Raw genomic sequence first — 72,089 nt, 5'->3', positions numbered from 1 at the left:
ACGCCTTCGTTTTGGTAGCCGCATAGGGAAGGCCAACATGGTGCGACAAGGTGATTGGCTTGGCATGGTGGGGCCAAGGGTTTGGCATGCCATCGGCGCATGGTATGGCTAGCATGGTTAGGGCCAAGGCAAGGTGCGGTTGGCTTGGCATGTTGGGGCCAAGGGTTTGGTATGCCGTTGGCGTATGGTGCGGCTAGCATGGTTGGCATTCCCTGGCGTGGTAAACGTGGCTGGCATGGTTTTCCATTGGCACAGTGGTGCGACTGGCATGGTTGGCATGTCTTGGCGCGGTAGATGTGGCTGGCATGGTTTTCCATTGGCACAGTGGTGCGGTTGGCATGGTTGGCATGCCTTGGCGCGGTAGATGTGGCTGGCATGGTTTTCCATTGGCACAGTGGTGCGGCTGGCATGGTTGGCATGCCTTGGCGCGGTAGATGTGGCTGGCATGGTTTTCCATTGGCACAGTGGTGCGGCTGGCATGGTTGGCATGCCTTGGCACGGTAGATGTGGCTGGCATGGTTTTCCATTGGCAAAGTGGTGCGGTTGGCATGGTTGGCATGCCTTGGCGCGGTAGAATGAGAATTAGGGTTTAGGTGATGTTAGTCAATGTTAAGGGTTCTACCGTGGAACATGACCCGTGTAGAAAAAAGTTACCCCGGTAATTCTTACGTAAGTGTGCTGATTGATTCAATAAATGTACTAATGGTCATAGTGACGTCAAGTCGGATGTACAGTTTTACGACTTTAACCCTAAGCTAAAAACCACCATCAACACTAGTGAAGTATGATTCTTGAATATTCTTTTGTTTCCTTGACACATCAAAGTTTCCAGAGATTGGTTGGAATTGCTCTCATGTATCTTAGCAATCCTTGCTTTTGAGACAGTTTTGCACTTTGTCTTATTTTTCCTTGTACCATTAAATGATTTTTCAATTGGAAGACATGCCCATTTTTAAAATGGTTAAATCATTAATGGAATACGAAGGGATTAAATTAACAATTAGTTCAATATTAGTTGTTTCCTCTTCCTCGAAGTTGTATGAATCATAGGTCTCATCTAGACTTATATACAATTCCTTGCTTCCAGTGTATTTCTTTAAATTAAGACAGTCTTTAGCCAAATTACCAAAACTTTTACACTTGAAGCATTGAGGCTGAAATTCATCATATTCTTCTTGATGTTTTCTACTCTGGATTGGAACACGATCATGAGGTCGAGAAGACCGATGATTATCTTTCACAAATCTCTTATTCCTTTTCTTTAAGAGATCTCAAAACTTCCTTGTGATCAGTGATAATGTTAGTTCAACCGGAATCTTCTACAATCAATTCACCAGAATCACCTATCAATCTATTTTTCTCCACATGGGATTTTGCAAAATTTTCATCTTTAAAAGCAATTCCTTTAGCTTGAATAGATTGTGATTCATTATCAAAGATATTTAACTTTCCAACAAGTGCGCTTCGATAAAGATTTGAAAGATCATTTGCTTTTATGATTGCATGTTTATTTCTATCGAAGAATCATATGAAGTTTTGACTCCCATGCGATACACTTTTGTTTTGATCAAATGGCAACGATCTGAGAATTTTGCACACTATATCCTTTTCAAAATTAGTCTTTCCAAGAGATAAAGAATCATTAACTATCTCAAAGAGTTTAATATGGAACTCTTGAAAAGTATCGTTGTCATCCATTCGAAGGTTTTCCGAATCAGAAGTGAGAGTTTGAATTCTAGCTTCCTTTTCTGATGAATTACCTTCGAATACGATCTGAAGATTATCCCAAACTTCCTTTGAAGTTTGGCATGTGGATACATGATGTTGCATATCAAGGCTTACAACATGTATAATAGTATTCAAACCATCTGAATTCTGCTTCGCAAATGCCTTTTCTTCACTTGTATAATCTACTAAGTGTTTAAACTCAGTTTCCAAACCTTCAATTTTTGGACGATTATAACCATGAACGACTAATAGCCAAGTATTAAAATCGCGTGATTGAAAAGAATATCTTATAACAGACTTCCACCACAAATAGTTTGTTCCGTCAAATCCTGACAATACGTTAACAGAAATCGATTCATGAGAACTCGAATTCATTTCTTATAGGTTGGATCGCACCAAACACACATTGTTAGATCTTTTCGTGTTTTCCTTCTCTGATACCAATTGAAAAGACGAGGGTACCCAGATATACCACAATCTTTTAATGTATCCACCTATAAGTCCTTCACTGAATGTGATCGTCTATGAACAGAGTAGAGACAATACAACAGATTCGGTTCACACTTCGTCTGATCGTCTATAGATACAAGATCGAGACAATACAATAACAAGGTCACTTGGGTGATTGACGAGATGATACGCAACAAAGTGTGCACTTGATAATAGGTTCGGTAATAACCGAAACTATATAGGGTCAATATCAAGTGTTACAAAATTAACGTACGTGTGTAATTTACTTAATTATAATAACTGAAAAATCGGGGGTCTAACAACACCACCCAATATTTCGCTTAGCTAACTGTATGGATTAACTCCGAAATACTTGGCTAGAGAATAAACTAGACAGTCAGACTCAATCTAGATAAAAGTATCTCAAGGAGTTAATCTCTCTCTCTTGATTTGATTTTTACTCAAGCTAAAATCAATAGCGAATCTTTATCAAATACAAGGAATAACTTGGACGATACCAAAGACCAATGTCCAAGGATCAATCAATATCAATCAACAACCAAAGGATGGATTTCTAATTGATGATCACGAACGCACAACCTGTATTATTTCAATTATATAAAATATAATGCGGAAAATAAATAACACAGACACCAGAAATTTTGTTAACGAGAAAACGGCAAATGCAGAAAAACCCCGGACCTAGTCAAGATTGAATACACACTTAAGCCGCTACAGACACTAGCCTACTCCGAGCTAACTTCAGACTGGACTATAGTTGAACCCCAATCAGTCTCCCACCGATCCAAGGTACAGTTATACTCCTACGCCTCTGATCCCAGCAGGATACTGCGCACTTGATTCCCTAAGCTGATCTCATCCACAACCAAGAGTTGCTGCAACCCAAAATCACAGACTTGATAATAAACAAATCTGTCTCACACAGAAAAGTCTATCAAAGGATAAATCTGTCTCCCACAGATAAACCCTAGGTTTTTGTTCCGTCTGAAGATATGAAATCAAGGTGAACAGGAACCAATTGATAATCCGGTCTTATATTCCCGAAGAACAGCCTAGATTAATCAATCACCTCTCTACAATCCTTCCTGAATACACAGGCAGTTTGTCGAGTAATCACAAACAGTGATACGAAGATGTTTGTGACTTCTTTATCTTTCCCATCGGAGAACTCTCACGATCTCAAGCCAATCAAAGATTGTACTCGTACGATAGAATATGCAAGATCAGATTACACAACTACGATAAAAGTAGTATCGGTTTGGCTTCACAATCCCAATGAAGTCTTTAAGTCGTTAACCTGGTTTTAGAGAAGAAACCAAAGGTTAAAGGAGAATCGACTCTAGCGAGCGCACTAGTATCACACAGACATGTGGGGATTAGTTTTGCATAATGCTAGATGTCTCCTTTATATAGTCTTTCAAATCAGGGTTTTGCCTTAGTTACAAAGAAATCCATATTCACCGTTAGATGAAAACCTGATTTAGATTCAAGCTAATATTTCTCAACCGTTAGATCGAAAACTTAGCTTGTCACACACACTTGGGTAGACGTTTACTGGGTTTGTGAAAACCATGCCCAAACGTGTACGTGTATATTGGTTCAACATAGTAACCCAAAAGGTTAACCATATGAACATTTCATATTAACCTTGTTCTTCTTCACCGTAACTAGTTCAATTGACTCAAATGAACTAGTTTGAGAGTTGTTCAATTGCTATGAGATCTTATGTAATTACACAAGACACAATTAAAACAAGATGATTCGATTCGATTGAATCGGCTCATGAACTTTATAGCCACGGTTTGAATAAAGCATTCCTTAGTAATTTAAGTTTCATGTTCAGAGCACATCTTTAGATCATAACCTCTTAAGGTCACAAACAAGTTCGCGGACTTAAGACAACCGGTGGAGTTTTCCAAACTCAGCAGAAAATCTAGGCAAACAAACTTTCGCTAGTTCGCGGACTAGGTTCGCGGACTGAGTTCGCGAACTTACACGCAAACGAGTTTTTTGGAAAATCCCAGCAGAAATTCTCGGTACAAGAACTTCCGTCAGTTCGCGGACTGGGTTCGCGGACTTGGCAAAGCCAATTCCTCCGGTTTCTCTCAATCAACAAAGTTCGAAAACTTCGGATTAAGGAATACATGGTTATGTAATCTAAACTCTCATTCCAATCATTGAGACATTCTCAGAGGACGTTATATAGCCGTTATTCACAGACCGTTTCGCGTCAGAGCAATTATCAAAGTAATTGAAACTTTTCATGACTTTCGTCACTAGGTGAAGATAAACTTGATCAAAGCGAAACCCTTTACCAACACATGATTTCGAGATATAGATAGGCGAGATATACTCGACTCCAAATATCAAATGTGTATGATCCAGTCTATATAGCATACGACTTTTGTCTCATAAGAAGTAGGAGATAGAAGAGATAGACTTTTTAGTGATAGATAAGTTCAAGTCTCCACATACGTTTTTGTTAATGAAGTTCCACGGTTCCTTGAGTAGATCTTCGTCGGTGTATGATGAATCGCCATGAAGTCCTTTAGCTCAACTACACTTTTCTATCCTAGTCTGAGACTTAGCTATGTAGGCTAGAAATCAAGACTCATAGTTTTGAACACTAACATTGACAAACATGCTTGAGATAGCAACGCATGAGAGGTCGACCGAGCTATGCTCTAACAGTCTCCCCCTTTGTCAATTTTAGTGACAAAACTATTAATACATATGGAATACAAAAAAGATAAACTTTAGTGGCTCTTATTCCATAGTCTAATCTTCAACGTTCCCTGAAATCTTCGTCCTTCCAAGTACTCTAATTATCCCAAAGGTTGTAAGTTTGGCATCACCGTTGTTGAAGATCCGTAGCTATAACAATGAGAGAAATCGAGATTCTCGATCATTATTATACAGTGTCATAGTATTATTATGTAACATCAAAGTCCAATTGTATCACGACTTTAACAATAATACTATGGTGATATGTATCACTCCCCCTTAGTCAATACTCCATCTCGATCATGGAAACCACTCCCCCTTACACAATGATCCAAAAACCATATGTATTTGTAGTGTGAACTACAATATTTCTCCCCCTTTTGTCAATAAAATTGGCAAAGGTACAAGAACGGGATCATAATGAAATTTCCGCAAGAGACATTTCATAGACTAAAAGAAAAATACATACCAACTTAATTTAGATGCAATCATAAAGCTGAAGCTAAATGCATTCATCAAGGAGTTTTAAGATACAAGATAACCCCTATAAAATTCCACATCCGCACACCCTGCAAGATATTACCATTAAGCACAAGTTCAAAAGAACTCTCCCCTATTTGATGTCATTCCCGTAAGAACAACAAGAGCGACCTTAATTTCGAAAGAAAAGAAGGATTTTTAAATTGGACACCAAAAACCATAGAAATGATTTTCTATATCCAAAACTCAACCAAATTAATCACAAGAAAACCCATGATTAATTTAATTGGAATACGCAACTAAATCAAACCACAAAAGTGATCAATTTAATTGAAGGTGCTCAACATAAGTAAACTTACGGAGCTACGACTAAGGTAATCATACGGAGACGACTAACTTAATCGTTCACATACTCAACATAAGGAAAAACCTTACGGAATATACGACTACATCAACCAATAGAACATGGTTAGTATATCCGTTCATATACTCAACACAAGAACTTGTGGAATATATGAAAACTTAACTAGACTATTACAAGAGAACTTATAATTGTCAAAGATTTAAATGGAGAAATTATTTTTTTATCTTCCCTTTATAGGGTGGGTAATTTAACCCTAGATGTCCATTTATGGCGCATGGTTAAATGTCCCGTCTCTAGGAAGACCACGCTATCATTACGCTTTGTTAATTCTCACTCTTAAAATTTACATAGATATTTCCCATCGTTTATATTTCCACGACACTGCCATTAAGAGGATTTTTAGTTGGTTATCTACTTGCATGGCCTTAAGTATTGCATTAATAATTTTTATTGATTTTTTGCGTATTCAAAGAAGGCAGCACCTGGTGAGAGGCATTATGTCTAGTCATACACGTTTGGCACGTGCAAAATGCCACTATCCAAAACCCTCACCATATGTCACTTATTCATGCAAAATACAACCCCATATACCTGAATAAACACATGCATATCAACATATTTTCTACCAAACTCTATCCCTATTTTTTCTTTCTCTACCATCAAATGCTCATTACTTTAACGAGGCTTGTCTTAAGTAGCTCTATTATTTGGGAATGTAAAAACAACCATAATAAATGCTCATTTACCCCCTCATGGCATGCACCATATTTACCCTGGCATAAAAAGAACCATAATAAGTACTCAGTCACTCAGTCTAAAGAGAAAGACACATGTGTGCATCGGTTTTATATGTGGACATTCTATTCTCGACCCATGTGCTCTTTTCAGGGTCAATACTTGGCACCACCAAAGCAGTAAGGCACCAACTACCTTCTAATGCTATAGTCATCGTGACACACAAAAGAAATCAAAAACTTTATACCATTTCATACTTATGGTCAACATGCTATTTTCGGTTCTCTCCGTGGTAAGTCCAATTTTAAGGATGACATAAATATCTCTTTTCAGTTAGTCCAGCACACTCAAGTGACACTTCATTATCACTACTCAGGGGAACAAATAAATTATTATTTATCTAAAATCACCATCCTCACCATCCATTTCAAAAATACCAACCATCAATTTGTCTTTAATATCCCATTCTCTTATATAACTTTATTCATTCCTCTTCAAAAAAAATGGATGCCCTCCACACCCCTCCATTGCAATATCATTCAATAAAGAAAGAAACTAAATAAAACCCACCTCTGCAGCCATACTCTAGACACAAAAAAATTCAAGAATTATCCAATCAAATGTCTAAGAAGCTTACTATTCTAAATAAGCTCCCTTCATCTCCTACTGATCCTTTTATTATAGACAAAACTTTTGTGGTTGCGGATAACGACAACAATTGGAAATGGTACATGATAAGTCATATTTGCAGTGAGTTCTTGTTCCTACTTCCTCTGTTAGTAGTTATATCTGCAATCAATGGCCTCTTTTACAAACCTTAAAAGTTATAACATTAGCGGTCTGAAGAACAAAATTCTCGTACATTTTCAGATGAAGTTGATTTCAACAGAGTTAATTAACAGAAACCTTGGTATGCTTGTGGTTATATCATAGTTATTCGTGTAGTTCCACCATCAAGATGGGCAAATAACTGTCAAACTGCATTTATGGAAGAGCTCATGTGGTTGTTCTGTGTACCGTCCCAGAGGAATGTACTTATTTTGAAGATCTCAAGAAATTAACCTTCGAGCTAGAGAGCTGGTGGAAGCTAAAGATCCATATGGTAATTATCCCCTCAAGAAAAATGTGACAGTATGTGTAAGAATTGTTGTTCAGAAACTTCTTCCAAATGGAATCCCACTGGTGACTAGAGACATGATTGAACCATTTCTTATAGAATGTCGGTATTTTATGGTGTCAATATATTTCTTTTACTCATGTCCTATCATTGATCACAAAGAAATTACTTCCAATAAGGTGAAACCAAGGATATTTCATCAAGATGGAGAGTCTAGTCAATCTTCATCTCATAAAAGTCTGGCTCTTATAGTTATTGTATCAATATGGATGCCACCACAACTAGTTCATGTTGCATCTAGTTGTGACTCCATGAAAGCTCTATCCAACCTTCCGGATGCTCAATCTGTTGATGATAGTGTTATCGTATAAGATACTCTTGCCCACTGCTCAAATGACAAAAGGAAGTTGTTGTCTAGGACACATCTTCATCTAATAATAATAGTTTTATCTACAAAAAGCTCAATATGGGTGTTTTTATTAGAAGATCACCAGCTCTGAGAATCCATGAAGTTGGTTCTGTTCAAAACCATGTTTTGACTACTGCAGAGATGACCTTCCTGTTATTTATAAGCCTGTATCTGCATCAACTATCCTATCTGAACCCCAAAATTCTAACCACTCTTCTGATCAAACTACTTCGATTAGAAAGTTTAAGACAACAATTGCGCCATCTCTTCTTATTTATCCGTGAAAAGAGGAAATTGTTTCATTATAGTTGTCGAACATGAAGCTCTCTCTAATATTGAGAGAAAAATCAACCCTCGTATTAATAATAGAAAAATAACCCGTGTTGCTAAGTCTGCTTTGGCTAGTATTATTATTTCTCCACTAGAAATTCAGGTATCTCCAGAACCTGAAGACAACACTCTCTGACCACCAATAACAAATCTTGAGAGTCTTCCACCAATTACCTTCTCTAACCAATAAGATCATTCCCACCCTCTTTTTAACCCTTATGGCCATTTTTGTGTACCAGCTGGTCAATCCTTGACTGGTCATAATGTTTGCAATAATTTTCTTCATGAGGCTGCCTCTTTGGATTTGAATGCAACACAAGGAAGTCAATCAAGTGGTGATTCAACTGGTTATCAGCCTAATGGTAGTGTTGATCATACTAATCATGTAACTCCACCATATAATCCTCTATTATTAATGAATTCTTCTAACTTCAATGTTGTTAATTCTCCTTATATACACCGTGTCAATAATATTAATATGCTTTGCTGGAATATTAGAGGTTTAGGAAAAAAATCAGCTAACAAAGATTGAGTATTCTACTAAAGAATTTGAGTTCGGAGATTGTTTTCTTCTCTGAAACCAAAATGAAGAATGATACTTGTTAGAGCAATGCTCGGTTGAACCCACAAATTTTGCTATCTCAAGCATGTTGTCAATATTAGATGATCAAAACTAAATATTGATTACTAGTCTACTAAGTCAAGTCTCGGACTAGGTTATAATTTGGTAGTTGAGTATCAGATATTACCCTTTAAGACTAAAGATCGACGAAGACAGTTGGAGAACTTTTATATCAGGTATGTGAAGACTGGACCATTCTATTTGACTCACTATCTTAGCATAGTATCTTTGATGTCGTATGACTTTAGAAGATTTACAGGAGGGTTGGCGAACCAGTTCGCAGGCCACAAGTTCAGTTGCAGACTGTTCACGAACCGTGAACTGAAATTTGAAAGTTGGTATGAAAGGATAGTAGTTGACGAACCCGATTCATAAACCGTGGTCGACTGAGATCAGTAGTCTTGTAGGGTTGACGAACCCGTTTGACGAACCATTACACCCTGACTCATGAAAAAGCCTAATGGTTGACGAACCGTTGTACCAACTGTCCCAGTTTAAGATTTTAGTATATGTTTAAAGACTTATTTTTAAATATGTTTAAAATTACTAGAACTCTCTCAAACACTTCTAAGACATCATTAGTCACTCAAAAACTTATGTGTGTGCATCATGATTAAATTCTTAGATGTTTAAATGAATATCAAATTGTTTTATTTCATTGGCATACTTGCCAAACCGAACAATCATTATACACGGTTCCAAAACCGGTTCTTAGTGTATATTCTTCTATTGTATTTTCAAGACCTAAAAGTGTTTGCTTGATTCTAAAGTTATCTTAGATTAAATTCTAAGCAACCCCTGGCCCTTGAAAATCTATAAATAAATATGCTTTTTCAACTAGAAAATTTAATCCTTGACAATTTGTGTCCTAGTTGACTCTAGTGTTGTCCTTCATAGACCCAGGTTTCCTCTGAGACACATAATTAGGTCTACGACTAAAAGAATTCGCTTTAGGGATTCATGAATCCAAGTCTGACCATCTTTACTGTTATAGTTCATGTATCTTGTTCTTGCTTTTCTACTATCGAGGTTTTCGTAATCTCTTTCAGGCAAGATAATAGTAATCACAAAGTGTTTTTCGTCTCAGACTTTATGATTCCTCAAGACAGATATATGAAAACTGATCTTAATTGATGAAGATTGTTCTTGAGAGGTGGTTAGTGAGGTTTGCTAGCTTGTCCATTGCAAACAGATTTCCTCACCTTGATCTTTGATCTAAACGGAAATCAATAAGGCTTATCTGTTAGAGGGTATCAAAAGTCTTCACTTAGGTTGAAGCAACTCTTAGGATGTAAAGGACGTCATCTAAGGGAATCAAGTGCGCAGAACCTTGCGAGGTTCAAGAGACGTAAGGAGCGCGATTGTAACTGAATCGCATGGAGGGTGGATTCGGCCTCAACTACATTCCAATCTGAAGTCTGATAGTAGGCAAGTGTCTGTAGCGGCTTAATACAGTATGGTATTCAAAATTGGACGAGGTCCAGGGGTTTTTCTGCTATTGCGGTTTTCTCAACAATAAAACTTCATGTGTCTTGTGTAAATCCTTTTCCGCATCAAAATAATTTATCTTTATAATTGGATTTACACAGGTTTGTACGTATTCAATCTTACTAGATATGCTCACTTATTCGTAATCGATTACGGGACTAGTTCTTGTAGAATTCGTATCTTGAAAGATAGATAACAAGTTTAATTACATGGCAGAATTTTCGATTGGATTATTTGGATACAAATAAATTGATCTTGGATATTGATTTTTAAGATCGTCCAAGTACTCTTCTTAACAATCAGGTTCACGCACCTTGTATCTGTATACATATTGATTGAGTAGAGGTTATAGATATAAACTTTATATACATATTATCAAGGATCATTCAGTTAGTTTACTTGCAATTGTATTAAGGTTTGTCCATATAGGTTGACGAACGAAAAAGTTGGGTGTGTACTTGGTACCCCTGCGTTTTCAATACTGTTGGTAAAAAATTGAAAGGATTTTCTTGTGCTTTAACGTTTCTGGTATTGGTATAAGCGATGGCTTGGTATTAGCTTGAAAATAGGAATTGGGTCTCAACATTGTTTCGTATAACTCTAGAGGCATGTATGTTACCACCAGTGTATTCATTTCATTCCAAACTATATATGTTACATACATTTCATATATGGAGAACCAAACTAAACTCTTAGGGGTTCTTTTTAGGGCTAACCAGACCAACATCCCTCCTATTCCTAGCAATGAAATTGCTTTCTTTATAATATACTTTAACTCTCTCTTTTGTGTCCTGAAGATAAAAGCGGTGGCCTGGAACTCGAAGAAAATAATTTCCTGAATCTTAAGAATTTTTGTTCTGGTTTTGACTTGCATGATCCTGGCTTTTCTGGCCCTAGATTTACTTGGCCTAACATGCATAATGGTTCTAATTTGAATCTTGAAAGGCTTGATAGGTGTTTAATAAATCATGATGTTGAGGTTCTATTTCCCAATTTTTGTGTTAATAATATTTCTAGGGAGTCTTCCGATCACTTCCCATGCATATAGGTTTTAACTTTGATAATTACTGTATGTCTAAGCCTTTATGGCCACTGTGGATTACTGATCAACTTGAAGAGATACTATAACTAACTCTTGGACTATTCACGTGGCGGGTTCTCCTGCTTTTTAGCGTAAGTAAAAATTGCTTAATACCAAGAAAGGCCTAAGAGAATAGAACATAAACCTTAACGGTAATATTCAAACTAATATATCTACCACTAGAGAGGATCTCAAAGAAATCCAAACTTCCGATCCTTATGACACCATGAATGTCTCTAAAATTATAGCTAGACTCAATAATTTGTACTCTTTAGAATAATTTAATTTGAAAAATAAGTCTAGAGAGGTCTGGCTCTTTGAAGGAGATAAAAAGTACTCCCTATTTTCATAGGGTCACTCTCTACAAAAGAAAAAGAAATGTCATCAGTTGGATAAGAAACAACTTTGGAGATATCCTTACTGATAGAAGCAACATGGGTACCTCCTTTGTTGAACATTTCAAGGTCTTTACTCCTCTATTCCCTAATCTTTTCAAGAAGAAGTTTTAGCTAACCTCCCCCCTAAATTCTCTTTGGATGATAACAATCTCTTAAATATTCCTTTATCTCCTGAAGAGATTAAACATGCTTCTTTTCAAATGGGAAAAAATAGGCCCAGAACCAAATGGTTTCACAAGCGTTTTTTTAATCAAAAACACTCGGATATTGTAGGCGAATTCTAACATTGAGATAGTGAAACATATTTTGGAACTGGGCACGTGTCTAACTTTCTTAACCATACCAACTTGCTCCTATCCCCAATACCCCCATGGATAAGGTTGTTTCCCAATATAGACTCATTGGCCTGTGTAATTTTGTTTATAAAATCCTATCCAAAACCCTTGATAATGGACTAAACCCCCCTAATAGATGGACTGATTTCTCAAAGTCAAAGTGCATTTGTGCCTAAAATAAGTATTGTTGACAACACCCTCCTAGCTAATGAAGTGGTTTTTACATTGAATCATTACCAAGGAAAGGAAGGCCTAACAACCATCAAATTTGATATGTGCAAAGCTTATGATAAGATTGAATGGAATTTCATTGGGAAGGTTCTCAAGAAGATAGGTCTACGTGGACATTGGATAGATTTGGTCATCCAATGTTAAAATATTGTCTCTTTTCCTGTCCTGCTTAATGGAGTCCCCACTGCCATGAGTAAACCTGAAAGGGACCTTAGACAGGGTGACCCTTTGTCCCCATATATTTACATCCTTTAACAAAAGCTTTGTCTGCTGATATTGATAAATTCACTAGAATTAAATTAGTACAAGGTATTAAGATTTGCATAAATGCTCCCCTATTACTCACTTGTTGTTTGTTGATGATTGCTTATTGTTCTCTAAAGTTATTGTTCAGGATTTTACTACCATTAGAGATTATCTCCATAAATACTGCTTTGCTTCTGGTCAGGAAATTAACTTTGATATGTCTGGGATTCTCTTTAGTAAGGATCTGCCTCCCTAGCTAATCCAACAACTTTTTTTGCTTATCCTTAATATTAGCTCCCTCGACCTAGGTGAGAAATATTTGGGCACCTCGATTAGTTTTTAAAAGTATAAAATTCGGACACATATAAGTATTTGTTGTCTGTTGGTGCCACAATTACTTTCTATTTCCACAAATTGTCTCAGGATGCCAGAAGCTCTCTAGTTAAACATGTTGGTCAAGACATACCTATTTATCAAATGGATTCCTTTCTTATTCCCAAAGCTCTTTGCAGGAAAATAAACTCCTATCTTTGTAAATTTTGGTGGGGGGTGGGGCGGGGGGTGAACCCTTGACCCTAAGGATATAAAACTTTACTTACTTGGTTGGATAACCTTTTCTCCCCTAAAAGTGATGGTGGATTAGGTTTTAGAAATGCTGAATTAAACAATCTTGTTATATTAGTTAGAAATGCTTGGACACTTGTTGAAAAGTCCTAGCTAAAGTAAGATACTTTCTAAATACTGATTTGTTGAATGCTAAGTGCCATTCTACTTGTTCCTGAACTTGGAGATGTCTCCATACCATTAAATAGCTCATTAAAACTTTCATATCTTGGATCGTGGGTGATGGCTAGTTTATTGACCCTTGGGTGACAACTGGATTCCTACTTTAGGCTCTGCTAGACCCAATCTCCTTGTTCCTCCATCTCCTAGCTTAAAAGTATCATATTTCATTGATTCTAATACTGGAGCCTGGAATTTTTCTAAGTTGAACACCCATTTTGACAATACTTCTGTACAGAAGATTGTTACTATCCCGTTAAGCCAGCAATACATTGCTGATAGGAGGGCTTGGGAGCTTTCAAAGAATGGTAGATTTAATTTTAAATTTGCCTACTTGGGTCTCAGCGGTCTTAAACCTTCCCTAAGCAACACTTTTTGGAAGTGTATTTGGAAACTCGGAGTCACACTTTGTATTCAAATTTTCATCTGAAAATCTACCAGGAATGCTTTATCTACTAGGACTATTCTGCAGACTAGAATGACTATTAATACCATAATCTATGCTATATGTTTGTCTTGCAATGAATCTGCTATGCATGTGTTGGCCTTATGCCCTTTTGTTGCTTCGGTTTGGCTTGTTGTCTCTCTCTGCTTGCCTAATCATAATTTTTACTAATAAAAGCGCACGTGCTATGCGCCTTCCGTTGGAGCTTGAACCTATCTTCTTTTGTAGTGAAAACCAAAACTCAAAGCCTCCCTGACTATGGGAATTTTAATTTATTATCAATGAGTCAAGGATTTATGCGAGAACACACAATAAATGGCCGCTAATTTTCCATTCCTGTGACCAATACTGTGTTGGGAGATTAAAATTATCAATTAACACAATCAAATTCGAGGAGGAAAGATAAGCTTCAAAAGCCAAATGCAGTTGAAATTAAATCCTTGCGAGTGCTCAAGCTGCTGGTGTTAACATCAGGGTCAGAAAGAGTTCTCATACAATCCAAGTTTCCTAATCCTTTGTCGACTCTTAAAGCTCCATCAAATCAGTTACCATTCGTCCAGAAAGAAACCGATGACAACAACTTGTTATTCGTTGAATTCGAAGCCAAAAGCTATTGTTTAAGAATAAACCCACATAACTCCTAATACTCTTCATTCACTACCAGAATCAATGGTAGTAACCCATGCCATCTTCAACACGGTTAACAACTTCCCTAAATCTTTCACAATTTGTTCCCCAGTCCTCGTTTCCGTTCTGACTTCCAAAATCACAGTGTTGTACGATTTTGGGTAGTTCATGGAATTTACGGAAAATGGGTCATTTGTCCAAATATTTTAAAATCACGGTTCAAATGGACGAGGAAAAAATAGTTTGGGTGAAATGGCCAAAAAAATAGCAAGGATGAAACTGGATTCATCCTAGCTTAAATTTAAAAAATAGCAAGGATAAAACTGGATACATCCTGTGTAAATTAAAAATAAGAAAAAATATTTGAAAATGGGCACGATGAAACTGGTTACATCCTGCCTATTTTTACATTTTTGTCCATTTAAACAACATCAAAATCTAACTGTCCATTTCACCCAGGAATTGTTGATTTTGGTCTTTTTAACCAATTTTGTGTAGAATTTATTGTGTTGCAATTTTACCCTTGTTGGTTAGCTGGTTTTGATCGATATAAGCAAGAAGATGAAAAAAAAGAAAAAAAAAAGAAGAGAAATATGTACCTGGTAACTGTTCGAAATCGGTTTTGAAATCAAAATAAAAACAAAAAAAAATAACTGAAGAAGAGTTAGATTTGCATAAAATTATATATATGAAAAAATGTTCCTGGTTACGGTGGTGGCGCTGGTTAAGAGTGGTGCTGACGGTGATGCTGGTTAAGGTAATGGTGGTGATGCTGGTTACGGTAGTGGCGACAAAATTTTAATTAGGGTAAAGACTTTGATGGGTGGATAATTTGATGGTGATGTTGGCTATGGTGGCGGTGGTAGGATTGACAGATTGGTGGTGCTGCTGCTGGTCAAGGTGGTGATGAAGGAAGCATGGAAATTATTGATTATTGACACCGAAAAAAATCAAAAGATGAATCTTGAGTTAAAAACACGATGAGGTATAATAGTCTTGTCATTTCCGGACGACCAAAAATGTTGACAGTCGAAACTCGACCTTTTCTTTATTTTAGTAAGATATTCTACTTTGGTTGATTGGCTTTATTGTTTGTTAGAGCATAGCTCGGTTGAACCTACCAAGCGTTGGTATGTCAAGTTTGGTTGTCTTATTTTAGTGAATCAAAACTCATTTAAAGAGTCGCTTGATTATATACTAGAGTCAACTTCGTATAGGTTAGCTTGAAAATGTTAGGATATGAGTCTTACAAGTATTACATGAAGTCTTGCAGAATGTGAAGAAGTATGAAGCTACAACGACAACATCATCCTTCCTCTCGAGGTTAGTAATATTTGACTTGAACTGTTTCATTCCCTAACGTATCTTTCAAGTCGTGCATATTGAAAACATAACTGCGAAGTTGTGTATGATACTCTAGTTAGACATAGTATTAAGGAATACAATACGAGGTTTATTGCTTAACCATTAAACTTTGTATATAAGACATCGACATGATCATATGAATGATATTGTGATTATATATGGGTATGAGTGAAGATTTCATCCTAGGAAACAACGTTTTACATTGGTTTAAATGAAGTAAGTTCATAAACTTGTTTTGTGAATCGAAAGGGAAATCGCTAGGCTTATTGGTATTGTTATTCATTGCAAATCTATTTTGAATTACCAATATGTGTGTTTAGTATAACCGTTCATAAACTTGTTTATGTATCTTGGTAAAACTATTCACAAGGCCTGACTTATATATTGGTATGACTTTTATTAGTGAAACCGATCTTAAGTAATCACTCAAGATGGTATGATCGATTCCTTGTAAATAGCAACTTTTATCTAGTCATTGGGGAACCGATCCTAGTAAGAGCTGCAAAAAATTTGCAAGAGGGAATCAATCCTTGTATGAGGTGCAACACGTTTTTAGTAGATGGGGGAACCGTTCCTATGAACATGTGCAACAAGTTTGTAGTTTTGGGGGAACCGATTCTATGGACATGTGCAACCGAATACAGGTAGTTAGCATAAGTTGTGGGGAACCGATCCTAGTACCTAGTCAACCAAATTTTGGTAACTAGCGTGACTATGCACAATACTCACATGGAGGTAGAACCGAACTTGTTTTGGTAGAACCGTGAAACCCATATTTGGTGATTTGATAGGATAATCAATCACATAGTTCTTGGAATTCATACGAACCAATTCTAAACTTGTTTGGAAGTGTGGCAAATCGTTTCCAAGATTGTAAGTATGAAAAAGGACTTGCAAAGTAAAGATGTCGATATACTTTGAACATGTGCAATAACTCTTATCATTAATTGTTCAAAGATATTCCTTAATAGCTAAAGGAAAATCCCAGGATCAAAATAAATTGAGAATCTTTTAATTAAGGTTTCTTAGTTTTTATATGCTATTTAATCTCCAACAATTAAATGCATATCTTTAGAAAATAATAATTAGTAATGTGCGTTTACTGATTATAGATTTTTCTATTGGGATTTCGGCCAATATTTGGACAGTGCATTTCCAGGAATTATGAAAACCGATTTTGTGTTTATTGCATATCTTTGAGAATATTCGGTTTTGGAAATTTCTTGGTGTCCAAACTTCCTTGTCTATAAATATTGAAGTTTGTATTTCTAGCAAACTAATCCTCAGAGCCAGCAAAACTACCTATTTGTGTTGTTACTGGTGGAGTGGAGCCGCCTATTCGGAGAGGAAAGCAACCTAATTAGGCGAAATCTCTTATGACCGCTCATTTAAAGACTTCTTTGGGATTGAGAAGCTCTATTAGTACCGTTGGTGGGAAACTAGATAATTGCAGTTTATTTTAGTTTTCGATTGATTTGATTGACTAACGGTTGTTGAACTTTGATTGGACCTAGTTTGTTTATGCTTGAGAATCTTCTCTTCTGATATAAGATTCAGTCAAACTAGATCGAAGTTTCGACGGGGATCTTTAGACTGTTTGTAGATCTAAAGACGTCTTGTGATAATCTAATGTTAACAGACTCCGTTATGTGTGTGATTGATCACAAGAGATTCAAGTTGATTGTGTGCAGGAGCTGATTAAAGATTAAAGAATATTTGAAGACAAGAAGACTTTTTGGGTTCATAATCTTTGGTGTACACAATACTTGTTTCGGCTGGAAAGGGATCCAACTATAACCGGTCTATCTTTGTAATAGATTGGATTGATTATTTGAGTAGATCGGCATCAATACACTTCTTTGTGATTAATAGTATTGATTGCATAGTCTAACAATTACTTCGGTAGTTGTTGAGAGATTGATCTAAGGACCCGACAAAGGAGTTTATTGGTTAAACGGAAGAGTCTTTGTCAGACTCATATCACTTTGTTTGAAAAGAGTTGTTACCGAACAGATTTGTTGTTCCTTTACTGTTTGGAATACGAACCAAAGGAATTGTTCCAAGTGCGTGACTTATTAACAAGTTGGAGGCACAGGGATACTGAGGAAACTAGGTGAACTATAGGTTTGTTGCTTGGTCTCAACTATACGAAGTTGGTTTAATTTTGTATAGCGCTTAATTCTGAGAGTATTCAATTCTGTACTAGGTCCCGGGGTTTTTCTGCATTTGCGGTTTCCTCGTTAACAAAATCTTGTTGTGTTATTTACTTTTATTTTCCGTAATTATAATTGTGTTTATTATAATTTAAAGTAAATCGCACAAACGTTAATTCCTATTTTACTTGATAGACAATCTGTAGAGTTTGTTTAAGTCTGAACCTATTATCAAGTAAACATACTTCGTTGTTGTATTGTCTCGATATTGTATCCATAGACGATCACACGAAGTGTGAACCGATTAGTTGTATTGTCTCGAGTCAGTACATAGACAATCACTTTCGGAAAAGTACTTATAGGTGGAAATGTTTTAGATTGAGGTGTATTTGGGTACCCTCGTCTTTTCAATTGGTATCAGAGCAGGCAAACACGAAAAGATCTAACAATCTGTGTTTGGTGAGATCTAACCTATAAGAAATAAATTCGAGTTCTCATGAATCGACTTCGATTAACGTACCGCCAAGATTTGACGGATCAAACTATCTATGGCGGAAATATGTTATGAGATCTTTTCTTCAATCACGAGACTTTAATACATGGATATTAGTCGTCGATGGTTATGATCTCCCGAAAGTAGCAAATTCGGAAACTGAGTTTAAACGCTTAGTAGATTACTCAACTGAAGAAAAGGCTTTTGCTAAGCAGAATTCAGATGGTTTGAATGTATTGTACATGCTGTAAGTCGTGATCTACAACCAAAGACCAAAGACCAAATACCAAAACTCGTTTCCAGTAGCAAGTACCGGGTTGGGTAGGAGACCATGTTAACTCCCGAAAATTGGACATAGTTTTTACGCCGGCCTGACCAAGCCTTGCACAACCCGTAGGCAACTTCGTGATCTATAACATCATGTATTAACATTCCTAACTTCGAAAGAAGCTTGAGATAATCTTCAGATCGTATTCGAAGGAAACACTTCGGAGAAAGAAGCTAGACTTCAAACTCTATTATCCGACTGGGAAAATCTTCGAATGAATGACAACTACACTTTTGAAGAGTTTTACCTCAAACTCTCTGAGATAATTAATGTTTCTTTCTCTCTTGGAAAGACTATTTCTGAAAAAGATATAGTATGCAAAATTCTCAGATCGTTGCCATCAAGATACGATTCTAAGAAGCATGCAATCATTGAAGCTAATGATCTTTCCTTATTATCAAGAAGTTCCCTTGTTGGAAAACTAAAGATATTTGATCAGGAGTATTCGTCTAAACAAAAAGACAATCTGGCTTATAATGCTAGTATAAAGATTCTGAATCAATGTTCGGAAAACTCCTTAGATCAGGAAGATCAAAATGCTGAAGATGAGGCTGATATAAATCATCATTTGTCTCTTATTACTCAACAACTCAAAAAATTATTGAGACATCGAAAAAGAGAATCTTCTGTGTCAAAAAGAAAACATATTTCTACACGTAATAGTGAAGACACTTGGAATGATGATGATAATATTCCTCAATGCTACAAATGTAGAGGATTTGTTCATATTTCTCTGGATTGTCCTACTAAGAATAACCAATGGAAAATAAATTCATATACTGCAACTCTTGACTATTCCCATGACGAGCATAATCAAGAATATATGTTGGATAATATTGCAACCATTGCAGAAGTCTCTAACTCTGAAACATCCTCAACAGTAGATACTCAAGAAGAGGTTACAGCTACGATTTTCAAAAAATTGGTTCCATGTAAAGATAATATAACTCAGTTTCTTGAATCTAACATCAATGAAATTAAATCATCGCTTAATCAACTCAAACGGAGTTTTCTGAATGATAAAGAAAAATTTAACAAGCGACTTGAGAAAATCGAGGTCTCTCAATGTTCCGAAAAGGTCCAAGCATCTAAACTCATTCTCTATATTAAATGTTGTCAAGATGAGATAAGGAAGTTAAAAGCAGAAAATCAAAAATTGAGAGACAAACTCAATTGCTTCGAAAGAACATCATCTGATATGATTGTCCCAAATAACAAGGAAGCAAGGTTAAACAAATCTGTGAAAACCAAATCCAACAATCGGAATACATCCGATGTTTGTTTCCAATGCAAACAAAAAGGGCACTATCAAAGGCAATGTCCTAATATTAAACAGAGAGGAAGACTCTATAAACCCAAAAATCAAGATCTAAGTCTAGATCAAAAATCACTTCTAAAAGGGTGAATATGATTTTCGAACATCAAGGTTGAGAGTTGAACCTAAAAGTTCTGACATAATTGGTCCTCAAGCCTTTAAGGATGTTGAAATCTTCAAGGGAAGAAGATTCAACAACCGAAAAATGGTAACCTAATTGGTTATCATGAATCCTTACTTGTTACCCTCAAAAAGTACACAGTAAGGATATGTATATAAATATCTACATATAAATATTTCCTAAGGTATTTGTTCGGTTAAGAATTTAATTGAATAATGTTCTCAAAAATTTTGAGAAAAAGTTCGTGAACTTACAAGAGGAAAGACCTCTTACTTCATTTTATAGAGTTTTGACATAATGTCTTCCTCTAACTGCAACTCTCCCAAGACTGAAAAAGTCTGGACCATTTTGTTTCCTAACAAGAAACTTCGTCTCGAATCCTCCGATGGTGATTCAGATTCATCTCCAGAACTTCATCAAGATGTTCCAAATGAAGATATTTCATCTCTCAATGACAATCTTCTCAAGAATCTGTCATTAAAACCAGATCTAATCCTATGTGAAGTGAGGAATATGGAAAAAGATCTTCGAAAGGTAGTAAAGGAAGTAAATGACAATGATGTTAGTCTTGAATCAATACTAGCAATCATAGAATATGATTAGAATCATGTGAGATCATCAGATCCGGCTTCAACCTTGAAGGAGATAATCCCGAAAAATAGACTTCAGTTTTTGATTTCTTTGTATTAGGTCTATTATGAATAAAATTATTATTTTATAATTTTTCTTGTGATAGTTTTTGGTTACATAGCTTGTGCTTGAATGCTTTATCTTATTGCTATGTGTGTTTATGGGATGTTTGATTTCGGTTTTATTACCTAGATATTTGATCTCATAATGTGTGAACCCTTATGGTTTGGGTGACTTTTTGATTTAGCAGGATTAAGTTCTAGCCCATGTTGGTAGGCTTTATCAAAGGATCATGAGGGGTTCCTGTAAAAACAATATGAGAAAAGTCACAATATGTTGAATATTTTGGTTTAGCATAAAAGCATATGTGTTTCGAGGTTTTCAACCTTTCTCTGGTAAAGGTTGGTTGTTGTTGTTCTTTTGTCTTGCATAAGGATGATAACATAATGATATTTCGATATCAATTCTCCCTGGAAAGAAGATGCAAACATTATTGGAGAAGAGGATGCAGAATTTGAGGTAACAATCTTGTTAGTTAATGGTTTTCCTGTTTAAGAAAAGCATGATTTTATTTCATATCCTTATTGCTTTTGCCTAACAAAATTTCGGTACAATTGATGTTTATTTCATTGTTTGTGTATGGATGTTTGATTGTGATTCAATTGTTTCCGGTTAAGAAAAACTATTGTTATCTTTCGTTTTTGTTTGGTATCAATTGTTTAGGCTTACAAAATTGCGGTGCAATTGCGGTGCTATAATGTCTATGTTTGTGTCAATCGCTTCCGGTTAAGATAAATGATTATGCAAGTTGATTTATTTGGTTTATATGGATTGTTTATGGCTTAACAAAAGTGTTTCGGGATCATTTGTTTAGTCCAAGTGATTTCCAGATAAGAGAAACTAAGTTTTTCGGATCTTAGTTAGACTTATCAAATGTGAAGGTTTCGGTTATTCAAGTCTAACCGAATGCCTTAACAAGAATTACTAGTTAACTAACCTAGTATTTGTCTTGTTTAAAAGTGAAAGGTCTAAGTCATTTCTGAGAATAATTAGAGCCTGATGAGAAAAATAAAGTTAATTCTGATCTTTATTTTGGTCTTATCGAACAAGCGATTGTATTTGTACAATCGGTTTAGCAAAAGAACTAAGGTGCTTAGTCGATTTTTGATGTGCTAAACTATTAGGGAAAATTGCTTCAGGAAATTGTTTCCTAGATAACATGTTAAAACCAAATTACTTGTAGTTTCGGTTTTGATATTGGTTATCTAAAATGGTGTGTAAAACCCTCGTGCTCAACTCTTATAGGTTTGCAAATTCTCTTTGTGAGATTTGTAAGATCCTTTCGGTTTGTCCTTTATTTTTTCGTTTCACTGTCATTTTGTGACAAAAAGGGGGAGAAATATATGGAGTAAACAAGTTATATTGACTTATTGTGAGTTGGTATCACTAAGGGAAATGACATTTGTGCTAAAACGTTTATTCTAATGAAAAGAGTGAAAGAATAGACTAAGGGGGAGTCACATACCATATGATATGTATTTATGAGGAATTACATTGAAATAACAAAGATGTGCGGATTGAAAATCTACCTATGTCACCTTTAGGGGGGGTATTAGCTTTGTTATTGTGATGTCAGCAGCGGCATTTAAGGATTGAATTTAATGCAGGTTTTGTGTTGTTGAACTTGGAATCAAGCGTATGTGTGTAATGAATTCTTGTATTTTGTTTATCCATATGATGTAAGAGTTTTGTCACTAAAATTGACAAAGGGGGAGATTGGTAGAGCATAGCTCGGTTGAACCTACCAAGCGTTGGTATGTCAAGTTTGATTGTCATATTTTAGTGAATCAAAACTCATTTAAAGAGTCGCTTGATTATATACTAGAGTCAACTTCGTATAGGTTAGCTTGAAAATGTTAGGATATGAGACTTACAAGTATTACATGAAGACTTGAATAATGTGAAGAAGTATGGAGATACAACGACAACATCATCCTTCCTCTTGAGGTTAGTAATATTTGACTTGAACTGTTTCATTCCCTAACGTATCTTTCAAGTCATGCATATTGAAAACATAATTGCGAAGCGGTGTATGATACTCTAGTTAGACATAGTATTAAGGAATACAATACGAGGTTTATTGCTTAACCATTAAACTTTGTATATAAGATATCGACATGATCATATGAATGTTATTGTAATTATGTATGGGTATGAGTGAAGATTTCATCCTAGGAAAAAATGTTTTACATTCGTTTAAAGGAAGTAAGTTCATAAACTTGTTTTGTGAATCGAAAGGAAAATCGCTAGGCTTATTGGTATTGTTATTCATTGCAAATCTATTTTGAATTACCAATATGTGTGTTTAATATAACCGCTCATAAACTTGTTTATGTATCTTGGTAAAACTATTCACAAGGACTGACTTATGTATTGATATGACTTTTATTAGTGAAACCGATCTTAAGTAATCACTCAAGATGGTATGATCGATGCCTTGTAAATAACAACTTTTATCTAGTCATTGGGGAACCGATCCTAGTAAGAGGTGTAACAAATTTGCAAGAGGGAATCAATCCTTGTAAGAGGTGCAACACATTTTTAGTAGATGGGGGAACCGATCTTATGAACACGTGCAACAAGTTTGTAGTTTTGGGGGAACCGATTCTATGGACATGTGCAACCGAATACAGGTAGTTACCATAAGTTGTGGGGAACCGATCCTAGTACCTAGTCAACCGAATTTTGGTAACTAGCGTGACTATGCACAATACTCACATGGAGGTAGAACCGAACTTGTTTTGGTAGAACCGTGAAACCCATGATTGGTGATTTGATAGGATAATCAATCACATAGTTCTTGGAATTCATACGAACCAATTCTAAACTTGTTTGGAAGTATGGAAAATCGTTTCCAAGATTGTAAGTATGAAAAAGGACTTGCAAAGTAAAGATGTCGACATACTTTGAACATGTGCAATAACTCTTATCATTAATTGTTCAAAGATATTCCTTAATAGCTAAAGGAAAATCCCAGGATCGAAATAAATTGAGAATCTTTTAATTAAGGTTTCTTAGTTTTAATATGCTATTTAATCTCCAGCAATTAAATGCATATCTTTAGAAAATAATAATTAGTAATGTGCATTTACTGATTATAGATTTTTCTATTGGGATTTCGGTCAATATTTGGACAGTGCATTTCCAGGAATTATGAAAACCGATTTTGTGTTTATTGCATATCTTTGAGAATATTCGGTTTTGGAAATTCCTTGGTGTCCAAACTTCCTTGTCTATAAATATTGAAGTTTGTATTTCTAGCAAACTAATCCTCAGAGCCATCAAAACTACCTAGTTGTGTTGTTGCTGGTGGAGTGGAGCCGCCTATTCGGAGAGGAAAGCAACCTAATTGGGCGAAATCTCTTACGGTCGCTCAGTTTAAAGACTTCTTTGGGATTGAGAAGCTATATTAGTACCGTTGGTGGGAAACTAGATAATTGCAGTTTATTTTAGTTTTCGATTGATTTGATTGACTAACGGTTGTTGAACTTTGATTGCACCTAGTTTGTTTATGCTTGAGAATCTTCTCTTCTGATATAAGATTCACTCAAACTAGATCGAAGTTTCGACGGGGATCTTTAGACTGTTTGTAGATATAAAGACGTCTTGTGATAATATGTAAGGACCCTCAAGCTCATCAACGCTATTTGACTGGTCTAGTGATCATCAAGACACGATTTAGCCGCTAATAAATCGATTAGATTAACACGAATATTAATTAATATAAATTATTATAACAATGATCTAGATACGAAATTAGTACCATCGAATAGGTCTGTAAAAGTTATGCGCATTGGACTACCCGAACGTGTCATTCGGATACCGGACGAAGAAGATAACATCAGAGTTGTACGAGGGGGAAAATAATCATTTTACATCTAAACCGCCTGGATGCCCTTATCCATTTTATGGGCTCCCTAATAACTATTCTTGCCTTATCACACCAAAACGTGTCAAGAGAAACTCATTTCTCTTTTCATTTTCTTTTTCTTTCTTCTTTATTCTTCCTCTCTTTTTCTCTCTGTCGATTTCAATTTCAAAGATTTGAGGTGAGTTTGTATGAACAATTCATAAGAACTTAGTAGCATGTTGATCTGAGGAAGAAAGTGATGCTTATGCTGTCGATTGAGTTCTGCAAAAGCAGAATTTTGGTAAGCCGAGTTAGGGTTTCGTGTTTGATTGAAATTTGTTTATGATTTTGATTTAAATGGATAGATTATATATGGGTTTGTGTTTGATTGAAGTGTAGATGGTTATATTGAGTTTATTTTAGTCTCTCTGTTAATCAAAAACGAAGTTAAGGTTTATAGAATTGAGCTGTGGTTGTAGAATCTCAGATGAAGGAGATGATTTAATTGGTGGTGATTCGTGGAAGATTAGAGGTTGTTAAGTCTAGGGTTGGTGATTGAGTTGGGGTTGTTGATTTATACTTTTACAGAAGACAAAAGTATAAGTAGAGTTTTCTACGGGGTTCTGAAATTGGAAGAAGAACAACTATGTGTGAAGTTTAGGTGGCAGGTGAAGCTGTTAATTAGTGGTTTTAAATTATAAGATTGCTGACTTGAGAAGTTTAAGTTGTAAATTGAGTTACAGGGATGAAAATGTGTTAGAAAGTGGGTTTGAGATTCAAAGAAGCTTACAATTTCGTGGTTGTGTTATTGGCTTGAAGCTGTAAAGGGATATTTTGATTCAGCTGAACTGGTGATGCTGGTTGTGTTAATCAGTAGTGTTGAGAACTTGGAATAGATTGTGTGTTTGAATTGAAGTCTGAGTGTGTTGGAATTGTATTAGATGTGGAGGATGAATGAGAATTGTTTAACTGAATTGAAGGTTGGGTTCGGTGATGAATGTATATGAGTATTATACAACTAGCGTTGCAGGTAGTTATAATGTTGAATGGTAGATAAAGAAGATGGTGTTGTTTGTGTTTTTGCAATGGCAGGAGTTTTGGAAATGGTGGAGCTGAGTTGTTGTTGATCTGGATTACAGATGTGGTATTGAGCTGGTGGTGTATTTTGAGTGAGTGTTCATTGAGAAATCTAGAAACCGGTAGTATTATTACATAAAACGTTATCTCATACAGACATAATCATATAACTTAAATAGGTAATGATTAATACAAATACAAGACACATCGATCTTTCACACACTTACAGAATAAGGTCAAGTCAACATTAGTTGACTTGACATACAATATCCAATACACCCCCTCAAACTGATAAGAGCACACACAATCAGTTGGAAAAGTAAAAACAAGGAAACTATAACTCTGTAAGACTGAATGCTGAAGTAGGATGTATTTGAGAATTCTGCAACTGAGTATGCATAAGAGAATGGAGCAATCTGGAGAAAGTAGGATAACAAAGTCCTTTAGTAAAAAATTCAGCAATTTGATCCTCACTAGTAACATGTTGAAGTTGTAAGAATCCCTGCTCAACCAGCTCCCTTATAGTGTGATACTGAATTTCTATGTGCTTTGTCCTGGCATGAAAAACAGGATTAGTTGTTAAGGCCATTGAACTGGTATTGTCAAAATAAAGTAGTGTTGGAGTAATAACTGAAATATGTAACTCAGATAAAAAATTCACTAGCCACTTCAACTCAGCAGAAGCCACAGACATACACTTATATTCAGCTTCAGCAGAAGACTTAGAAACAGTGGTTTGTTTCTTAGAAGACCAAGAAACTAAATTTTCACCCAAAAATACTGCATATTCTGAAGTAGACCTTCTAGTATCTGGAAAACCAACCCAGTATGAATCTATAAAAGCTTTCAAGCACTGTAAACTACCTTTATTCAAAGTAATACCCATACCCAATGTTCCTTTCAAATATCTGAGTATTCTCTTAACTAGTTGAAGATGAACATATGTTGGAGAATGCATAAATTGTGACACATAGTTGACTCCAAAGCAAATGTCTGGCCTTGTGAAAGTTAAATATTGTAAACTACCTACAATTGTTCTATATTCACTGACATCAGTTAACTTAGTACCATCATGCAAATATACTCTTGCTCCTTTTATAACTGGTGTATCACAAGGCTTGCAATAAAGCATCTTTGCCTTAGATAACAATTCAAAAGTATACTTATTATGAGTTAAGACAATAGAATCAGGCCTTCTAACAGCTTCAATTCCCAGAAAATAACCCAAATTTCCTAACTCTTTCATAGCAAATTCATTTTTAAGAGCAGTAATCGAATCATCAATCAAAACAGAAGAACTGCCAGTTAATAAAATATCATCAACATATAGCAATAGAACAATGATATGTTGCTGAGAGAAGTATACAAACATAGAATTATCTGAGACTGCCTTCTTAACCATATGAAATAAAATAAAAAACTAAACCTATGAAACCATACTCTCTAGGAGCTTGTTTCAACCCATATAAGCTCTTCTTCAGCTTACAAACAAAATAAGAAGGATAATCAGGATTGATAAAGCCTTGAGGTTGTGTCATATACACATTTTCATTCAAATACCCATGCAAAAAGGCATTACTCACATCCAACTGCCTAATTTTCCAATCAAAAGCTAAAGCCAAACATAAAATAACTCTCATTGTTGTAGCCTTAACCACTGGACTAAAAGTTTCATTAAAGTCTATTCCATCTTTTTGATCATAACCTTTTGCAACCAATCTAGACTTGAACCTATCAACTGTTCCATCTGGTTTCTGTTTGATCTTATGCACCCATTTACACCCCAAAATGTTCATATGTGGCTCTGGATCCACATAATCCCAAGTATCATTATTTCTCAAAGCAACATATTCATCCTTCATAGATACTTGCCAGTCAGGAATACTCATTGCTTGCTTAAAAGTTTTGGGCTCAGAGATAAAGTAGTTAACATAGAAGTAAAAGCAGAAGAAATAGGATATTTAGAGGAAAAATGAGCAACATAATCTGGAAAGTTTAGGTTTTGAAATTCCTTTTTGGGACCTAGTAACCATAGTAGTTTTAGAAGAAGAATCAAGAAGAGAAGGTGTCTCAGTAGGTAAAGAATCATGTGAAACAGAACTAAAAGAATCATCAGGCACAGATAAAGAATCTGAGAAATAGAACTGAGTTTTATCAAAGACAACATTTCTTGAAATATAAAACTTTTTAGATACTGGGTTATAACATTTATACCCTTTATGTAAAGGACTATAGCCCAAAAAGACACATTTAACAGTTTTAGGAGATAATTTGTCAGCTCTTGCATAAGCTAAATGAGGATAATAGATAGTCCCAAAAATTTTAAGAAAAGAATAATCTGGAAGTGTTCCAAAAATAATTTCAAAAGGAGATTTGAAACTTAAGACTTTTGTAGGAGTTCTATTAATCAAATAAGAGGCAGTTAAGAAACCATCATACCAGAATTCTCTGGGAAAAAAAGCATTAAACAACAAGGTATTACCCATTTCAGTAATGTGTCTATGCTTTCTTTCAGCTAGACCATTCTGCTCTGGGGTTTTGGGGCAAGATATTCCAAGTTTAATACCACTTTGATCAAGCATAGTTTTAAAAGGACCTTTCACAAGTTCAGCAGCACCATCTACTTGAAAAGATATAATTTTTGTAGAAAACTGATTTTCAGTATATTGTTTAAAATGAGCAAAACACTGAGAAGCATCAGATTTAAGTTCCATTGGATATATCCAATTAAACCTACTGAAATCATCAATAAAAAAAATAGTATCTATATCCATGTAAAAAAGGTACAGTTGGACCCCATACATCACAATGTATAAGAGCTAAAGGTTTATTTTCATGAGAATGAGACAAATCAAAAGGAAGTTTCTTGCTTTTAGCAAGCTGACAAGGATGACACAAAGATAAAGAATGAGGAGTTGATAAAGAAATCTGTTTTGAAGATTGCAATTTTTGAATAATAAGACTAGAGGGATGACCCAGCCTATCATGCCAAACTTGAAAAGGAGCAGACAAAGAGGCAGACAAAACAAGTTGTTTAGATGGAAACAAAACAGAGTGATTCAGGGGATACAAGTTATTAACTACATTACCATGAGCAAGCAAGACATGAGTATCCAAATCTCTAATTTCATAACCATATGGAAACAGTTTAAAGTAGCAATGATTCTCTCTGGTAAATCTAGCAACAGACAACAAATTATGCTTCATAGCTGGCACTAACCAGATATTGTGTAGCTTAAAACTAGTATTAGGTGTTGAAATAGTTGATGTTCCAGTAGAAGAGATAACAAGACACTTACCATTGCCAACTTGAACTGAGTCCTTTCCTTTATAGGAAGAAGAATTCTGAAGCAAACCATCATTGCCAGTCATATGTGCAGTAGCCCCTGAGTCAGCCAACCACTGTGTTTCAGAAGTAGAAGCAACTGACGATTTGAAAAATGCACATCCTCCATAGCTGAAAACCCATGTTGTGGTTGAAACTATTGTTGTTGAGCCACATTTGCAGAACTATTTGTAGAAGTATATGGTGGTGGATAGTACCTAAAATTGCACCTACTAGCATAATGCCCTTTCTTACGACAAATCTGACACTCAACCTGAGAGTAATCTCTTCTTCCACTAGCATCCCAGAAGAATTCCAATTTGAATTATGAGAATTCTTGTTGTTGTTGTTGTTGTTATTGAAATTACCACCTCCTGAAGCTTTATTCTTACCTCTCTCATAACCAGTACTACTATTGCCATTATTATTACCATTTCTTGAATAAAAACCAGAAGGATGTTGAGCATCAAAAACAGAATTTGTGTCATGATGTTACTCTGTGAGCCATTGCTCATGACTTAATAACCTTGGTTTAATCTCCGCAAAGGTAAAAAGAAATTCTCTATTTTGTGCAGAAATCACAAAATTATCATACTCTCTTCCTAAGCCATTCAACACATACATGATTACATCTGATTCACACACTTTTTCTCCAACGCTTAATGAAGATATTCTTGAATAGTAGAGTTACCTTTCTTGCAACTATGTAACTGGTTTCTTAGCATACTTTTACGAGCCATGAATTGATTCTTGAAACTGACTTCTAAAAAAGACCAAATTTGGTGAGCAGTTGATAACCCCAATACATCAGCAGAAACAGAAGGAGTAAAAGTAGCTTTTAAACAACTCATTACATAAGAATTTGCTTTCTTCCAATAGACCCACTTTGGATTAGCAGAAAGAACTCCATTAACAAATATTTGTTTATCTGGTTCTACTTCTTCTCCATTAACAAACCCAAATAAAGAAGCAGAATATAAAATCGATTTGAATTGATCTCTCTAGATGAGAAAATTTGATGAATCCAATTTTTCTGAAACAAAATTACTTATATTTGTAAAAGGGATAGTAAAATAACCATCATTAGCAGCCATATTCTTTCGTCTAGTGTATACAAGGAGAGAATTCGCAGCGGACATCAACAGTAACATAAAAAGATTATTGAAAAATATGAAGAACCCTAATTTGGGATGAAAACCCTAATTTGGTTTCTGAATCTGAATTGTAATATTGAGAGAGAGATTATTGAAGTGAATCAAAATATTATTAAGAAAAAGATTGTTGGTAAATTCACACACACTGCTGAAAAAGATTATTGAAAAAGATTTGTAGGATCAGAATCTCGCAATGACAATGTTTCGGCGAAATTATCAGTGACACAATACAACAGCGCCGCAGAACAATTTCAGAAATGATAAAATAAATGACGTCATCTAAGATCACGAGAAAGATATGATAATCCTGCGAAAATTAGAGAGTTTGCGAAATTAACATTTGTAAGGTTGCGAGAATGTCGCAAACCATACCCGAAAATAAGGGAAAGATTAGCTGTCATCCACTATGTATTTCCTTATAAATAGTCGTTCGAATTGTAAAGGGAAGGGAGGTTTTTCTGAGTAAGAATCAAGTAAAGAAGAGAGAGAAAAAGTTTAGGGCAGAGATCATTTTTGAGTTCTTTATCTTTTCTTGTAAGAACATCCAAAGATCAATCAATAAAATTAAGAATATAAACCTAAAATGAGTTGATCAATGATGAAATTACATGAAGAGTGTAGTGTAGGATTTCCTGCAACTACATAATGGCGCTAGAAACAGGGAGGAGTTGAAGATTATTCTAGAAAAAGCTAAAGATTGATATTGAGATTTGTGAAAATTTAAAGTGATTGATTAAGAATTTTTCATAATTTCTTGCAATACTGTTAACATTGAAGAAATGGCTAGAAGAAGAAATACATCCGAACAACCGACAACTATTAGAAGAAGCAAAAGAATTGTTGGAAGAGAAAGAAGTGAAATGGGAGAATCTACTAGAATGAGAAATAATAGAGAAAATCAAATTCAACCGCCAATTCAACAAACACTAGTTCAAGAGAGGAATACAGATTATGACAGGGTGAGCATACACACTTGGCGATCAAATTCAGCAGAAGAAATAGAAGAAGATCAACAAAAGAGAAATTATAGACAGGAAGAGAGAAGTCAAGAAGCAGATGAAGGAATAATTCATGGAGGTGAGGAAATTGGAGCGTTAGAAACATTGATACGAAGAATACATGAAGAAAGAAGAGCTGAAGCAGAAGAGCGTGCAAATTTAACAAGGAAAAATCACGAATTAAGGATGGAGAATATAAGACTACAGAATAGAAGATCGAGAAGTATTACAAAATCATATTCAAGATCGACTAGAAGAGAAATGAGGCGAAATTCACCCACAATCAATGCTGGAAATAATATTCAAGAAGAAATATCGAATCCTAATGAAGAATATCGCGAAAATAGAGAAAGAATTGATGATCGTTACGTTCCAAAAAATGAAACTTTTGATGATGGGCAAATTGGAGGAAATCAAGAGAACGGGCAAAGCAGGGATAAATAACCAAGATGACGAAAGAAATCAAGTGGAAGGAAGAAGAATTTTACATGTGAGAGAAACTCAAAGAAATCAACAGACAATTGAAGAAGAAATTGAAAGACATTATGCTAAACAAGCACGTTAATCTGCGAACGTGAAATATTGAGAGCGGAAATGGAAGAACAAGAGCTTCAGGAGACAATTCGCCAGAACAATCATGACAATCGAGAAAGAAGGCGTACACAAAACCGGAATAACGATAATCTCAATGAGGAGTATGATAGAGTAAAAAGAATGGTTGAAAGACAGCAAATTGAATTGATAAGAAATGAAAAAAATTATGGAGGGGAAAATGAAAGATCATCATTTGCGAATTCAAGATAGAGATGAGGAAGAGAATCGCAGAAGACGAGATGAGGATAATGAAGAAAGATGCAAAATTTCGCAGAGAAGATAGACGTGAACGCAGAAGAAGAAGCAAAATTAAAGAGACCAATGGATCAAGATTCAGGTGTAAATAAACAAATCTTGAAAGAATTAGAAGAAATGAGAGGAATGCTAAATAACAGAGGAGAAGTAGGTAGAAGACAATTGGATGAAGCAATAGAAGAAGCTGCGAAAACTCCATTTACAAGGGAAGTACAATTAGGAGGAATACCACCGAAATGCAATTTGCCCGCATTAACCAGCATTTTTGATGGAACAACTTGTGCAATTCAGCACATTAAAGCTATGTGAGGTGCATGTTACAATGGGAAAATCATGATGCGGTATTGTGCAAATATTTCGCATCCAGTTAACAGGAGAAGCGTTAAAATGGTTTGAAGGTTTACCAAAGAATACAATAACCTCCTTCAATCATTTGCAGACTACATTCTTGGGAGCATATATAGTAATAATTCCTCACGACCTGGTATAGAAGATGTGTTTGGATTAAAACAAAGGATTGGCGAAAGTTTGAAACACTTGACTAAAAGATGGAGAACTATGTGTAGCGAAATGGCTGGCCGTGTAGATGAGAGATATCTCATATTATCATTTATCAATGCTATGTTTGCAACAAACCTATTGTATGTCCAAATTTTCAGAGTCAAGAATACGATTACAATGACTGAATTGCGAGAACTTCAAGAAGAATACATTGCTCTAGAGGAAAGGCAAAATGAAATGGAATCATATCCAGTTGCGAACACCATCTCACAAACAACGAATGCAAGCTTATTACCCAAGCTAATAAACACAGTGGCGAATACTTCGCAAGTACAACAAGAGAAGGTGACAAGTAACAATCAGCAGAAATTGGTAGCTATGGGGAGCCGAGATCAAGAAGAGTATGAAAGAGAAAGAAATTTCTACAATCGGAGGAAATAACAAGATTCAAAGACTCGATCAACCGCAAGAAACTTATGGAGGTCAAAGACAAAACTATAATAAAGGACAAGGAAGTCACAAGGTAATATGGGAAGAAATCAAGATGCCACCTTTAAATGCAAGTGTGGAGAAGATATGGGAAGCTATAATATTGATGGAAAATATACCAACACCGTGGAACATGGGAACGGAACCACCTCCAAACCACAAGAGTCATGAATTTTGTTCTTATCATCATTTTCATGGACATACCACAAATGATTGCAGAAATGTAAAAAGAATTATTTTGAGAATGATAGATCAAGGAAAACTAAACGACTTTCTGGTAGGGCATCCGCAATCTCAACCATTACCACCACCACCAGAACATCACAAAGTGAATACGATGAAAAAGAAAGAAACATTCTTCATAGAAGTTGGTGCAAAAGCAAAAAATCTATTCTGTCACTCTATCGTACATTCATATAAGACAATTGAAGATTTTCATGATAATGTTTTGAGTAGAGTGTTCGCAAGAGATAATGATGGAAGAGAAATTATGAATATTGCGAAAATCTCGCCACTAGAGGAATGGCAGAAACAAATCATTTCTTTTACTGCAGAAGAAATTCCCGAAGGAGAAGAGGTGCATGACAATCCATTGGTAATAAAATTAGAAATTAATCCAAAACCGAAAGAAGATGAGGATGATGAAGCTGAAGATTCATGGGCAATCAATAGAATTCTAGTCGATACTGGAAGCTCTGTGAACATCTTATTTTATCATACTTATATAACCATGGGTGGAAGAGATGACGATCTTATACCATCAACATATAAGATATATGGTTTAAATGGTACTGCTAACAAGCCTAAAGGGGAGGTTACTATGCGAATTCCATTGAAGGGAATATATTCTGAAATCTCATTCTGTGTCATTGATGTAGAATCACCTTACAATGCGTTAATTGGTCGACCTTGGCTACATGGGATTCTAGGTGTAGCTTCAACTTTCCACCAGTGCATCAAATTCCCTCACCCCAATGGTGTAGGAATCATAAAGGGAGATTGGGTCGAAGGAAAGAGATGTTACGAAACTGAGATAGAATCTTGCGAAGGAAGAGCAAACAAGAAGGAAAACTGGCGACACAAAATCAAAGATGTACAAAGAAGTGAGAGGTTGATGGTGGATACAATCGAAAGGAAAGGAGAAGAGATGTTGCGAAATTAATGCTAGCTCAGAATAAAAATGATGAACATACCACTACCAAGGAAGCAGTAGCAGAAAATAATAAAGAAGCAGAGGATGGCAAAGGTAATAAAAACAAGAAATGTATGAATGATTAAGTTGTTGCGATACTCTCGCAATAAGTAAAATTCTCAAAAATACATTTGATTGAACAACAAAATTGAGATTGCGAAATTCAAATACAATATAATGATTTGCGAGACTTTCGCAGAGATAATGAATTTTACAGAAAATAATCAGAGAAGAATGACAAAAGAGAAAGAGGCGAACCTTTATGGCGTACACCCTAGTTCGCGAATACAATTTCGCAAGAGGCAAATGTAAGACCTAAAGTACGTCATATAAGGGGGTACCTATTGCATGGCTCAGGGAAAGGCTACACCACCCCCGGAACCTGAGTCATGGAGATTTGGGGTCAATGAAGCCCATCCGGGAGAGACACCTTGGATTCTCAGCTTAAGCATATGACTTGGGTTGGGCGACTAAGGTAATAAGGACTCTCCCAAGGAGTGCAGATCTGATCAAGGCGCCGAGGTACACGGTTGAGTCAAGAGTGCCAGGGACGTTTGAAGCGTACCTTGCCATTCTTGACAAGTCTTGGCTTATACTACTCGGCCTGAAGAAAACCCCACTTAGGGTGCAGTCTCGTAACCATAAGCCCTATAGGTAAAAGGGATAAGAGGCTGCGAAAACAACTGGTTGTTGTTAAGACTGGATGGGAGGAGCTAACCTTGTATGGTAGAAGTACGCCTCCTTGAAGGGGCAACCAGGGGGAGATAAGGGCGGCACCCTCCATTAGGGAGCTGATAAGTGTCTTAAGACGCAAATGTCATGAGACTTTTTATTCGCAAGGATATTAAGGCTTGTCATATTGTGCAACAATCCTGAAGAGGCAATAATACAAAAGAAAAATAAGACGAGATCAATGGGTTTTCGCATGAAAGTGCGAAGACGTCCTGCGATTTCGTCGCAAGACGGCAATGTCATGGGGATTTATTTTCGCAAGAATATTTAGGCCTGTCATATTGTCGCAACATTCCTGAAGAGGCCATAATACAAAAGAAAAAGTTAAGGCAAGATCAATGGGTTTTTGCATGAAAGTGCAAGGACGTCCTGCGATTTTGTCGCAATGACAAGAGGTGGCATAATAAGACCTTTAATTAGGAAGGCAAAATAAGACCACACAGGAATGAGATTTTGAAAAGAAACAAAATTCACTTCGCAAAGTTGCGAAATTATAGAAATTTTTTATGAAATCTCTCATTTGGATTCAAATAACAGAGGCAAGTATGGGAATGTATGAAATTAGAAAATGTTATTTGCTCCATATGATAGATTTACTCAAAATTCAAGAATTAATGATTATATTGATTAACTGTATTGCAAAGAAGAATTGTTTTAATGCAGGTCAAAATGAAAGAAACACAAATATACAGAAAGAAGAAATAAATGTACAAGTATTACAAAGAATCAAAGAAAGAAATAAAGACTATTCTTGGTTAATCCTTCATTATCTTCATTAGACTTATTCCTTCTTCGTCTGTCAGAATCTTCATCACCATCAGAACTTCCATCACTATCAGATTCTTCATCGTCAGCTTCGCTATCAGAGATAATCAAACTGGGAGTATTCTGTGGGATTTCTTCTAAAAGACAAGGATAATCAGAATGTGGGATATTATGATCATCACAAACCATTTGGATAGTTTGATTGCGAAAATGCATAGCATCATTCTTAAAATTCGCAACAGTGATCTTGATTTGATTCTTTAATCTAGAATACTTGTCGTTGCGAGAAGAAAGATTCTTTGCGAGTTCCTCCTTTTCAGCTTCAGTTCTCAATCTTTTCACGATAATTTTCAGAATCTGCGAGCAAAAGACAATCAATTATTAACTTGATGAGAATTCATAAGAAGCAAAAATTAGTAAAGAAGAGCAGCAGTAACCTTCTCTGTCAGAAATCATATCTCTAATCAAGGCTGTATGTCAACTTGGAGACTAACATTTACCTAAATCTTTTAGCATCATCTAAATTTTCGCAGCCCAACAAATTCATCCTCACTACTTATAAAGACGAGAACGAATTTGATTTTCCCTTTCGCAGAGTTCATATTCTTGCGGTTAGCTTCATCTCGTTCAAGTTGAACTTCAAGAGAGCCTCTTGGAATTTCGCAACCTTGGCACCTTGATCAGAGATGCGATCCTTATCATCTATGAGACTAATTTTGGTTCTTAACTCATTGGTTTTCTCTTTAGAATCAAGAAGGAGACGCTTAAATCGTTGGCTAAGCCTAAACTAGATCTATGATCAATTTCTAAGAGGCGAAATTTAGATCTAAGCTCATTTAGAGAAAGAGATGAAATTCTATCATTTGAGAAGCTATTTAAGGAATTGTTAAGACGCTCAAGAAGAGTATCATTATCCAAGGCATTAGGAAATGAACGAAGAAGGGTAGCTTCATCAGAAAGACCATAAATGTCTGCAAAAAGGATCGTTTAAATAAGATAAAACAACAGGATGGATGAATAAAGAGAAAAGTAACATACCGTAAAGCTGATTATTGGCTTGCTGAAGACTAGAAATTTTGTTCTTATACGAGGAAGAATCAATTTCTAATTGTCTATTTTTCTTGCAAAGACCTTTAACTTCAGCTTCCAATTCTTCATTCTTTTTGCGAAATTGAAGATTCTTCTTTTCAAGATTTTCACGTCTTCTCTCTAGATTTGAGGCAACAACAAAAGAAGCTTTTCCAGCCTGCGAAAAAATATAAAAAATATTAATATAGAAAGAAATTTTGAATTATAACAATGAAGAATTAAAAGGATAAAAATATACCAGACTATTGAAAGAATGCAAAAAATCGGGAGTCACTGATCTAGAAACTCCACGAAGAGAGCTATCACCATCCAGTAAAGGAACATCGCAAAGGGTAGCGAGAGCTTTGCAGGTATCTGAGAATTGGCTATCTCTCATTCCGTGTAGAGAATCAGAAAACAGGCCAGATAACTTAGCCATAAAAGATTCAGGTGGAGAATCTTCACTTGCAGCAATATCATCGTTGTCCTCGTCACCCTTATCACTTTCAGAATTTTCGTGAGGAGGAATATTTGAAGGGGAAGAAGAACGAACTTTCCTTTTCTTTGGAGGAGGACCAGTTGATTTTTCCCTGCGAAGAGCACCTTTACCTTTATCACCAATCTTCGCAACATCAGTAGATTCTTCTACTTCAGCAATAATCTTCACACACAGATAGAAATAAGAAATGGAAGCATGGAAGTAACAGTACTATTTAAAATCATAAGAGAAAATTTCTTACCTCATCTGTATGTAGTTGCAGGAAATCCTACACTACACCCCTCATATGATTTCATTGTTGATCAACTCATTTTTAGGTTAACACTCTTAATTTTATTGATTAATTTTTGAATGTTCTTACAAGAAAGATAAGGAAATCAAGAATGAACTCTGCTCATTCTCTCTCCTATTTACTTGTTTCTTACTTCAAAAAAGATCTCTCTTCACCTTTGCAACTCGAATGACTATTTATAAGGAAATACATAGTGGATGAAAGCTAATCTGTCCTTTATTTTCGGATATGGTTTGCGACATTCTCGCAACCTTAAAAATTTTCACTTCGCAAGCTCTCTTATTTTTGCAAGACTATCATACCTTTCTCATGATCCTTGCTGACGTCATTTCTGAAATTGTTCTGCGACGCTATTGTGCAATACCATTGAAAATTTCGCTCAGACATAATTGTTGCGAGATTCTGATCCTACATCTTGCCTATTCTCATATCTTCTCTGCAAAGTAGAGAATGATGTGAGAAATGCCGCAACTGCTTATCTTTTTATATTACACATTTATCACACGTACTCTCTCTTCCATTTATTTCTTGACACGTCTTATGTAACCGCTATCTTTCAACCGCTCACGTCTCTTCGTTTTAATGGTGTTTATTTCTTCGAGAAGTAAATTTTCTTTATATACTCTTCTCCCCCCTCTTTCCACTTTTCTTTTTACTTTCTCTTCTATTTTTATTCTCTCATCTCTGCAACTCTGTCATTCTTCTGCAAACTCTGCTGCTGTAATTTTTTCTTCCTTAAATTCTTTTACTTTCTATACATTCTCATACTCTGTATTTAAACATGGCTCCAAGTGGTCATAGATATGAGAAGAATCTACAAGATATCCAAAAAGATTTTGCTAATAAAGGTATTTCGCTCTCCCCCATTCCTGGTGTGAATGCTAAATCAATTCTTTCTGTCAAGCTTTTCTCCAATCAAAATTGTGATGATCAATCAATCATAATTTCGCTAGGTCAACTTCTCGCAGGTCTCCCTATTCCTCTTTATAACCCCGACATTCCTTTGTTTTATGAAATTCTCGCTCATTCGAAATTTCGCGAGCCATTTTCCAACTAAGTGGGGATTGCATCCGTCTGATGTTAGAGTTCGCTAATCGCGGTGCTGGTAAAGGATCTCTTTACTCCACAGAACTTAGAGATCCAAAATTCGCATACCTAGAAATAGTTGCTGAGAAATATACAGTGGCGAATTTCTTTGAAAACTACGAACTTATCTCCGTGAAGAAGGAGAATACTCGCTGGCCCGAGAAAGAGAAAGAGGTATGTTTCTCTCCTTTAACTCATTTTATATTTCTTTATTGATTTTTACTATTCTGTTCGCTAACTCTTGCGACCTTTCGCAGATCCAAAAACTAAAGGATAGTTATAACAGGACTGGGAAATCTAGTACTCTATTAGCTCTTCGCTCATACACAGATGAGGTAAGAAACTTTATATTATGACTTTAAATAGTACTGTTACTTCCATGCTTCCATTTCTTATTTCTATCTGTGTGTGAAGGTTATTGCTGAAGTAGAAGAATATGTTGATGCTGCAAAGATTGATGATAAAGGTAAAGGTACTCTTCGCAAGGAAAAATCAAGTGGTCCTCCTCCAAAGAAAAGAAAAGTTCATTCTCCTTCTCCTTCAAATGCTTTTCCTAACGAAAGTTCTGAAAATGATAAGGATGATGAGGATAACGATGATCTTGCTGCACCTGAAGATTCTCCACCTGAATCTTCTATGGCTAAGCTTTCTGGCCTCTTTTCTGATTCTCTACAAGGGATGGGAGATAGCCAATTCGCAAATACCTGCAAATCTCTCGCCACTCTTTGTGATGTCCCTTTACTGGATGGCGATAATTCTCTTCGCGGAGTTTCTAGATCCGTGACTCCCGACTTCTTGCATTCTCTCAATAGTCTGGTATATTTTATCTTTTTACTTTTTTATTGTTATAACTCAAAATCTCTTTTTATATTAATATTTTTTATTTCTTTTCGCAGGCTGGAAAAACTTCTTTTGTTGTTGCCTCAGATCTGGAGAGAAGACGCGAAAATCTTGAAAAGAAAAATCTTCAATTTCGCAAAAAGAATGAAGAATTGGAAGCTGAAGTTAAAAGTCTTCGCGAGAAAAATAGACAATTAGAAATTGATTCTTCCTCGTATAAGAATAAAATTTCTAGTCTTCAACAGGCTAATAATCAACTTTATGGTATGTTACTTTTCTCTTTTCTCTTTATTCATTCATCCTGTTGTTTTATCTTATTTAAATAATCCTTTTTGCAGACATCTATGGTCTTTCTGATAAAGCCACCCTTCTTCGCTCATTTCCTAATGCCTTGGATAATGATACCCTTCTTGAACGTCTTAACAATTCCTTAAATAGTTTTTCAAATGATAGAATTTCATCTCTTTCTCTAGATGAACTTAGATCGAAATTTTGCCTCTTAGAAATTGATCATAGATCCAGTTTAGGCTTAGCCAACAGATTTAAGTGTCTCCTTATTGATTCCAAAGAGAAAACCAATGAATTAAGAACCAAAATTAGCGGTCTCATAGATGATAAAGATTGTATCTCTGATCAAGGTGCCAAGGCTTTAGCGAAATTCCAAGAGACTCTTCTTGAAGTTCAACTTGAGCGAGATGAAGCTAACCGCAAGAATACTGAACTCAGCGAAAGGGAAAATCAAATTCGTTCTCGTCATCTCATAAGTAGTGAGGATGAATTTGTCTGGGCTGCGAAAATTTTAGATGATGCTAGAAAAGATTTAGGTGTAAATGTTAGTCTCCAAGCTGAACATACAGCCTTGATTAGAGACATGATTTCTGACAGAGAAGGTTGCTAATTGCTCTTCTTTACTAATCTTTTGCTTCTTATGAATTTTCATCAAGTTAATAATTGGTTTCCTTTTGTTCGCAGATTCTGAAAATAAATATCGTGAAAAGATTGAAGAACTTGAAGCTGAAAAGAAGGAACTCGCAAAGAATCTTTCTTATCGCAACGACAAGTATGCTAGATTGAAGAATCAAATCATAATCACTGTTGAGAATTTTAAGAATGACGGTATGCAGTTTCGCAATCAAACCATTCAAATGGTTTGTGATGATCATAATATCCCTCATTCTGACTATCCTTGTCTTTTAGAAGAAATCCCACAGAATACTCCCAGCTTGATTATCTCTGATAGCGAAGCTGATGATGAAGAATCTGATAGTGATGGAAGTTCTGATGGTGATAAAGATTCTGACGCAGATGAAGAAGGAAACAAGTCTGGTGAAGATAATGAGAATTAACCAAGAAATAATCTTTACTTCTTTCTTCGGTTCTTTGTAATACTTGTACACCTATTTCTCCCTTCTGTATATTTTTGTTTCTTTCATTTTGACCTGCGTAAATGAAAACAATTCTTCTTTGCAATACAATTAATCAATATAATTATTAGTTTTTGAGTTTTTGAGTAAATCTCTCATATGGAGACAAATAACATTCTCTAATTTCACGCATTCCCATACTTGTCTCTGTTATTTGAATCCAAATGAGAGATGTCATAAAACTTTTCTTATTGTATAATTTCGTAACTTTTTGCGAAGTGGATTTTGTTTCTTTTCAAAATCTCATTCCTGTGTGGTATTATTTTGCCTTCCTAATTAAAGGTCTTATTATGTCATCTCTTGTCATTGCGACAAAATCACACGACGTCCTTGTATTTTCATACAAAAATCCATTGATCTTGTCTTAACTTTTTCTTTTGTATTACGGCCTCTTCAGGAATATTGCGACAATATGACAGGCCTAAATATTCTTTCGAAAATAAAGCCCCATGACATTGCCGTCTTGCGACGAAATCGCAGGACGTCTTCGCACTTTCATGCGAAAACCCATTGATCTCGTCTTATCCTTTTCTTTTGTATTATTGCCTCTTCAGGATTATTGCACAAATATGACAAGCCTTGATATCCTTGCGAATAAAAAGCCTCATGACATTTGCGTCTTAAGACACTTATCAGCTCCCTAATGGAGGGTGCCGCCCTTATCTCCCCCCTGGTTTCCCCTTCAAGGAGGCGTACTTCTACCATACAAGGTTATCTCCTCCCATCTAGTCTTAGCAACAACCAGTTGTTTTCGTAGCCTCTTATCCCTTTTACCTATAGGGATTATGGTTACGAGACTGCACCCTAAGTGGGGTTTTCTTCAGGCCGAGTGCAGTATAATCTAAGACTTGTCAAGAATGACAAGGACGCTTCAAACGCCCCCTGCACCCTTGACTCAACCGTGTACCTCGGCGCCTTGATCAGATTCTGCACTCCTTGGGAGAGTCCTTATTACCTTAGTCGCCTAAAATAAGTCATATGCTTAAGTTAAGAATCCAAGGTGCCTCTCCCGGATGGGCTTGATTGACCCCAAATCTCCATGACTCAGGTTCCGGTGGCGGTGTAGCCTTTCCCTGAGCCATGTAACAGGTACCCCCTAATATGACGTACTTTAGGTCTTACATTTGCCTCTTGCGAAATTTTATTCGCGAACTAGGGTGTACGCCATAAAGGTTTGCCTCTTTTTTTATGTCATTCTTCTCTGATTATTGTCTGTAAAGTTCATTATCTCTGCGAGAGTCTCGCAATTCATAATGTTGTATCTGAATTTCGCAATCTCAATTTTGTTGTTCAATCAAATGTATTTTGAGGATTTTACTTATTGCGAGATTATCACAACAACATAATCATTCATACATTTCTTGTTTTTATTACTTTTGCCCTCCTCTGCTTCTTTATGATTTTCTGCTACTGCTTCCTTGGTAATGGTATGTTCCTTCTTTTTATCCTGAACTAGAATTAATTTTGCAATATCTCTTCTCCTTTCTTTTCGATTGTATCCACCATCAAATTCTCACTTCTTTGTACATCCTTGATTTTGTGTCGCCAGTTTTCCTTCTTGTTTGCTCTTCCTTCGCAAGATTCTATCTCAGTTTCATAACATTTCTTTCCTTCAACCAATCTCCATTTATGATTCCTACACCATTGGGGTGAGGAAATTTGATGCATTGATGGAAAGTTGACGCTACACCTAGAATCCCATGTAGCCAAGGTCGGCCAATTAATGCATTGTAGGGTGATTCTACATCAACTACACAGAATGAGATTTCAGAAGATATTCCCTTCAATGGAATTTGCATAGTAACCTCCCCTTTAGGCTTGTTAGCAGTACCATTAAAACCATATATCTTATATGTTGAAGGTATAAGATCATCATCTCTTCCACCCATGGTTTTATAAGTATGATAAAATAAGATGTTCACAGAGCTTCCAGTATCGACTAGATTCTATTGATTGCCCATGAATCTTCAGCTTCATCATCCTCATCTTCTTTGGTTTTGGATTAATTTCTAATTTTATTACCAATGGATTGTCATGCACCTCTTCTCCTTCGGGAATTTCTTCTGCGGTAAAAGAAATGATCTGCCATTCCTCTAGTCGCGAATTTTCGCAATATTCATAATTCTCTTCCATTATTATCTCTTGCGAACACTCTACTAAAACATTATCATGAAAATCTTCAATTGTCTTATATGAATGTACGATAGAGTGACAGAATAGATTTTTTGCTTTTGCACCAACTTCTATGAAGAATGTTTCTTTCTTTTTCATCGTATTCACTTTGTGATGTTCTGGTGGTGGTGGTAATGGTTGAGATTGCGGATGCCCTACCAGAAAGTCGTTTAGTTTTCCTTGATCTATCATTCTCAAAATAATTCTCTTTACATTTCTGCAATCGTTTGTGGTATGTCCATGAAAATGATGATAAGAACAAAATTCATGACTTCTGGATTTGGGGTGGTTCCGTTCCCATGTTCCATGGTGTTGGTATATTCTCCATCAAATTATAGCTTCCCATATCTTCTCCACACTTGCATTTAGAGGTGGCATCTTGATTTCTTCCCATATTACTTGTGACCTCCTTGTCCTCTATTAAAGTTTGGTCTTTGACCTCCATAAGTTTCTTGCGGTTGATCGAGTCTTTGAATCTTGTTATTTCCTCCACGACTGTAGAAATTTCTTTCTCTTTCATACTCTTCTTGATCTCGGCTCCCCATAGCTACCAATTTCTGCTGATTGTTACTTGTCACCTTTTCTTGTTGTACTTGCGAAGTATTCGCCACTGTTTATTAGCTTGGGTAATAAGCTTGCATTCGCTGTTTGTGAGCTGGTGTTCGCAACTGGATATGATTCCATTTCATTTTGTTTTCCTCTAAAGCAATGTATTCTTCTTGAAGTTCTCGCAATTCAGTCATTGTAATCGTATTCTTGACTCTGAAAATTTGGACATACAACAGGTTTGTTGCAAACATAGCATTGATAAATGATAATATGAGATATCTCTCATCTACACGGCCAGCCATTTCGCTACACATAGTTCTCCATCTTTTAGTCAAGTGTTTCAAACTTTCGCCAATCCTTTGTTTTAATCCAAACACATCTTCTATACCAGGTCGTGAGGAATTATTACTTATATATGCTCCCAAGAATGTGGTCTGCAAATGATTGAAGGAGGTTATTGTATTCTTTGGTAAACCTTCAAACCATTTTAACGCTTCTCCTGTTAAGCTGGATGCGAAATATTTGCACAATACCGCATCATGATTTTCCCATTGTAACATGCACCTCACATAAGCTTTAATGTGTTGAATTGCACAAGTTGTTCCATCGAAAATGCTGGTTAATGCGGGCAAATTGCATTTCGGTGGTATTCCTCCTAATTGTACTTCCCTTGTAAATGGAGTTTTCGCAGCTTCTTCTATTGCTTCATCCAATTGTCTTCTACCTACTTCTCCTCTGTTATTTAGCATTCCTCTCATTTCTTCTAATTCTTTCAAGATTTGTTTATTTACACCTGAATCTTGCCCATTGGTCTCTTTAATTTTGCTCTTCTTCTGCGTTCACGTCTATCTTCTCTTGCGAAATTTTGTATCTCTTCTTCATTATCCTCATCTCGTCTTCTTCTGCGATTCTCTTCCTCATCCCTATCTTGAATTCGCAAATGATGATGTCGTTCATTTTCCCCTCCATAATTTTGTTCATTTCTTATCAATTCAATTCGCTGTCTTTCAGCCATTCTCTTACTCTATCATACTCCTCATTGAGATTATCATTATTCCGGTTTTGTATACGCCTTCTTTCTCGATTGTCATGATTGTTCTGGCGAATTGTCTCCTGAAGCTCTTGTTCTTCCATTTCCGCTCTCAATCTTTCACGTTCGCAGATTAAACGTGCTTGTTCAGCATTATGTCTTTCAATTTCTTCTTCAATTGTCTGTTGATTTCTTTGTTTCTCTCACATGTAAAATTCTTCTTCCTTCCTCTTGATTTCCTTCGCCATCTTGGTTATTTTGTCTCTGATTTTCCCGTTCTCTTGATTTCCTCCAATTTGCCCATCATCAAAAGTTTCATTTTGTGGAATGTAACGATCATCAGTTCTTTCTCTATTTTCGCGATATTCTTCATTAGGATTTGATATTTCTTCTTGAATATTGTTTCCAGCATTGAGTGGGTGAATTTGCCTCATTTCTCTTCTAGTCGATCGGAATATGATTTTGTAATACTTCTCGATCTTCTATTCTGCAATTGATATTCTCCATCCTTAATTCGTGATTTTGCCTTGTTAAATTCGCACGTTCTTCTGCCTCAGCTCTTCTTTCTTCATGTATTCTTCGTCTCAATGTTTCTAACGCTCCAATTTCCTCATTCCATGAATTATTCCTTCATCTGCTTCTTGATTCTCTCTTCCTGTCTATAATTTCTATTTTGTTGCTCTTCTTCTATTTCTTCTGCTGAATTTGATCGCCAAGTGTGTACGCTCACTCTGTCATAATCTGTATTCCTCTCTTGAACTATGTTTGTTGAATTGGCGATTGAATTAGATTTTCTCTATTATTTCTCATTCTAGTAGATTCTCCCATTTCACTTCTTTCTCTTCCAGCAATTCTTTGCTTCTTCTAATAGTAGTCGGTTGTTCGGATGTATTTCTTCTTCTAGCCATTTCTTCAATGCTAACAATATTGCAAAAAATTATGAAAAATTCTTAATCAACCACTTTAAATTTTCACAAATCTCAATATCAATTTTTAGTTTTCTCTAGAATAATCTTCAAATTCCCTGTTTCTAGCGCCATTATGTAGTTGCAGGAAATCCTACACTACACCCCTCATATGATTTCATTGTTGATCAACTCATTTTTAGGTTAACACTCTTAATTTTATTGATTACTTTTTGAATGTTCTTACAAGAAAGATAAAGAAATCAAGAATGAACTCTGCTCTAAACTTTCTATCTCCTATTTACTTGTTTCTTACTTCAAAAAAGATCTCTCTTCACCTTTGCAACTCGAATGACTATTTATAAGGAAATACATAGTGGATGACAACTAATCTGTCCTTTATTTTCGGATATGATTTGGGACATTCTCGCAACCTTACAAATGTTCACTTCGCAAGCTCTCTTATTTTCGCAAGACTATCATACCTTTCTCATGATCCTTTCTGACGTCGTTTCTGAAATTGTTCTGCGACGCTATTGTGCAATACCATTGATAATTTCTCTGAGACATAATTGTTGTGAGATTCTGATCCTACACTGTGTATGAGCGAAGAGCTAACAGAGTACTAGATTTCCCAGTCCTTTTATAACTATCTTTCAGTTTTTGGATCTGCGGAATGTCGCAAGAGTTAGCGAACAGAATAGAAAAATCAATAAAGAAATATAAAATGAGTTAAAGGGGAAAAACATACCTCTTTCTCCTTCTCAAGACAAGAGAAAACCCAAGGTTGATAAGCAGCGAGATTCGCAGGAAGAATATTTGACCCAGCAATGTAGGGTCCTTTTAGCATTAAAGGAAAAACACACCATTTATCATCTTTGGATTAGCGAGGAGTTGTGTTTTTACCAGAATGCCAATCAATATCTTGCATAAGAATTTTGGCTTCATCAATGTTATCTTTCCTTTTTAAGTGAATACCCTAGCGAGTATTCTCTTTCTTCATGGAGATAAGTTCATAGTTCTCAAAGAAATTCGCCATTGTATACTTCTCAGCAACTATCTCTAGATTTGCGAATTTAGGATCCCTAAGTTCTTTGGAATACAGAGATCCTCTACCAGCACCACGATTGGCGAACTCTAGCATCAGACGGATGCAATCCCCACTCAGTTGGAAGATGGCTCGAGAAAATCTTGAATGAGCGAGAATTTCATAAAATAAAGGAAGATCCGGGTTATAAAGAGGAATAGGGAGACCTGCGAGAATTTGACCTAGAGATATTATGATTGATTGATCATCACAATATTGATCAGAGAAAAGCTTGACAGAAAGAATTGATTTGGCATCTCACCAGGAATGGTGGAGAGTGTGAAACCTTTATCAGCAAGATCTTTTTGGACATCTTGTAAATTATTCTCATATCTATGACCACTTGGAGCCATGTTTGAATATAGAGTATGGGAATTATATAAAGTAAAAGGATTGAAGGAAGAAAAAATTACAGCAGCAGAATTTGCAGAAGGATAATAGAGTTGCAGAGACGAGAGAATAAAAATAGAAGAGAAAGTAAAAAGAAAAGTGGAAAAAGGGGGTAAGAAGAGTATATAAAGGAGATTTTTTACTCGAAGAAATAAACACCATTAAGACGAAAAGACGTGAGCGGTTGAAAAGCAGCAGTTACAGAAGACGTGTCAAGAAATAAATGGAAGAGAGAGTACGTGTGATAAATGTAGAATATGAAAAGATGAACAGCTGCGGCATTTCTCACATCATTCTCTACTTTGTAGAGAAGATATGAGAAGAGGCAAGATGTAGGATCAGAATCTCGCACTGACAATGTTTCAGCGAAATTATCAGTGACACAATACAACAGCGTCGCAGAACAATTTCAGAAATGATAAAATAAATGACGTCAGCTAAGATCACGAGAAAGATATGATAATCCTGCGAAAATTAGAGAGTTTGCGAAATTAACATTTGTAAGGTTGCGAGAATGTCGCAAACCATACCCGAAAATAATGGACAGATTAGCTGTCATCCACTATGTATTTCCTTATAAATAGTCGTTCGAATTGTAAAGTGAAGGGAGGTTTTTTTGAGTAAGAATCAAGTAAAGAAGAGAGAGAAAAAGTTTAGGGCAAAGATCATTTTTGAGTTCTTTATCTTTTCTTGTAAGAACATCCAAAGATCAATCAATAAAATTAAGAATATAAACCTAAAATGAGTTGATCAATGATTAAATTACATGAAGAGTGTAGTGTAGGATTTCTTGCAACTACAAGATGGTATAGCAGTAACAGAAAAATCAGGTCCTCTGGATCAGAACCAATGATACCATGAGAAATCTAGAAACTGGTAGTATTATTACATAAAACGTTATCTCATACAGACATAATCATATACCTTAAATAGGTAATGATTAATACAAATACAAGACACACAGGTCTTTCACACACTTACAAAATAATGTCAAGTCAACATTAGTTGACTTGACATACAATATCCAACATTCATAGTTACTTGGGATTGAGGCCTTAGATGAATGAATTAGGTTAAGCTATGAAACTTTTGCAGAGTGAAGTTGGTTTGTGGTTAGTGGCATTGGACTGAGATGGTGAAAGAAGGTTATTTCTTAGTTACAGTTGTGAGGTGTTAGAGATGCAAATGAATTGAGTGTGGTCTCAACTGAACTGTTGCAGGTGGAGGTGGGTTGTGAATAACAAGGCTTTAGAAATAAAACTGTCAGTGTTAGTGCTCATTGGTGAAGGGCTAGATGGAGTTACAATTGTCGATTTGACATAGATAATGTTGTTGTTTAGAGAAGGAGATGACATAAATTCTGTAATAGGGTTAGAATTAGTGTGAGTTCAGTTAAGAAGATGTTTTCTACTAGAGTTACATTATTAGATTTGTATTATATATGATTGTTTGAATTTATGTTTCTTGAGACTTAGACCTATTAGTCATCCTAGTCAGATTGTCTGACTGATTTGTTGTTGCTTGACTCAGTTGAACCGTATTGACCCACCGACTTTCCTGTCTCGACCTGAGTTGACTCAGTTGACCGATTTGGTCTTGACCATGTGACTCTGACCATTTGACCTGGACTGGACGTGGACTGTTAGTTGACCCTTTGACTGTTTTGACCGTTAGTCGACTTAGATGGATTGGGCCCTAAGTTAATGGGCTTGTGTAGTGGACTTGGGCTTAGGACTAGTGTTCTTACTGTGATGTTTTGGCCCCTTTATGGTCCGAACTAGCCTTTGGCTCCTTCTACAAAGTTGAAGACATACTTAAGACATATCTAATAGACTATGGAACCAAGCTAATTGATTTAGTAAACCTTAGATGTGCTAAAGTTAGATAATTAAAAGGTGTAGAACCATAAATGGGCTTAGAACCATTAGATAGTTCACTTAGCCTATAACTAGAGAATCGTATGAGATTGTGTTATGAGCCTTGTATGAGCCTTTGGCTAATTCTTAGAGTTTTTGTGTGATTAACAATTGATCTTTATTAACAACGATCGATTCAAAGTATGAACCATTGGATTGAAGATCTCGAGGTAGGCGAGGCTTGTCATCAAAAGAGGTGGGAATCGATAACGAACTCTCTTGTATTCATTATTGTTTTACAAATCTATATCTTATGAAATGCATGCATATCTTTTTTAGTATATGATAGTGTATGCATGTATATATGTGGGTAATGCAAACTAGTTTTCTTTTACATTTTGGGATGGGATTGGATCTTAAGAAACAACTAATATCTGTGTTTTGGGAGTACTTATTTATTTTCAAAAAGTGATTCTTTCCATTGACTGGAAAGTGGTTACAATCTTTACTTATTGTTAGCATGAAAGGGAGAAGGTTTCCTTTTGATTGGTGTGTGATGTGGCTTCCCAAAAGTTATATCTATATTTATGCTTATAGGAGTGAAAAGTGATGCCGCTAATAAACTAGTCTAGGTGTGTACTCGTGTCACCGAATATTATTTTCCCTATTTATGTATGGGAAACGCATGTCTCATACATGGATCTTTACTGTTCTTTTAAATTACTTTCAAAAGCTATTATATTATGTTTTGGTGTTTAGAGAGAATGATATTGAGAATATTATATATGATTGTTGGATTTACGCGTGGGAGGATTGTGGGCTCTCCACTGTGTAAGCACTTCGATCGGATATAATGTTGTTACCATTAGATCTCTTTAGATACTTGATATGTAGAGTGCGCGTAGAATAAGGTACTGGTAAGGTACTTATCATTTATGACTTGAGGACGGAAACCTCACGGGTGCTTTAATGATCATTGAAGAATCCGCAACAGTCATGCCTTGCTACTCCTAAGGAAGACGTCGCTCAACTATTATTTATGTTGTGAATGTGTTCTGGTTTAATGGTTGGTAGAACTTTATATTTTCAGTACAACTTATTATTTTAATATGCTTTATCTGTTTTTCCGTGTTTTATCGGTTTAGCAAAACCTGCATTGTTTCCAAATCATTTTAGTGATTACTTGAAAGTTAGTTGTTATTTCTGTTGGGCACCCCTTTTAGGGATGATGTGCTCACCCATTCCCACTTTCAGTTTCAGAAACAGATAAAGATGTGCGCATGGCGTTGAAAGCTTCGAGGAGTTGGTTTCGTTAGTTGGTTAGCTTCCGCTATGTTATTTTGTATTTATATTATATTTTTAAATCAACTCACTATTAAATATGTATCACTTGAGAGGAGTTCTTATATTTATTTCAGAGAGGGTTTAGATTCGGGTTAATCTTTGCTTAGAGCTTCTTTCTTAATGTTTAAGTAGATGTTTTAGATCGTTAGTGCCTCATTTTATAGTTAATCTCTTGGATTAGTCAGCTGCTAGCTTAGGGGGCGCTACATAATCCAACGTTAACAGACTCCGTTCTGTGTGTGATTTATCACAAGAGATTCAAGTTGATTGTGTGCAGGTGCTGATTGAAGATTAAAGAATCTTTGAAGACAAGAAGACTTTTTGGGTTCATAATCTTTGGTGTACACAATACTTGTTTCGGCTGGAAAGGGATCCAACTATAATCCGTTTATCTTTGTGATAGATTGGATTGATTAGTTGAGTAGATCGGCATCAATACACTTCTTTGTGATTAATAGTATTGATTGCATAGTCTAGCAATTACTTCGGTGGTTGTTGAGAGATTGATTTAAGGACCCGACAAAGGAGTTTATTGGTTAAACGGAAGAGCCTTTGTCAGACTCATATCACTTTGTTTGAAAAAGAGTTGTTACCGAACATATTTGTTGTTCCTTTACTGTTTAGAATACGAACCAAAGGAATTGTTCCAAGTGTGTGACTTATTAACAAGTTGGAGGCGCAGGGATACTGAGGAAACTAGGTGAACTATAGGTTTAGTTGCTTGGTCTCAACTATACGAAGTTGGTTTAATTTTGTATAGCGGCTTAATTCTGAGAGTATTCAATTCTGGACTAGGTCCCAGGGTTTTTATGCATTTGCGGTTTCCTCGTTAACAAAATCTTGCAGTGCCATTTACTTTTATTTTCCGTAATTATAATTGTGTTTATTATAATTTAAAGTAAATCACACAAACGTTAATTCCTATTTTACTTGATATACAATCCCTAGAGTTTGGTTAAGTACGAACCTATTATCAAGTAAACATACATCGTTGTTGTATTGTCTCGATCTTGTATCCATAGACGATCACACAAAGTGTGAACCGATTAGTTGTATTGTCTCGACTCAGTCCATAGACAATCACTTTCGGAAAAGGACTTATAGGGGGAAATTTTTTAGATTGAGGTATATTTGGGTACCCTCGTCTTTTCATTTTTGGCTTGTTAATGCTATTGCCTCCCTATATGATGATTCAAAAAGTTTGCTTGCTGTTGTAATGTAATCCATCAGGAATAGTAGAAAAAAACCTAATTTTCAGTAATAAAAGGGAAAATCCCACATATGTTATTGGTAGGGCCAAATTTATGATTGTTTTTAGGAACCCTACTACATCACGTTCCCTTTTCATTAATGTTATTGTGCTGCTACATGGATGTCCCCTCCACCTGGTTGGATCAATGCAATATCGGTGGTGTTTTCAATTAAGTCTCTTTGGCTAATGGTACAAGCTATATTATGAGAGATTTTGCTGGCAAGCCATCTTTTTGTGATGCTATCTCTTTTGAAATCTATTTTGCAGAAGAAGCATAAATCAAGGTCATTTTAAAGAAATCTATGGAGCTTCAACTCACTCGTATTATTGTTGAAAGTGACGCGAATGCTCTGATTGCCCAGTTCTCCATGGGAAATTTTGAAGACAATCAACGAACGAGTGCAATCTTTAAAGACATTTCCCTTTTCAGTTCTAGTTAAGTTGCTAGTTTTTCTCTTTTCCACCAAAAAATTATAATAATGTGGCTTACTCTTTGGTTGCTTGGAATAAAGATAACTCGGATTCTTGTTATTGGTCTAGAACTCCAATTTGGCTTATGCCAACTGTTGAGATAGACCTCTACCATGTTTTCGACCGGTGCTTATTCATTTTTCGGTATACACCCCTTATCTCATGTTTTGGATCGAATTAATATATTGACACAAATAGTTCATGGGCGAAAATTGAGTTATTTAGGTCATGGAGGATTGACAGGTCGAACTGCTGGTTTTGGGATACGAAATATCCATCCTAGTCACTATGGATTTTATTTTATTTTTGGTTTTTGCTAGGGTTGAGTTTAGGTGTGAGCAACAGATAGGTGGATGCGGATTTTGTATCACCGGCGTCCAATCCGTCTAAATGGCGGATTTGAAAAAATTACACCCACGTCCAAACTATTACCCGTCGGATTTGATACTCGCGGATGAATGGATGAGTGAATTGGATGCAGATGAATTTGCGGATTCAAAAAAGATATAAACGAAAACAAGTAAATGTTGAAGATGAGGAATATAACTTAGGTTACTGAAATATTAGTAATTAATATAACAAGAGTAACATAATGTCTTTCCAACAACCAAAATTATAATTTTTATTGACATGAGGGCCCCGATCAATTCAAAATTGATACTTTTTGAATATCTTTGAGGAACTTCAATGCATCTCAATAGTAAACTATATATGTTATCTACCAATTTTGTATAATAACCTCTATATACATGAAATACTAATATAATATTATCCTTAGGATCGGGTGTCTAATAGATGGGTGATGTTCCACCCGCGTCCAATCCGTGAAAATGATCGGTTTCAAAAATTCACCGGCGTCCAATCCACCAAGAAACAGAACAGGTGTCCACCCGCCAAAATGAGGCTTGGATTGGATAGAATCAACCGGTTTGGATGTTTTTGTTCACCCCTAGTTGAGTTGGGAAACAAAGGTCGTTGGGCTCATATTGGGGTGGGTTTTTCCCGCATGGTAAGGGTTTTGGGTGGGCTCGCCTTTAGAAATTGCTAGATTTATGCGTATCAGTCGGGCTTCAGTCAGCGTATGCGATTGGCCGAACATCGCAGTACACCATTTCGGTGAGAAGATAACGCCATGTCGCCATGCAATATTATCTCTGTGTGCTTTGTTACGGCATGCAAGATGAGACAAACTCTAACCGCTAATATCAGCAACACTAAATATAGTACAAGTTTATCTGCAATGACTAACGAGTGACGAGGAGGAGATGATGAAGCTATTACCAACACGTGTTAGTCGAAACTTCCAATGACATCAGATCAGATAACCCTATCTATTTTCCATCTCATTTCATCACTAATAATTATCATTACACTACAATTTTCTTTGAAATAAATAAATAATTAATTTCATTTTCCATTTATTTTTATTATATAATAGTCTCTATCCGAATCAGTTCTGATTCTTATTCTGTTACTTCCTCGAAAAGAGGAAACCTCTGACTTCGTAAAGTAACCAAAATATAAAATCTCACAGAAAACGTACAATTCTTACAGAGAAATTATAGAAATAGTTTATTGGAAAGAGAAGAAGAAGAAAAAATGGATCATGCTGCTGAGGCTCATATGACTGATTTGATGACCATTACTCGGTTTGTTCTTAATGAACAATCGAAGCATCCTGAATCACGTGGAGATTTTTCTATCTTGCTTAGTCATATTGTTCTGGGTTGCAAATTCGTTTGTGCTGCTGTTAACAAAGTAAATTTTCTATTCATTATTTCAAGTCTTTGAATTTTTAAATTCTAGTTATGACTTTCTATTTTTTATTTATAGTTTTGTCAGCAGAATTAACTGGTTGAAAGTCTGGGTTTTTTCATTTGATTGGTGTTAGTGAAGAATTTGATTGAAAATTAGTCAATTAGAAAGAAAGAAAAGTGTCATTGTTTTGAACTGGACAGTTATTTGAAGCAGAGAAATCTATGGTCATTTGATTACTGAATTTAATGTGGAATTAACAAAATTAAGATTTTAACAGAGATAATAGGTGAAAAAGTTATCATGTTCATTGACTGGCTGTTTTGGGCAATGAAAGAAACTTGTTTTCCCTTTGGTTTTGTTTCAAGAATTAGAAACCAGTAGAGTTAGATAAAATCTTATTAGGCTTATTGTTAGTCTGGTTAGTGTTCAAGTTCGAGAATCAGAGAGTTTTAATTTTATTGATGAGGTATTAAGCTTATCTGATGTTTGCTTGAGTAGGCTGGGCTTGCAAAACTCATCGGACTTGCTGGGGAGACCAATGTTCAGGTAACAAAGATTTTAGTCTGTTATTAATTCTTAAATTTTCTTTGCAGCAAATTCAGTTCTAACTCACTTTTTGTTCGTCTTTGTTCGCAGGGCGAAGAGCAAAAGAAACTGGATGTTCTTTCAAATGATGTGTTTGTTAAGGCTCTCGTAAGCAGTGGAAGAACGGTAAGTCTTGGGGAACTATTGAGTTAGGTTTGACTATGGTGTTCGATGGATTTGCAATTGATTAAGAAATGTATTTCATCCTTATCCACAGTCTATTTTAGTATCGGAAGAGGACGAAGAAGCAACTTTTGTGGATCCAGCGTTGCGTGGAAGGTGACTGCTGATCCTCTCTCTTTTGTACATGATATGTTAATTGCTGTGTGCTAGACATTTACTAACTACACGTGTCTTTGCAATAGCGCAGATACTGTGTGGTTTTTGATCCTTTGGATGGTTCTTCTAACATTGACTGTGGTGTTTCCATTGGAACTGTGAGACCCTTCTTCTCAAGCATGTTTTTCCTTCAGTATTTTTCCCTCAAATATCGTTTTAATCGAAATTCGGCATTTCCCTTTTCTGCCTTAAAATTAGGTTTTTCCTATACATTTCAGATATTTGGTATTTATATGATGAAAGCAAATGAGGAACCACATCTAGAAGATGTCTTGCAACCAGGGAAAAATATGTTAGCAGCTGGGTATTGCATGTACGGGAGTTCCTGCACGGTATAATTGCTCATCTCCTGTGTTTGTAGCATTGGATTTTGTAGTCAAGCTATGAATTTTCTGTTTCATTGTTTATCCCTTCAAGTGATAGCGCTTTAGGGATTCAAAACTTCTTAAAGTATTTTTTTAGCTTTATATTCTTTATTGTCTTGCATTTTTTTCTTAATGTTGCTGTACGTTTCAATATGTTTCTCTTGAGAGTAACTTCAACATGCTTAATTGAGATTACTAGAATGATTTTGTTGAGTCTGAACTGTTGAAGCAATGATCTTGCAGTTTGTGTTGAGCACTGGAAGTGGTGTCAACGGTTTCACTCTTGATCCATCCCTTGGGGAGTTCATTATGACTCATCCAGACATTAAGGTCTGTATGCAGTTGCATTACTTATTTGTTATTTCTTACGTTGAAAGATTTATGCTTGCCACACATTTGTTGTGAATTTACATATTTATCTCATCCGTACTTGCGTACAGATTCCAAAGAAGGGAAAAATCTACTCGGTAAACGAAGGAAATGCGAAAAACTGGGATACACCAACAGCGAAGTATATGCATCTCCAATTTGCAATTCCTGACTGGTCAGTATTTTGATTGGCAATTGGTATCTGATATTGTATCCAATTTACAGGTACGTTGAGAGATGCAAATACCCTCAGGATGGTTCATCTCCAAAGTCTCTCAGATACATTGGAAGGTATTGGTCTCTCAACCTTTACCCTTTTCCTCTTCAGTTCACTTAATAAATTCGGATATAAATGACATAGCCTTCTTACTTCTCTACATGCTGGCACAAAAAAAAGCCTTAAATCTCAGTTTATTTAAATATGCACAGCTGGTTATCGACGCTAACTCACTTCTAGTAGAACTCTAGACTCGAATTTGCAAATTGATTACCATAACCTATTTTACCTCTTTGTGTCCACATAACATTTAAGTTCACATTTGTTAGCAGTAGTAACGAGTTCGTTATGTTTGTTATCATGAGAAGCAGTCAAAATATTTTGTATCAGAATATAGCATCATTGAATTTAATGTTACTTTCCCATAACGAACTAGTTCATCATAAAAAATAAATCCGTGTCTACAGTATGGTTGCTGACGTGCACCGCACATTACTTTATGGAGGCATATTTATGTATCCTGCAGATAAGAAGAGCCCAAGCGGAAAACTACGGTATGTTATTCTGATGGATGATTTCTCTCTTTTCTTTTTCTTACCTTTTCTTCTTATTATGTAAAAGCAAATTGCTGTTAAACATGTAGTGTGGTAAATAATAATGGCTATTTATTGTGTATGAAACAGTGTTCTCTATGAAGTTTTCCCAATGTCCTTTTTGATGGAACAAGCAGGAGGTCAAGCTTTTACCGGAAAAGAAAGGGTAACTACCACTAGCTCTTCATATATTTTATGGTCCGAGTTGCACTAGTTTCTTGATTACAGTACTCTATATCTATATGAAAATTGGGGGGAAATATCTGTTTTCGGTGTTAATAAGATCATCCATAGTAGTCAGGTTATATATAACTAAAAATTTGGATTACTATTCCGAATTCTGGTAATGGAAATTCATTTGAAATTGAAAAGTAGGTTTTGAATTACATCCTAGTTTTGAAAATTATTTGCGAATTTAGCACATCATATCAACACTCCTAATTTTCAGACCTCTACAGAGTCTATGGTTTAGCTTCAATATGTGCCAAGTAACTTGGTCGAATAGACATACATACTGTACTCAAAGTTATAGAAGTCCAGAATATTGGCAAAGATGACGACCAAATGGGAGCATTGATTTTAGGCTCAAGCTAAAGGTGCTAATTGCTAAGTACTTGTACCAGGAAGATGCACTCTTGTTTTTTCATAGACAGTAGATTTGTCACATTTACATGTGGTGGGGTTTCATAATGTGGTACTGTGGTAGGAAATTAGGAATATTAGGTTTAAGGGACTAATCTGGGACTACTTTTTTGTTTATATGTTTGTTTGGCTGTTTGTCTTATAGCTTGTTTGGCAAAATGATCCTTTGGACCCTGAATTGCGTACTACTAAGGTTTAAATTTCAAATATACCATCTTAACCTTATAGGTTCGTCGGAAAAACAATCTTAGTTTATGGGTTCGGCTGATGGTGAAAATGTTCTGTCATATTTGATCTTAACACTGTTGTATCTGGCTGGAGTGATAAATAACCGTCAATTAATCATTTAACTGGTTACTGTGGCAGGCACTCGACTTGGTTCCAAAGAAAATACATGAACGATCACCTATATTTCTTGGAAGTTATGATGATGTTGAAGAAATAAAAGTGCTTTATGCCGCTGAAGAAAAGAAGGCGTAAATGTGCCGGTCACTTCTAAAGACCTCAAAAACTCCTCATGTTTCTTCTGCCGGTAGCTGAGCCAGTTTATTCATCTATTCTTAAAATGAAACTTCTCGTAAGCTTTCTGTGCAATCACAAAATACATTTCATTAATGAGAGATGATGGTTTAGTTTTTAACTATACTGATCTCCTGTTGCCAATTCGTTTAACGATTTTATTCTCATGATTAGTATGTAGAACGGAACCATGGAGATATGGGTGTATAGGTGCTTCCAACTGTCCTTAGCTCCATTTAGAGAACACAACATAGACCTGGGGATAAAATTTGAAGGCTGTTTTGAGGCATACAAGATTATTACCCTAACCAATGTAGGTTGATAAGAGGTGTACCAAGGCTAGCTAAGTAACTTAGATTTTTTCTGAAGCATGCTAAATTACTTGGATAACCTTAATTGGTTTACTTATTTATTTTTTAAGATTAAATTATTTTCCATTCCGCTTCTCTTCTCCGACCATATTTAAGTTCAGATGTCATATTTTCTGTTCGAGTCATCTGAACCTAGGAACGACAATTAAAGAGGTGGAGTTCGGCTGACACGTTATTATTCGAGTCATCTGAACCTAGGAACGATAATTAAAGAGGTGGAGTTCGGCTGATAAGTTATTAGCCGAACCTATGATTAGGTTTTATAAAAAAAAAAATTCTAGAAAAAATTAAGAGACTTAAAAAAAAAAAGTCAATTTTTTTTTTATTTTCTAAGGTTCGGGGTTTGATTAAAAAATTAAAATAAAATAAAAATAAAATAAAATATAAACATAAGGATATTTTTGTCATAATTAAAAGATGATGGTTAAGGGGTTGTTGGTTTTACATCCAAGTACCTCTATTTTGTCTTATTATTGAGTATGCCTCAATACAGCCTTCCAAAATTTGCGTAGATCTATTCACAGAATGGGATTCCACAGCTCTCATGGTTGTGTTTATTGTTGGGCTATCAATACCCGATTATTGATGGCCAACAATAGCCAGCAAGGAACGCATGAAAGCTGACTAATCGTCTTTTGAGGTCATGCATTAGCTATACGGCTGTAATCCCTAAATCGTGTGAGATATGTAGCCAAGATTACAGTTTTTAAATGAGATTCCTGATATACAAAATTGAACCCATTTTTCAAAATTTCTTATAAAAAACGAAATAAAACATTTCCAAATAAAAGCAAATTGTACTATACCATGATCTAAGTTGAAGCCTTACATATGCTTAGGTAACAACTTATAAGAGCATCTTCATGCTGATAGTCAAGGAAAAAATATGGAGGACGATCCACTCACACTTTTATTCTCACACTATTTCGTACTTTCGACGCCTTTTATCTTTCTATAAAACCTAAATAGTAACGGAAATGAAGCTAATATTGTGGGTATGTTCCTCTTACGAAAATCTATGCTCATATGAAAACGAGTATATCCTAAGATGTATAACACCATCATCTAACACTTTGAAAATCAACCATTCAAAATCAACGAATTGTCAATCGTTAAAAGATTGATAGATAGTGAAGTTTGTTATTTCGAAATGCACTTCAAAATATTAGCTTAAAATCCGTTATCATTTGGTTTTTATGTATAAAAAAAAATAGCATCCAAAATGTGAGATAGTATGAATAATAGTGTGTGAGTGGATCCTCTCACATATGACTTAAGACCCTGTTGTTTAGAGCATCGCTTGGTCAAACTCACAAGTTTTGGTATGTCAATGTTAGTTGCTCAAAATTATATCTTGATTCATAATCTACTGAAGTCAAACTCGGAGTAAGATTAGAGCATGGTGGTTAAGTATCAGTATTTACCGAATAACCCCTTAAAGATTGAAGAACAACGAAGACGTCTGCGATGACTCATCAACAAAGGTATCTGAAGACATAGTAACCTATTTAATCATTAAAACTACCATCTTATCTATTGAGACAATGTCGTATTGTTTTAGTATAGTTGATGAATTTCAAAGAAGAAATTTCGATTTCAAGTTGTACTTGATTAGATATAAATTCAAGCAATGAATATTCATAGGTTTATCACTTTTGAGGTTGAGAAGAATTTATTGTTCAAAAAACTATGCATGGTCCAGCGAATATATGAACCTAAAAACATCAATTTAAAGAATATTGTTCACGAACTGATTTATGAGTTCACGTATTATGCAAAAACTTGATGTTCCTAAACTCCAAAGTGTATAAGAAATCATGAAATGACTTATGAGTTCGCGAATCATGCTCTGTTAGATATGTTTCTGGATTTTGTTTTCTTCAAATTTACTCTTGCACACAATTGATTTAACTGTTCGCGAACTATGCACTTTTGTACATATTCCAGGACACTTAAAACATCTAATGTACCGGAGCCGATTTTATGGGTTCGCGAACTTGCATATTTTTGGGTGTTCCAGAACTCCAGCATTGTTTGATGGTTCTCAATCCTATTGGGCTAAATATTATGGGACAAAATTGTGCACGGTTCTAGAACGACAACTTTGTTTGTGCACATTCATTTTTGTAACTCGATGCATACTTCTTACGCATGCGTATCTGGTTTATATTATTTAGAACCAATCCATATGGGGAAGTTTTAATTTCCCTAGGATCCAAGTAATTCGTAAATATGAAAACTAGTTTACAAACTTGCTTCGATTGTAAGCAACCTAGCCTTGTTCATTATTATAAATAGAGGACTCTCTGTAACCTAGGATCTCAATACTGGCACGTTATGTCATAGTTGCGTCTAGAATCAGTCCTTTAAAGACTTATGTTTTTTGTAAAACTATATTAGGTTATTAATTTTTTAAGTATTCACAATGGGATTCATGAAGCGTGGTCATTCTATATTTGACCTGGTAGTTCTTAGTATCTGTAATCTTATCTTGTTCATCGTATTTCTTGTTCATTCTAAAGTTTGTCTTCTGTTATACGACCATTCAATAACTATTTTTTAGGGAATAAGATTGATAGAAATTACAAAGTAGTCTTCATCTTATACTTTGTAGTTCCACAAGATTTATATATAAACTAGTTTTAGATATTCTTGTGATGTAGAATCGATTAGGCATCTTTATAACCTCTTGAAGAGAGTAATATATCCTAATTGTTGAGGTTTTCTTAATATATTATTTACTATTAAAGATCAGTAAACAGATTTTTATTACCTTGATTGAAATATATCTGAAGGAAATCAGTAAGATATATATTAGAGACAAAATAGCTAAATTCTTCTCTCCGGCTGAAAAAACTCATATGCCTGTAAAGGACGCCAGTTAGGGAAATCAAGTGCATAAGATCTTGCGAGATCCAAGAGACGTAATGAGCACGACTTAACCTGGACTAATCGGGGGTTTTATTCGATCTCAATTACATTCCAGTTTGAAGTCTTTAACAACTTGACAAAAAGAAGTTGAATGTCCCACACAAAGAAAAACAATTTTGTATGCTTTGAAGATGAAAAAACTTTAAATATTTATTATGTGGACGCAAAGTAGTTATCGAGTCTCTAACAGGTTTGAATGCTAATCTAGGTTGGATATCAAAGAAGATAATGAGAGATTGTCAATCTTTTTTCAGTTGCTTAAGTTTTTCTTGAGATAAAACCACACTCACCCGGCTGACAGTTTATGCCATGTCTCACTGCTTGTGGTCTGTCTAGGGATGCCAATGACATTTCGTTTCTTTTAAAACCTCTGTAATGATCTTTGCTCCTCTTCGCCTCAAGTAATGGAAGTTTGTTTTATGATAATAATAGAAAAGGAGATAATTATATGGTAAATATCAATTCTTAATTCTTTTTAATCATACTCATCATTTGGAAGAATCCGCAATTGGTACGCTAAAAGGGTAAATACACCAATTAGGGATCGGAAGTGGAAATACTAAAAGTGTTTATATACCACTTATAGTAAAGTCATACAATATATTAACCAAACAAATTTAGCAATTGCTAAATTCAACTTGCCGGAGATTTAAACTGAGCGTAAAAAGAAAGTGTTATTTAACATATAAGCGAGGCGTATTTTCAAACCATGTTGTGAAACAAATTTAGATTGGGAGAATTTTGAATCACCGCCAGAATAAAAAAGTTTGGGTCCACTTTTAGTCTTTTACACCATCTTCTCATCGAACGATCCATATACAAGTTTAACTATTATAGTTTAGTTTTCTTTTATGTTAGCAAGATTTAATACTCTTCCTAAAGTTTGACTCAATTCTAATCAGCACTAACTAAAGGTATAACATTCAACTATTACAGATATGTACCCTGAATGATAAAATGATACGGTGTATTTAACTTATACCACACCATTGTACCATTCATGGTTGTGGAGGCTCTTACATGTCCCAAGTACACGTGTTGTAATATTATATAAAAAGAAAAGAAAAATAAAGAAGGTTCTCGAAGAAGAAAAAAGAATAGATAACAAAAGGAATAAAAGATAAAGTATACCTGATCCAAATACCATCCCGGGGCCTATTCCTATGCACCTAGCAAATGCTAGGATTCGCCACTTTTGCGCACCCACTATGAGTATGGCAAAGTGGCAAACATAACTGGCAAGTGGAAAATATGCCACTCAACTAGTCGAGGTGAAGTGTCTATCGAGCAGTAGACGTGCAGAGTCTTGAAAACTCGGTGGAGACTAAACCACGTGTTCAAGTATAAGACGCCAGCGACTCATACTTGATCGCTCGGTGTACTCTAAGTCGCCCAGTGATACATCATCCAACTACTACAAAAAAATCACCCTTTAAATACTCAATTTTAGCCTTATTTCAACTCACACCTTTTCTACACATCTCAATCTCTAACTAAAATTTGTTCTAATCTAAAACAAAATTCACTAATTTTACTCTCATCTTCTCTACAGTTTATTATTTCATAATTTTCTGTAATATGGCTTTTCAATCTGATTCTCAAACTGGGCAAAGTAATAAAGTTCGGGGTGCAAAATTTACTATATATAGCCAAAGATGAATGAATTAGCAGGAATTATTTTATTCTACACAAAATAATATCAACAGTGCATGTGGGAAAACGTACTTCAGAATTATTATGAACAAACAATAAACATCAACAATTGTGATGTGACTGGTTGTCGGGTCATTTCATTGTAACCAATATGGAAGCTTCCTTATATTAAAAAGGTTTCTCATTTGAATGTTGTTACCATATCTTAAAAGTATTGATAAATAGAATCCTATCATTGCTATAAACTTTACAGTGAGTACATGAAAGATCACCATTCGCTTCTGCTCCTTCAATACCAAGTTTACAACCATCTAAACCCCCTTCATACAATCCATTTTCTTCACCAGATACCACAAAAAACACAAAAACCAACTTAAATGTCAATGATACTATAAGAGAAAACAATTAGGGAGAAACAATGCAAGATTGACGGGAAAAATAGCCCAAGAAGGAGGACTCTGAAGGTTTTGACATGGGGAAGTTTCTGGATCATCAATGAACGTCTGAGAAACAAAGAGCAATTGACCGGAAAAAACATGACCAAGGAGATGATCGGACTTCGTCAAATTTGTGATGGACTATTACAAGCATAAAATTCAATGCAGATACTTCAATAATGAATGAGCAACAAAAATATTTACTATGAAATGAAATTTAACAGGCTAACAAATAAGACGGAAGAAAACGTAACAAGCAAAATTTGCAACATCAATTTGAAGATAATGATCAATATGAAGACGATGAAGTACAACTACTTTAGTAAAAATTAATATATTAGCTTTGCTTAATTTTTGAACTTTAAAATGTAATATTTTTAGTTATTTTTACTTATATCATTTTGAATGCAGTGGTAATTTTTCATGGTTCCACCTATTTGCCACTCTCATCAGAATTTCTAAAGTAATTATACTTTAATTGTACTCCTTCCTATTTACCACCAGTAAAAGATAAATTAAATTTGACCACAACTGAAAAGACGAGGGTACCCAAATACACCACAATCTTTTTGTTTCAAACTATAAGCCCTCTTACCAAGTGTGAAGTCGAGACAATACAACAACTTCGGTATTCACACTTAGTGGGATTGTCTATGGATACGAGATCGAGAAAATACGAATACCAAAGTGTGATACTTGATAATAGATTCGGACTTAACCAAACACTATAGGATCACTATCAAGTATATCAGAGTTAACATAAAGTGAAATTTACCTTAATTATATAAGCAAATATAATTGCGGAAAACAAAATTTAACCGCACATCAAGATTTTGTTAACGAGGAAAACTGCAAATGCAGATGTGAGAGTTTGAAGTCTAGCTTCCTTTCTGATGAGTTTCCTTCGAATATGATCTGAAGATTATTCCAAGCTTCATGTGAAGTTTGGCAAGCGGATACATGATGTTGGAGATCACGGCTTAGATCATGTATAATAACATTCAAACCATCTGAATTCTGCTTTGCAAAAGCCTTTTCTTCGCCAGTATAATCCACTAAGCGTTTAAACTCAGTTCAGAACCTTCCATTTTCGGGCAATTATAACCATCGACGACTAATAAACAATTACTAAAGTCTCGTGATTAAAGAAAAGATCTCATAGCAGATTTCCACCATATTTTATTTAGGCAATCTGTATGGACAAACTCCAATATAATTCCAAGAGAATCAACTAGACAGTCAGACTCAATCAATTGAAATATATCCAAGAGTTGTATCTCTATTTCTCAATGTAATCAGCAAATCAAACAGATATAATCCGTGAGCCTGATTATTATGCGAAACAACTTGAACGGTTCCAAAGACCAATGTGCAATTGTCAATCAATTAATATCAGCAACCAAAGGTTGGATTATCTAATTGATTGAACTATGCACAACCTGTGATATTTCAATTATATAAACAAATATAATGCGGAAAAGCTATAACACAGACTCCAGAAATTTTGTTAACGAGGAAACCGCAAATGCAGAAAATCCCAGGACCTAGTCAAGATTTGAACACCACACTGTATTAAGCCGCTACAGACGCTAGCCTACTGCAAGTTAACTTCGGAATGGAATGTAGTTGAGCCCTAAAAAATCTCACAATGATCAAGGTACAGTTGCTTTCCATACGCCTCTGAATTCCAACAGAACTCTATGCACTTGATTCCCTTAGCTGATCTCACCCACAACTAAGAGTTGTTACGACCCAAAGTCGAAGACTTGATAAACAAATCTGTCTCACACAGAAAAGTCTATCGAATAGATAAATCTGTCTCCCACATAAATACCTATGAGTTTTGTTCCGTCTTTTGATAAATCAAGGTGAACAAGAACCAATTAATACACCAGACTTATATTCCTGAAGAACAGCCTAGTAATATCAATCACCTCACAATAATCTTAATTGTATGGTAGCGAAAAAAGATATTGTAGAATCACAAACGATGAGACGAAGATGTTTATGACTACCTTTTATCTTGCCTATCGGAGATTAAATCTCGAGCAAATCTTAGAGAAGATAGTACTCAATACGATAGAACAAAGCAAGATCAAAACACGCAACTACAGAGAAAATAGTTGGGTCTGGATTCACAATCCCAATGAAGTCTTTAAGTCGCTAACCTATAATGGTTTTAAGAAAAACCTAGGTTAAAGGAGAATCGACTCTAGTCGCAACTAGTATCACACAAGATGTGTGGGGATTAGGTTTCCCAGTTGCTAGAGTTCTCAGTTATATAGTCTTCAAATCAGGGTTTGCAATCAATGCTACCTTGGTAACAAAGCATTCAATATTCACCGTTAGATGAAAACCTGATTAGACTCAAGCTAATATCTTTCAACCGTTAGATTGAACTTAGCTTGTTACACACAAATGAAAAGTGACTTCATTTAGATATGGGTAACCGTACCTAAACGTGTACACCTTGTTGTCTCAACAATAGTTAACTGAAGTTAGCCATATGAACACTTTCATATCAACCTTGTTCATTTTAACACAACTAGTTCAAATGAATCAAATGAAACTAGTTATAGAGTTGTTAAATTGTTTATATTCTCATAGATGTATATAAGACATGATTGAAGCAAAATCGATTTTGATTCACTCGAATCAATTCATGACCATTATAGCCACGGTTTGCAAAAGATTGCATTCCTTATTTTATAAATGTATTAGTTCATGAACAAACCGATTTTAGAACATAACCCACTCAAGTATGCAAACGGGTACACATACTTAAGTAGCCGGATTTGTTCAGGGTTCGCCAGTATGCGAACGGGTACGCATACTGTCATACACCACCAAACTCATTTGAATTCCCGAACTCGAACTTACGTCAGTACGCATACGGGTATGCATACTTTGTTCTCAGACTTCAACTAACAAACCAGTACGTGTACGGGTATGCATACTATGGTTCCCAGACTTGGAATAACTTGCAACAGTTAGCATACAAGTACGCAAAATGTGCTATATCCAATCAATGGTTAATTGTTCTAAACTCCCATTTCAATCATTGATACATTCTTTAGAAGACGACAATAGCTGTCTCACACAAACTATTAACTTCAAAGCAATTTTCAAGTGATCAAATGATCAATACCAAACATTCCGAGTCTACTGTAGGATCAGAATCTCGCAACAATTATGTCTCAGCGAAATTATCAATGGTACAACATAATAGCATCGCAGAACAGCTTCAGAAATGATAGAATAATGACGTCATCTAAGGTCACGAGAAAGATGTGATAGTCTTGCGAAGATTAGAGAGTTTGCGAGATTAACATCTGTAAAGTTGCGAGGATGTCACAAACTATATCCGAAAATAAAGGACAGATCAGCTGTCATCCACTATGTATTTCCTTATAAATAGTCATTTGAGTTGTAAAGAGAGGAGGGATTTTTTTTTGAATAAGAAACAAGTAAATAGGAGAGAGAAAATCCAGAGCAGAGATCATTCTTGATTTCTTTATCTTTCTTGTAAGAACATCCAAAGATTTATCAATAAAATTAAGAGTGCAAACCTAAAAATGAGTTGATCAAAAATGAAATCATATAAGGGGTGTAGTGTAGGACTTCATGCCACTACATAATGGCGCTAGAAACAGGGAAGAGTTGAAGATTATTCTAGAAAAAGCTAAAGATTGATATTAAGATTTGTGAAAATTTAAAGTGATTGATTAAGAATTTTTCATAATTTCTTGCAATACTGTTAGCATTGAAGAAATGGCTAGAAGAAGAAATATATCCGAACAACCGACTACTATTAGAAGAAGCAAAAGAATTGCTGGAAGAGAAAGAAGTGAAATGGGAGAATCTACAAGAATGAGAAATAATAGAGAAAATCTAATTCAATCGCCAATTCAACAAACACTAGTTCAAGAGAGGAATACAGATTATGACAGAGTGAACGTACACACTTGGCGATCAAATTCAGCAGAAGAAATAGAAGAAGAGCAACAAAATAGAAATTACAGACAGGAAGAGAGAAATCAAGAAGTAGATGAAGGAATAATTCATGGAGATGAGGAAATTGGAGCGTTAGAAACATTGAGGCGAAGAATACATGGATAAAGAAGAGATGAGGCAGAAGAACGTGCGAATTTAACAAGGAAAAATCACGATTAAGGATGGAGAATATAAGACTGCAGAATAGAAGATCGAGAAGTATCACAAAATCATATTCAATATCGACTAGAAGATAAATAAGGCGAAATTCACCCACAATCAATGCTGGAAATAATATTCAAGAAGAAACATCAAATCCTAAAGAAGAATATCGCGAAAATAGAGAAAGAACTGATAATCGTTACATTCCACAAAATGAAACATTTAATGATGGGCAAATCGAAGGAAATCAAGAGATCGGGCAAAATCAGAGAAAAAATAACCAAGATGGCGAAGGAAATCAAGAGGAAGGAAGAAGAATTTTACATGTGAGTGAAACTCAAAGAAATCAACATACAATTGAAGAAGAAATTGAAAGACATAATGCTGAACAAGCACGTTTAATCTGCGAACGTGAAAGATTGAGAGCGGAAATGGAAGAACAAGAGCTTCAGGAGACAATTCGCAAGAACAATCATGACAATCGAGAAAGAAGGCGTATACAAAACCGGGATAACGATAATCTCAATGAAGAGTATGATAGAGTAAAGAGAATGGTTGAAAGACGGCGAATTGAATTGATAAGAAATGAACAAAAGTATGGAGGGGAAAATGAACGACATCATCATTTGCGAATTCAAGATAGAGATGAGGAAGAGAATCGCAGAAGAAGACGAAATGAGGATAATGAAGAAGAGATACAAAATTTCACAAGAGAAGATAGACGTGAACGCAGAAGAAGAGAAACAAAAGTAAATAGACCAATGGGTCAAGATTCAGGTGTAAATAAACAAATCTTGAAAGAATTATAAGAAATGAGAGGAATGCTAAATAACAGAGGAGAAGTAGGTAGAAGACAATTGGAAGAAGCAATAGAAGAACCTGCGAAAACTCCATTTACAAGGAAAGTACAATTAGGAGGAATACCACCGAAATGCAATTTGCCCGCATTAACCAGCATTTTCGATGGAACAACTTGTGCAATTCAACACATTAAAGCTTATGTGAGGTGCATGTTACAATGGGAAAATCATGATGCGGTATTGTGCAAATATTTCGCATCCAGCTTAACAGGAGAAGCGTTAAAATGGTTTGAAGGTTTACCAAATAATACAATAACCTCCTTCAATCATTTGCAGACCACATTCTTGGGAGCATATATAAGTAATAATTCCTCACGACCTGGTATAGAAGATGTGTTCGGATTAAAACAAAGGATTGGCGAAAGTTTGAAACACTTGACTAAAAGATGGATAACTATGTGTAGCGAAATGGCTGGCCGTGTAGATGAGAGATATCTCATATTATCATTTATTAATGCTATGTTTGCAACAAACCTGTTGTATGTCCAAATTTTCAGAGTCAAGAATACGATTACAATGAATGAATTGCGAGTACTTCAAGAAGAATACATTGCTTTAGAGGAAAGACAAAATGAAATAGAATCATATCCAGTTGCGAACACCATCTCAAAAACAGCGAATGCAAGCTTATTACCCAAGCTAATAAACACAGTGGCGAATACTTCGCAAGTACAACAAGAAAAGGTGACAGGTAACAATCAGCAGAAGTTGGTAGATATGGGGAGCCGAGATCAAGAAGAGTATGAAAGAGAAATAAATTTCTACAATCTTGGAGGAAATAACAAGATTCAAAGACTCGATCAACCGCAAGAAATTTATGGAGGTCAAAGACCAAACTTTAATAGAGGACAAGGAGGTCACAAGGTAATATGGGAAGAAATCAAGATGCCACCTCTAAATGCAAGTGTGGAGAAGATATGGGAAGCTATAATTTTGATGGAGAATATACCAACACCATGGAACATGGGAACGGAACCACCCCTAAACCACAAAAGTCATGAATTTTGTTCTTATCATCATTTTCATGGACATACCACAAACGATTGCAGAAATGTAAAGAGAATTATTTTGAGAATGATAGATCAAGGAAAACTAAATGACTTTCTGGTAGGGCATCCGCAATCTCAACCATTACCACCACCGCTAGAACATCACAAAGTGAATACGATGAAAAAGAAAGAAACATTCATCATAGAAGTTGGTGCAAAAGCAAAAAATATATTCTGTCACTCTATCGTGCATTCATATAATGCAATTGAAGATTTTCATGATAATGTTTTGAGTAGAGTGTTCGCAAGAGATAACAATGGAAGAGAAATTATGAATATTGCGAAAATCTCGCGACTAGAGGAATGGCAAAAACAGATCATTACCGCAGAAAAAATTCCCGAAGGAGAAGATATGCATGACAATCCATTGGTAATAAAATTAGAAATTAATCTAAAACTGAAAGAAGATGAGGATGATGAAGCTGAAGATTCATGGGCAATCAATAGAATTCTAGTCAATACTGGAAGCTCTGTGAACATCTTATTTTATCATACTTATAGAACCATGGGTGGAAGAGATGATGATCTTATACCATCAACATATAAGATATATGGTTTTAATGGTATTTCTAACAAGCCTAAAGGGGAGGTTACTATGCAAATTCCATTGAAGGGAATATCTTCTGAAATCTCATTCTGTGTCGTTGATGTAGAATCACCCTACAATGCATTAATTGGTCGACCTTGGCTACATGGTATTCTAGGTGTAGCTTCAACTTTCCACCAATGCATCAAATTCCCTCACCCCAATGGTGTAGGAATCATAAAGGGAGATTGGGTTGAAGGAAAGAGATGTTACGAAACTGAGATAGAATCTTGCGAAGGAAGAGCAAACAAGAAGGAAAACTGGCGACACAAAATCAAAGACGTACAAAGAAGTGAGAGGTTGATGGTGGATACAATCGAAAAGAAAGGAGAAGAGATGTTGCGAAATTAATGCTAGCTCAGAATAAAAAGGATGAACATACCACTACCAAGGAAGCAGTAGCAGAAAATAATAAAGAAGCAGAGGATGGAAAAGGTAATAAAAACAAGAAATGTATGAATGATTAAGTTGTTGCGATAATCTCGCAATAAGTAAAATTCTCAAAAATACATTTGATTGAACAACAAAATTGAGATTGCGAAATTCAGATACAATATAATGATTTGCGAGACTCTCGCAGAGATAATGAATTTTACAGAAAATAATCAGAGAAGAATGACAAAAGAGAAAGAGGCGAACCTTTATGGCGTACACCCTAGTTCGCGAATACAATTTCGCAAGAGGCAAATGTAAGACCTAAAGTACGTCATATAAGGGGGTACCTATTGCATGATTCAGGGAAAGGCTACACCGCCACCGGAACCTGAGTCATGGAGATTTGGGGTCAATGAAGCCCATCCGGGAGAGGCACCTTGGATTCTCAACTTAAGCATATGACTTAGGTTGGGACTAAGGTAATAAGGACTCTCCCCAAGGAGTGCAATCTGATCAAGGCGCCGAGGTACACGGTTGAGTCAAGAGTGCCGGGGCGTTTGAAGCGTCCTTGCCATTCTTGACAAGTCTTGGCATACTGCACTCGGCCTGAAGAAAACCCCACTTAGGGTGCAGTCTCGTAACCATAACCTATAGGTAAAAGGGATAAGAGGCTGCGAAAACAACTGGTTGTTGTTAAGACTGGATGGGAGGAGCTAACCTTGTATGGTAGAAGTACGCCTCCTTGAAGGGGCAACCAGGGGGAGATAAGGGCGGCACCCTCCATTAGGGAGCTGATAAGTGTCTTAAGACGCAAATGTCATGAGGCTTTTTATTCGCAAGGATATTAAGGCTTGTCATATTTGTGCAACAATCCTGAAGAGGCAATAATACAAAAAAAAAGATAAGACGAGATCAATGGGTTTTCGCATGAAAGTGCGAAGACGTCCTGCGATTTCGTCGCAAGACGGCAATGTCATGGGGTTTATTTTCGCAAGAATATTTAGGCCTGTCATATTGTCGCAACATTCCTGAAGAGAGGCCATAATAAAAAAAAGTTAAGGCAAGATCAATGGGTTTTTGCATGAAATGCAAGGACGTCCTGCGATTTTGTCGCAATGACAAGAGGTGGCATAATAAGACCTTTAATTAGGAAGGCAAAATAAGACCACACAGGAATGAGATTTTGAAAAGAAACAAAATTCACTTCGCAAAAGTTGCGAAATTATACAATAAGAATTTTTATGAAATCTCTCATTTGGATTCAAATAACAGAGGCAAGTATGGGAATGTATGAAATTAGAAAATGTTATTTCTCCATATGAGAGATTTACTCAAAAATTCAAGAATTAATGATTATATTGATTAACTGTATTGCAAAGAAGAATTGTTTTAATTTACGCAGGTCAAAATGAAAGAAACACAAATATACAGAAAGAAGAAATAAATGTACAAGTATTACAAAGAATCAAAGAAAGAAGTAAAGACTATTTCTTGGTTAATCCTTCATTATCTTCATCAGACTTGTTTCCTTCTTCATCTGCGTCAGAATCTTCATCACCATCAGAACTTCCATCACTATCAGATTCTTCATCGTCAGCTTCGCTATCAGAGATAATCAAACTGGGAGTATTCTGTGGGATTTCTTCTAAAAGACAAGGATAATCAGAATGTGGGATATTATGATCATCACAAACCATTGGATGGTTTGATTGCGAAAATGCATAGCGTCATTCTTAAAATTCGCAACAGTGATTTGATTTGATTCTTCAATCTAGAATACTTGTCGTTGCGAGAAGAAAGATTCTTTGCGAGTTCCTCCTTTTCAGCTTCAAGTTCTTCAATCTTTTCACGATATTTATTTTCAGAATCTGCGAACAAAAGACAACCAATTATTAACTTGATGAAAATTCATAAGAAGCAAAAGATTAGTAAAGAAGAGCAATTAGCAACCTTCTCTGTCAGAAATCATGTCTCTAATCAAGGCTGTATGTTCAACTTGGAGACTAACA

At 35.6% G+C, this 72,089-nt stretch overlaps 1 protein-coding gene across 1 annotated transcript; it reads left to right on the top strand.

Annotated features, from left to right (window-relative positions):
- The first annotated feature begins 53,710 nt into the window (after nt 1-53,710).
- Nucleotides 53,711-57,793, top strand: LOC113335444 (fructose-1,6-bisphosphatase, cytosolic). The gene is made up of 12 exons (XM_026581489.1): nt 53,711-54,034; nt 54,533-54,580; nt 54,671-54,745; nt 54,837-54,898; nt 54,990-55,056; nt 55,177-55,290; nt 55,567-55,653; nt 55,764-55,834; nt 55,918-55,983; nt 56,377-56,463; nt 56,593-56,668; nt 57,511-57,793. Exons 1-12 carry the CDS (start codon nt 53,876-53,878, stop codon nt 57,622-57,624), a joined length of 1,026 nt encoding a protein of 341 aa, XP_026437274.1. The 5' UTR covers nt 53,711-53,875; the 3' UTR covers nt 57,625-57,793.
- The last annotated feature ends 14,296 nt before the right edge of the window (nt 57,794-72,089 follow it).

Source organism: Papaver somniferum, unplaced genomic scaffold, assembly GCF_003573695.1.
Source record: "Papaver somniferum cultivar HN1 unplaced genomic scaffold, ASM357369v1 unplaced-scaffold_148, whole genome shotgun sequence".
Classification (NCBI taxonomy): Eukaryota; Viridiplantae; Streptophyta; class Magnoliopsida; order Ranunculales; family Papaveraceae; genus Papaver; species Papaver somniferum.
Note: the sequence above shows the minus strand (reverse complement) of the source record. Positions and strands in the feature narration are given on the sequence as shown.

Bases quoted from the DNA above. Each gene is read 5' to 3' on its own strand.
- LOC113335444 (XM_026581489.1), top strand. From the start codon at position 53,876: ATGGATCATGCTGCTGAGGCTCATATGACTGATTTGATGACCATTACT. The intron at 55,984-56,376 runs GTATTGGTCTCT...CCGTGTCTACAG, and splicing joins TCTCTCAGATACATTGGAAG to TATGGTTGCTGACGTGCACC. The intron at 56,669-57,510 runs GTAACTACCACT...TTACTGTGGCAG, and splicing joins CTTTTACCGGAAAAGAAAGG to GCACTCGACTTGGTTCCAAA.